The 62,924-nt window shown below is 41.1% G+C and overlaps 2 protein-coding genes and 1 pseudogene across 2 annotated transcripts in view; 1 reads left to right on the top strand and 2 right to left on the bottom strand.

Moving 5' to 3' along the window:
• Window positions 1–3,668: 3,668 nt before the first annotated feature.
• On the bottom strand, window positions 3,669–16,763 carry SAMD7 (sterile alpha motif domain containing 7; the record flags this gene model as incomplete). The annotated part of the gene is made up of 6 exons (XM_008587268.1): window positions 16,732–16,763; window positions 14,552–14,678; window positions 12,983–13,107; window positions 9,224–9,302; window positions 7,609–8,237; window positions 3,669–3,790 (listed from the first exon to the last, which is right to left on the bottom strand). Coding segments are annotated over exons 2-6 (1,056 nt in total), but the record flags the coding sequence as incomplete, so codon positions are not given.
• A 353-nt stretch (window positions 16,764–17,116) lies between these two features.
• Window positions 17,117–31,817, bottom strand: LOC103602827 (annotated as a pseudogene).
• Window positions 31,818–61,147: 29,330 nt separating this feature from the next.
• The window catches only part of LRRC31 (leucine rich repeat containing 31), a 36,769-nt gene continuing 34,992 nt past the window's right edge, over window positions 61,148–62,924 (top strand). Inside the window, exon 1 of the mRNA XM_008587267.1 lies at window positions 61,148–61,357. Within this exon, the coding sequence (XP_008585489.1) occupies window positions 61,168–61,357 (190 nt within the window). The 5' untranslated portion in view covers window positions 61,148–61,167. The remainder of the gene's footprint in view (window positions 61,358–62,924) is intronic.

Raw genomic sequence — 62,924 nt, 5'->3', positions numbered from 1 at the left:
GAGGGAGGTTTCGGTGATGGGACATAATAATCAACTACATTGTATATTGACAAAACAAAAAAATAAAAAAAATAAAAAAATAAAGAATTATGGTGTAAATTATATTTAAAAGATAATCTTTTTTTTTTTTTTCCTTTTTGTCTTTTTTACTGACCAGTAACGGGATCGCAACCCTCGGTGTTGCGCCCCTACCGGGAACCAGCAACGGGATCGCAACCCTCAGTGTTGCGCCCACACCGCGCTCAGCCAGTGAGCGGGAACTGGTCTCCACATGGGATCCGAACCCTCGGCGGGAGCGCCGCTGCGCTCCCAAGCGGCGCACTCTCCAGTGCGCCACCGGGCCAGCCCTAAAAGATAATCTAAATGATGTGCTTAGCACAGTGCCTGGCACATAGCCCATGCCCCATAAACAGTAGGTATTATTATTATTATTATTTGTTGTTGTTGTTGTTGTTATGAATAAGAGAACCAATGTAGAAAAGGTTGAGTTGCCCAAGACACACAGCTTGCCAGTTAGACAACTTGTAAAATAATGTAAGTTCATGATTGTGATCCAGGATTGTCCCTGCTATATCCCACTGCCATCCAGAAAAAGGAGCGCTGATGAAAAACTAAATTATGTTTATGGTGGAAATCTCTTCTTTCCTTTGTAGGGATTCCAGCGAGCAGTGAAGGGACCAAAGAAGGAAAAAGCACACGGATGAATTTTCAAACAGAGGTAGGTTGGCAGCCAGGGACTGAAACAGGTGAGGACCTAACTCTCAACCACAGTAGATGTACTTGGGGCCTGAGGCAAGGACACAGAACCTGTCCCCATTGCTCAGATGTGCCCCCTTTATTCTCACCATGGCAGTTTGGGCCATGTGTACAGCATAAATATGCATATATTTTTAGTCATTCTTTTTAGAGAGAATATTTTATCTGCTGAGTTGTTTGATCTAGACATTTACTTAGAACGAACAGAACATGTTACAGGGTTTCCTGGATGTCCCTAAATGGCTGTGCCACCAACCCTCTCTACCTCTATTTAAAATAGTTCATTTGCTTAGGGGCTTTGGGTATTGGCTGCAGTTATTTTTTTCTGATTTTCTTTTTCTACCTACAGGAAGTGGGTGGTTGGAGGTTGCTGAGGCACCTGAGGCAGAGATGAGGAAGAAGAGGACAGAGGAAAGGACAGTAGGCTAGTTCCAGGGACTTGGTCCGACCTGTTTAAAGAGAGGCACTGTGAGTAAAAGCCGACAGGACGTTTTAGACAAGGGACCTCATGAGGGTTGAACAAGCAATGCTGCTTCAGGGTTGTTGTACCCAGACTGTGCCTAGTTGCATCCAGGTGGGTTCTCCCTATTTTTGTATAGAATAATGTCTCAGAGCATAGCAGGGGACATGCGTGGCAGAGCAGTGGTATCTCACAGTTGATGTCACCTCCAGTTACTTGGAGGGAATAGACTTTAATGAGGAAACAAAAGCAGGACTTGATCCTAAATACATTTGAGAAACACCTAGAAATAATTGGTACCACTTCTTGGGGTGGGGAAGGGGGCACCTGTCAGTGAGAGATGATGAGTCAGCAGAGTTTGGGGTATTCATGCATATGTGACATCTATGTACCCCCAAGGGAACATTTAGGATTATAAAGTATGAAATGCATGTAACATTATTTATTGCAAGAGCAGTTATTATAGCTGTACTTTCATGACTGTGTATAATTAACTGATTAAGAATAATCAGAGTTCAAATAAATTCAGTCCACCAGAAGTCAGCAATCACATGCTCAGTACTCAAGGGGTTGCTTGTTTCTGCCTGTTATCAGAATTTAGTAACTTTGATTGTACCAGTGGTTGTTGTGGGACTTGATAAGTGATATAGATACACTTAAAAAGTGGCTTACTCATGACTAATGACTAATAACAAAATAATACGGTTATATCCATTGAATAGGAGAGAATAGGACAAAAAATTTTTCTTTTTTTGACCGGTAAAGGGATTGCAACCCTCAGCACGGTGTGGTCTGCACCATGCTCAGCCAGCCATCCCTATATAGGATCCGAACCCGTGGCCTCGGTGCTCCCAGTGCCACACTCTCCCGAGTGAGCCATAGGGCAGGCCCAGGACAAAAAGTTTTTGTCAGCTTATGTGAAAACACAAAAATGGGTGACTTGAAGACTATAGCTTGCCTCATAAGGCCCTGCTCTCTCTAGGACATAATGATACAATGATGAAATTAGCATTTATTGAGGACTTACAAGGTGCCAAACACTCTTTAATGCTCACAACAATCCTTTTAAAATGTATTATTAAAAAAGTGTTATTACTGTTTTCCCCTTTTACAGATGAAGAAACTGAGGCACAGAGAAAAGAGGTAACTTTAGTAGATCACATATACAGAAAATGGAAAAGCTAGGGTTTGAATTGTACTTTCTGGCTTCAGAAGCCATACTCTTAGTTACTATTCTATATAGCTTTTCCATAATTCCCATACACAGAACCAAGTAAATAAATAAAAAGAAAAGGAATGAAGAGCATTACACTGAAGGAAAACATTTCACAAGACTGAGATCTGGAAAAAGTTAGCTCTAGCATCAGTTAATAATGATACATTAAACCATAATGTCTTTTTCTTGCTTTCTTTTCCTTTAACATGTAAACCAAAGATAACGATACCAGATTTAGTAGGCACTTTATTGCTTAAAATTGTGTTATTAGGGGCCGGCCCAGTGGCGCACTGGATAGTGCGCCGCTTAGGAGGCGCGGCAGCGCTGCCGCCCGAGGGTTCGGATCCCACATACAGACCGGCTCCCGCTCACTGGCTGAGCGAGGCGTGGGAGCAACACCGAGGTTTGCAATCCCGTTGCCGGTCCCTGGTCCGGTACGGGGGCAACACTGAGGGTTGCAATCCGTTGCCGGACACGGAAAAATAAGACAAAAGACAAAAAAAAAAAAAAAAAAATTGTGTTATTAAATCACTCAAAAAAGTAAACTATATCTATGAAAATGTAGCATTGACATAAACCTCAAAAACTCACCAATCCACAATTTTTGTCACCAATTTTCCCATATGAGTGAGGCTAGTTCTCTTTCCAACTGTCCTGACAGTTCATTACAATTAAAAGAAATAGTGTTTATCTACCAGATTGAATTTTATATGTGTGTGCATTTTTATATAGTGTCCCACCATACATATAAAATTTTAAAAGAGTTAGTTTCCTAATTTTCAGATCTATTGCCTTCTTGTCTTTTTTAGAATGAAGTATATATTTCCATTATTTACAATGAGTAGCCTAAAACTTCTGATACAGAAGTATGTGCTCCAAAAATGTTTGTTATATGGATGAGTGAGAATGTAGCAGATATTTCTTAGTTTGGGGGGAGGTGTTTAGCTTCTGAACCTCCTTCTAATTTTGAATTACAATTCCCACTTCTCAGGAGTCTGATGGGACAGAATCTGGAGCAGACATTGGCATTCCCAGCTTCCCCTGGGTGTGGGCATATGTCCCAAGCTCCACCAATCAGAGCCACCTGTCCCAGGGGAGACAATAAATAACCTAAAAATGGAAGATGAGTAGAAATTCTCTCTGGGGGCAAAGTGCAAAAGTTTGACAAAACTCATTACACAGAAAATATATTTCAAACTGTTTTACTTTTATGAAAACACTTAAATATTAAGTCACCTGAGCGTAGTCTGAACAACCTGGAAGGCCACTAATGAAGTTGTGCACGTCATCCACAGTCCATTTCTGAATATCTTCATCCAAAGAAAGATTTCCCCCAATTGTAACCAGTGCACATGTTCCTTCAATATGGAATGAAAATTATTTCGTTACAAAATCTCCAGGTTAAAGGGGAAGCTTATGTTGGGAAAATAGGACAATTTAATCAGGCCCTCTTGCCTTGGGCTGGTTGCGGGTGGTTCAGTAAACAAATTGTGTGTGTGTGTGGGGGGGTGGAGTTAGTGTGCCTGCCTGGCGCTGCCAGCTTGGCTGGAGTCTACTTGCCTTGGGTGGCCACTACATGTGTGGCCATGCTTTCCAACCTATGGTTTCCAAGTACCTGTTTGCTGGTAACCTAGGTCATAGACCTGTGTGTAAGGGGTCTGGTGACCCAGCCTGGCATGTGAGGGGTCTGGTGACCCAGCCTGGCATGTGAAGGGTTTGTGATCCAGTCTGCAAATGGGCTTGAGGGGTCTGTGAGTACCAGACCCAGCCCTAGCTCAACAATTGGCCCAGTCGGTGCAGGATTACTGGCAGGTAAAAGAGCCCAACTGGCCTGATTGTGTAGCTTTACAATTGGTGTAGTCTGTAACAGGATTCTGAGCAGGTACAGGAGCTGAAAGCCCTTGGAAGAAGGAAGAAATGTTGCTACTTTTGAATATGCTCTGCCTTATGGCCACCTTCCTGTTGACCAGGATCTTGTTGCTGCACACTGTACTGCAAGGCAGCATACACCAGGTTCTACAATGCAAAACCCCTTGGAATTGGGAGGAAATGTGACTATCCTTGAGCATGTGGTTCCCAGTAGTCACTTATTTGCTGACTGGAGCCTGGCTACTGTTAACTATGCTGCAAACTGATCAAGATTTGCAGCAGAAAGCAGAGTTGTTGGAAACATAGATAAATGTCCTGGAGGATGACTTGCAGTGACTGGCCACTCCTGCCTCTCACACCAGGGAAGATGACCAACCCAGTGGTGAGTTGGAGAAAACCATGTGTCTCCAGGCACAATTACAGCATGTTGTGCACGAGAAATTGAGACAGTAAAGCAGCAGAAACAGGGAGAGCCCCTGGCTGCTATGGCTATGGGACATAGGGGTGGATGGTGTAATGTGCTTTAGAGATGATGTAGTAAACACATGTTGCGTTTGTCTTAAGGGAGGTGCCGTAAAAGCCAAGAAAAGAGTGCCCCATGAAGATGGGCAGAGGACCCAAGGACAGGTGCCCCTGCAGAATTTCAAGTATGTTATCTCCTGGTGAAAAGGTGGAAAAGTTAGTCTCTACTACTATGCGCCTGTCTCAGTGGCAGCAGTTACAAAAGAGCCACAGATACGCACGGGGCAAGGCAGCCACTCCTTGATGGACTGGGAAAATGCAGCTGTTTGTGGGCAAATGCTGCAAAACTGCCTGAGACTGAGTGAGTAGCCGGTGTAAGCTGAGCTGATTGAAGGCATGATGTAAAGCCAGAATTTAAAAGGGCAGCAGAGCATAAAGATTTGGAAAATGTGCAGCCTGGCCATGCAGTAGAGAAGCTGAGAGTAGGAGAAAAACACAAGTGAAACTGATAAACTGTTTTCTAAAGACATTATCTTGATGGTGAGGCAGTCAGATGCTAAGAACTAGGACAATGGGGAAAATGCCCTAAAGGCATTTGAGAAGTCTTTAAGGGTACCCCACCCATCACAGGCCCTGAGGGTATTTGAGAAGCTTGGGAGAGCACCCCTCCCGTCCTAGGAGAACTGAGTATGTCCTGGAGGGCTGACCCGAGGTGTCATTGCCCTTGGCAAACTGCTCCCTGCATCACAGCCGCTCTGGCTGGAGCAATCCTGCCTCAGCACCTCCAAAGTGCAAAAGCTGAAGACCTTGGTGGCATTCACATTGTGTTAAGTTTGCAGGCCAGCAGAATGTGAGAGCAGTGGAGGCATAGCAGCCTCCACCTAGATTTCAGAAAATGTATGAAAAAGCTGGGGGACTCAGGTGGAGACCTGCTGCAGGGGTGGAGCCGCTGCAGAGTTCATCTATGGAGCAATGTGGAGCAGAAAAGTGGGGTTGGAGACCCCACAGAGAACCCCCACTGAGGAAATGTCTAGGGGAGCCAGGATGATGGGACTGCCACTAGGAGCCCAGAACTGTGGGGCTGCTGGCAATGTACAGCACCAGTCTGGAAAAGCTGCAGGCACCAGGGCAGCCCAATGGGCTGCACCTGGCGGAGATGTAGGAGCGAGGTTGCCCAATGCTTGAGGAGCCCAGATGCCCCAGTGTGCTTACCGTATGCCCTGCTTGGGTTTCAGATTTGTTTGGGGACTGTTTTTCCTTTCTATTTCTCTCTTCTGGAATGGGGATGTGTACCCAGAGTCTGTCCCACTGTATCTCGGAAGTAGATAAACTTGTTTTTGACTCTTTACAGGTTCACAGCTAGAAGGACTTTCGCTTTTGGTCTCAGAGGAGACTTTGGACTTTGGACTTTTGAGTTGGTGCTGCAACAAGCTAAGGACTTTTGGGATTGGGATGGAATGTGTAATGTGTGAATGTAAGGGTAATTTATCCTCCCTAAGGGAACATTGTGGAAGATTCTGAATGTGTAGATTATAAGGTGAGAGACCCTGAAGGGGTGGATTGTTGGGAAAATAGAAAAATTTAATCAGGCCCTCTCACCTTGGGCCATTGGGGATGGTTCAGTAAACAAATTGTGTGTGTGTGAGTGTGGGTGAAGTTAGTGTGCCTGATTGGTGCCGCCACCTTGGCTGGAGTCTACTGCCTTGGGTGGCCGCTGCATGTGCAGCCATGCTTTCCACCCTATAGCTTCCAAGGACCTGTTTGCTGGCTACCTAGCTCATAGACCTGTGTGTAAGGGGTCTGGTTACCCAGCCTGGCGTGTGAAGGGTTTGTGACCCAGCCTGGCATGTGAAGGGTTTGTGACCCAGTTTGTGAATGGGCTTGAGGGGTCTGTGAGCACCAGACTCAGCCCTAGCCTGACAATTGGCCCAGTCAATGCAGGATTACCGGCAGGTAAAAGAGCCCGGCAGTTTAGAACACGGATTTAGGTATAGTTACGTTAATTTTCACGTATTCTATTACCTCAGAGAGTCTCTTCATGCAGATCAATTTGTAAACTCTCCAAAAGATATTAAGAGTTACCGGGAGACATTTTCTAAAAGCTCAGTTGTTTCCTTTCTCTTCTTCCTCTGAAAGGACCCTTAATTACAGCACAATTGTAAGTAAACAAAGAAGCTCCAGCTTCTTTCAGATTCCATCAGAAATGCCCTGTATATTTCATTCTTCAGATTAATGCTGCCAAATTCTATGACATTATGTGATTACTATGCTCTCCAGGTGAGTTAAGAATTTATCTACATCTCATCAAAAAGGCAAATTAACACATTTTACAGAAGTAGTTAGTTGGTATGGTGGCTAGATTATGTTCCTCCCCAAATGCCTGTGTTTTAGAGGGAAGTTCTAAATAACTATTCAGTGTGTGGTTTTCGGGGGTAGTGCATTAATACTTTTAGGTTGGAAGATACCATGATAGTAATGGACACTGAAAGCTAATGCTTCTGTTTAATGGCCTATTTTTTTCTACATTTAGGTATAGTGGAGATAGAATTTATACTGTTAAGCAAGAAGCCCCTCTTTTTTGTGTTAAAAAAATTAACTGTAAATTAAATTAAAATTTTGATTAAAAATTCTGGTAGGTTTCCCCATACTTCCCATACTTACCTTCCCAGCCTTTGTTGAAAATTCTCTATGTTGCTATTAGAAGTGATATAGTAAGGTGACTTAAAAAAGAAGTAATTCTAAAAGGGCTTAAGAAAAAGAAGGATAAAAAAAGCATGGTGGTTACAGTTCACTATGTAGTAACCTCTGTTTAATGAGGATCTGTCACCAGTGCCTGGACACCCACCTGGCAGAGATGGTTGAGGAACTGGAGGGCAAACCCCATTCTTTTCACCACAGGCTGCAAAGACCTGCTCTGAAGCCCTCTCTTTCCTTTCATCCCAGGCTTTTGCTTCCAGGACAGCAATGGGAAATGCCCACGGCTTTCTGTGGGTGGACATGAGCTCTCCAGAGGTGCTGGCGAAAGCTACAGTTGGCTTTTCATTGGTTTCATTTGACTTCTGATTGTTGTGCACTTCAGTTTCTGGGTCTTTTGTGTAGTCATCCTCTTCATAGGCAATTGCATGAGTCTGGCCTGAGATTGTTTCTTCTGCTTGACTTTTGGAACTCTCAGTATCACTGTCCAGAACTTTCTGATTCCCTGTACCTCTCCTGAGTCGACGACATTTCTGCCCCCAGCTCTCTGTAAACTGTGGTCCGGTTGCCCCTAGCATGGGGTTTCCCTGAAGATTTCTGAGGGTGCTTCTGTGGAAATGCAGGTCACTGGCAGGGAGCATGTTCCTGCCCTGGTAGGCAGCTGGGCCAGCTGGGATGCTGGAACCATAGAGGAATGGGATTCCTAGGCCTGCTAGTTCCTTGGGATTAACTTTTTCCATTCTCCTTTGCTGGTAAATAGCATACATTTCCATTTCTGTCCTAAAAGCAAAACAATATATTTTATACAACCGAAGAAAACCATTGGAAATATAATTTTAATGCCCCCTTGCCTTTCCTAAGATAGCACATCTGCTTTTACTGCATCCTCACACTGTTTATCTGAAGTTTGTTCAGAGAAAACACAAATCCCCCACAAAACCACTGGGAAGGAGAGTTTGGAGTGAGATCAGAAGGTGAAGGGTTTGTCTGATTCTCACAGTGGGAGTCCAAGGACGGTCTCTAACAATCAGGGCAAACTTGGCAGGAATGGGGGTAATACAGCACAGGGTAGTTTCTCACCAGACATTAATCCTCAAAGAAAGTAAAGTACTGGAAAGAGGTTTGTAAACTCTGCAGCACAATCTTAGTGGGACTCAAGAAAGGCATCAGTAAATGCAAATCTCAATGGTTGTAAATCAATGAAAGTGGCTGTGGGAGGTGGGAAGGGAAAGACTTGGCGTTTTTGCTTACTTCTCCTTGCTTATCAATCACCACCTGGATCCCTTTAGGGTTTAGAGATGAGAAAATGGACTCTCTGCCTCTCACTCTGGGGCATACTCTAGTCATATTGCTGTGCTGTTCTTTCTCCTGCTTGCTACAGCTGAAGACCACTGTTGGGCTGACATGTGGTTGTCTGGGCTCTGATGGCATAGTCTGAAATGGGGTTGGCAAACTTGGCTCCTATCTTCAGGCAAAATTGAAGTTATTTAAGACAAAAACACTAATATGAATTTCAGAGGAATTACAGCTAGGCATCTTAATTATGGAACGTTGACAAACTACCACAATCTGTAGACTAATACCACGGTTAGCTTCACTATGTGATCTCTAATCTTCCTTTTATCCTTAACCAACCTGCATACATTTTGTACGTATTTCTTTTTGTAATTTGCCTGAAATACTTTCTGTAACTAATCAGGGTGTGTGTGTGTGTGTGTGTGTGTGTGTGTGTACTGTAATACTGTAAAGCAACATTGTTAAGTTACCTGGCAGTATGATGCCTTCGAATCATTTCATTTCTTCTGATCACTGCCTTTACGGATTCAGGTGGTAAAATGTCCCAACCTTGAAAAAGAAAACCACCACCCCACCCAATAAACAAATTAAAAACATGTATTTGAAAATAATAAAATATAATGATTTAAAACAGCATGTGCAACCCCCACCCCCGCCAAAGCCACCAGTTGAACACAATGTTGGAAATGGTATCAGATCCTTGCTGTTCAGTATCTTAGAGTCACTTTAGTGATAGCATGATAGCATGAAACACTAGATAAGTTTTAGTTATTTAATTGTTAGTCTCATGATTGGTAACATCTTCCTGCCATACTTCAAAAGGAAAAAAAGATGAAATGAACTGTGGATCTTTTGATCTCTTGCCTTTATTGTCTTTTTATTGTATGTACTTATGGGGTACAATGTGATGTTTTGATATATGTATACATTGTAGAATGATTAAATCAAACTAAACACCATGTTTGCCGCCTCACATATTTATAATTTTTTTGTGGTGACAAAATTTAAAATATACTCTCTTTGCAATTTTCAAGTATTTGGTACATTGTTATTAACTATAGCCACCATGCTATACAAAAGACCTGCAGACCTTATCCCTCCTGAATACCCTTGGGCCAACATCTCCTTATCTACCCCTGCATTGACCTCTTGCTTTTGTATTAAAAATGGAAAAAGTTTTGTTTTTTTTTTAAAGTGCTTCTTGATGTACTGAAATCCCAGGAAATGAATGCAATGAGGATTTAAGTGGATAAAATCAAATTATATATAGCTCTATATGTATATATAAAATTCTCCATGTAGACTTTTCAGTATGTCTGAGATAAAAATACTTTTTCCAGAATGATTGCAATGGAGTTAGGCAGCATTTGCATCCTTTTGCTCATGTCAACCTTCCAAAATATCTTGAAGTAGCAGCATCGCCAGATTTTAAGGCTCTATTCTTGTCTGGTAACTGTGCTATATTGATTTTCCCTTTCTCTAGACTCCTAATGCACTTGGAGTCTATCCTGGTGCTTTTCAAACCTTCTATAGTGAAGAACAAGTTTTTAAATTTTTTTCTTTTTGCATATCCTACCCTTTACAGACCAATACTTTAAAAAACACAACAAAATGCATTTCTAGAAAATTGAAAAATGAAAACAAGGACACATACAAGCACAATTTTTAAATTATTACATTAACAGACATAAAATTACCCTGTAAAATTGGTGTAAACTTTTCTAAGCTCTTATTCTCTCCTATTTGCACAAACACTTCACAGACCAGCACTAATCAAACTATTATACAGAGATTTGTTCAATGATAGTTTTACATGTTAAGTCTGTTCTCCCAAGAGGATAAGCATCACGAGGGCAGAGCTGTTTCTTATACTCACTTTGCACCTAGTCAGTAGAGCTCATTCAACTCCTAGTAGTAACCTATCTTGAAATAAATCATTCTGTGTCTTTTTTTTTAAATAAGGTTCTTCGTTATTTGTAAAATTTGGGAGTTAGATGAGTTGACTTCTAGGAATCCTAACCTTACAGCTCTGGGTTTTTATAGTTTTTATAGGCTTCAAGACATTCTCTTTTACACAGCTGGCATACATGAAGCTACCAACCTGTGGCATACTGCCCACTGATGCAGAGAAAGTGCCAGTGAGAGGTCCAGTCTAGAGGGTACAATACTCATTGCCTGGATTTTAACACCCTCTGAAATCTGGACTCACCAAACCTGTTCTAAGGTTCTTTCTCTTTCCCAAATAGAAGACATCAAACTGAATGCTATTTCTGCTGTACTAATCTGTACTCCGTGCCTAACATCCTAATTTTTGAAATAGATCTCTCTCTTAGTTTTTATTTTGCTAACTTAGTAGCTCAGTTTCTGTAGGACTGAGGCCCTATCTTGCCCTGCTACTGTCGTACACTTTAGCCTTCAAGTGGGAGCCTGACCTATATCCCTGGGATAGATGGTTAAACTGCCTGCTTCTATATACAAATAGTGGCAATTTCTGGATTCTTCCTCACTAAGAGTGACTCTGAGTGACTTGCTGGGAACTGACCTGTTGCCTGTAATCATGAGCTACAGATGACTGGGTTCTTGCTGCCTGGATGGGGCTTCCATCCAGGATCTGCAGTCAGGAGTGTCTCCCCTGGTCTTTGGACCACTGCATTCGGTGGGTTTAGTTTCAGATCTGGCCCTTGCTTGGATGCCACTTGCATTGCAGTTAAATGGATCCATGTCCTGGGAAGCAACATGCTCAACTCCAGGCCAGCTGGTTTCCTCACTGGCCCTGAATATAAATATAATGGGTTTCTTTTTATGTTTCTTTTTGTCTCAGGCTTTTCCCTCACATTATTCTTATTTATTAAGAGTTGTTGACATTGGGGAGCAGGGACAAACAGAAACTCTTGAATATAGTTTTGGAGACATAAGATGCACCAGTTTGATCTTCAATGTTGTGAAGAAATTCTCACCTCCTAGTATCTCCTGAGCCCCCACATCATGCTTTCACCAAGACCACTCTACTGAAATTGCTCTTATCAAATCACCGATGACCTCCACATAGCGTTCAATCCGATGCTGTACTCTCAGTCCATATCTTACTTGCTCTGTGAGTGGCATGTGTGACACCGTTGCTCACTCTTTCCTTAAAACAGTTTCTTCCCTTGGCTTGCAGGCCATCATGCTCTCCTGGGTTTCTTCCTGCCTCACAGATTGCTCCTTCTACTTCTCCCCTGACTTCCTCCTCATCTTTTGTACACTATTGGTGTGTCCAGGGATCATCTTCTTATATCCTATTTACACTCACCCTTAGATGATCTCATCTAGTCTCATATATGCTGATAACTTCCAAATTGATATCTCCAGGTTGTCTCTAGAAGTCCTCCCTGAACTCCAGCTGCTCCTGCCATCTCTGCTTGGGTGTCTGTTAGGCATCTCCAATGTAATATGAGCTGGCTGACCCTCTGATGTCTCTCCCCAAGAACTCTCCTTCCCTCACAAACTTCCTCGACTCAATGAACAGCAGCTCCACCTTTCCCTTTACTCAGACCAAAATTTCTGATGTTGTTCTTAATAATTCTCTTTCACCTTTTACATTCAAAGTGTGAGAAAATCCTGTTGTTTCTACTTTCCAAATAATTACAGAATCTAACCACTTTTTACTATTTCTACTACTGCTGTCACCACCCACGGCCAAGACAATCATAATCTTTTGACTATTCCAATAACCCATTAACTCCAATCAGTTTATCCCCAGAACTTTGATTCTATCAAGTTCTCCCACAACGCAGCAGCCAGAATGGTCCTGGTAAGATTTAAGTCAGAACATGTTATTTCTTTGCTCAAACTCTTCAAAGGCCTCCCCTTTTACCCAGAATAAAAGCCAAGCTCTCACTATGACCTCTATCAGGCCGTATATGAACTTCTCCAAACCCCATTAACTCTCAGATCTCATCTCCTCACAACCTTTTTGGTTTCTTACACATAAGAGAAGACAGATAATAATATTGCAGTTCTTCATGTTATTCATGAGTAAACTGATGCTTAGAGGAATTAAGTGACTTTATGCTTGTTACACAGCAGTGCCATCATGATTATAACCTAGGTAGCAAGTGCAGAAACTATAAGCATCACTTCTACACAGTTCTGTCTCTAAAACTTAGCAGTAAAATGATGCAAGCTTAATGCAGCAATTCAGTTCACAGTGGCTCCATGGACAAGAGCCAAACATCTATTGCTCATACCTGAGTAGACATGATTGGGCAATGTATTCGGCATATTTGCATTTGGTAGAACAGAGGATCCAAACTGGGAGGGAACATAAAACTGCCTTGGGTCAGTTGGAGTTACAGCAGAAGGCAATACATCTCTAAGGGGAAAATAGATCAAAATAGGTAAAGTGAACATGGAGTTGAATAAAATTTCCAGTGCTTAGGCAGTGAGATTTTTTTTTTAATTGCCATATGGGATTCTATCATTTCTTCCCAAAATGAAGTACAAAAGTTCTGCAGTCTGTATTGATTTAAGTAGAAATATGGTAAGAAAGATGAAGAGGAAGGACTCTACTAAGAAAGGATGGACCCAGCTGACAACAAAAAGAGAAAGCAAGAAAGGAAAGTTTTACAGATGTCTGGAAAAAAAGATCTAATCAAATCAGTACTGCTCTCTGATTTTTCACGGTCAACACTCTGTTCTGACCACAAATTCTCTTCTCATTTAACAGACATACTTTGGTTGGGTTTGCCATCTGGGATCAGTGTTTGAGTACCTGGGTGGACAATTTATTTATTTTGCCAAACTTCAGTAGTCTCTAGAAGTCCTACTTTATTGTTCACATTTCATGAACAAGAATAAATGATGGGCCTCACTTTCTCCTTGGAATGTCAAAATATTCTAAAGAAAGGAAGATAGGTTACTGCCAGGGTGTACAACCAAAATTCTTGTAATTTCACTTTTTTTGAAAAGAAAGAATTGTTCTATCACAGGAAATCCAGGGTACCCAAATATTATGGAGTTAATTGTTTCCTCCCAAAATTCATTTTTAAAAGTGTTAACACCCAATGTGACTATATTTAGAGAAAGGGCCTTTAAGGAGGTTATTAGGGTTACATGAGATCATAAGGGTGGGCCCTAATCTGATGGGACTTAAAGAAGCGGAAGAAGGCATATGCACACAGAGGAAAGGCCACATGAGGACACAGCAGAAAGGTGTCTGTCTGCAAGCCAAGGAAGAGAGGCCTCACCAGAGACCAACTCTGCAGCACCTTGATCTTGGTTTTCTAGCCTTCAGAACTGGAGAAATAAATTTCTTTCTTTTTTTTTTTTGTCCTTTTTGAGACCGGCCGCACCACGCTCAGCCAGTGAGTGCTGTGAGCGCACCGGTCATCCCTATGTAGGATCTGAATCCGCGGCGGGAGCGCTGCTGCGCTCCCGCGCCGCACTCTCCCCAGTGCGCCACGGGCTCGGCCATGGAGAAATAAATTTCTGTTATTTAAGCCATCCAGTCTTTAGTATTTTGTTATGGCGGCCCTAGAAGACTGATCCACCACTGTCTGCACCTGCCCCATGCCTGTCATGTAGTAAGTGTTTGTCAGCTATTTGCTGAGGGAGTTAGGTCAAGTAGGCCTCAAAGGGGACGTGATGTCAGATGTCATGAAGGTGGGGCCTGCAGAGTGTCTTGACTTGAGTGACTGCACCACAGTCCGTGAAATAACATTAGACTGTAAAACAACACTGGAATTAACAGCATCCAAAAACTTAAGGATTAACCATCTTCTCCCTTGACCCGACTATTATATATTGGAGAGAAACACCTGTCCACAGTAGGAGGTCCAAATGGTGAGGGAACCAGTGGGATCCTCTGCTGTCCTGATGCTGCCAATAAAGGGTTCACAGCCATCATTGGATTTGACATCAATAGCTCTCTCTACTGATGAAGTTCTAAAAAGAACCAGATAGATGCATTAACGAATAACTCTGCTTTTTTTAAACCATTTGATCTCTTCTTGAACACAATGAAAACTCTTTGTATTTTCCCAACACCTGGCAAGACTAGCTACACCAAGCTTTCAGTTGCACAATAACCCCTCCCTGGTAAGCACCCACGTACATCTGTGGAACTCAGTGTTTTATAAAAGTGTCTTTGGAATTTCTTGTAGAGTCCACAGGCAATACCATACCACACTACGAGCAATAACAAAATTAAACCAGCTTTGTAAGATTCCAGAATTACCAACTTCCTTTCTTACAACTTATTTTAATTTTTGTATTTCCAGAGGTACAAATGCATAAATTCTCCCATATGTTCAATCTCTGGAAAAATATTCCAATTTAGTTGATAAAATTAAAACAGAAAATGAGCAGGGAGAATCTTCTTTAATGGTTAAAAATATATCTAATTAGAGTGGATATGGGCTGACTGCATGAGACTGTATTTAATTAGAACAGGTGACCAAATTATATCCAAGCTTATACAAACACAAGTATTCATATGCTTTATCTTCAGAACCCAGTGACCAAAAAAGGGACTATTGTTAAAGGGAAAATATTTTGCCTTACATTTTCTTGTTAATTATTAATATACTTTGAAAAATCTTAAATATTTATCAAGTATTAGTCAAACAGGTCATTTTAGCTTCTCCTTCATCCTCAATTGTTACTTTAAAAAGTCTGAGATACCAACTACGGTCGAGAAAAAGGAAATTGAGAAGGAAATATTCTGCTTTTCAAAGTAGTGATCTTTCGTTCCCTCTTTCTTCCTTTCTTGTGTGTTTATTTGATTGAATTTTAAAAATAGTTAATTCATGTGGTTCAAAAACTAAAAATATAATGGTATTTAAATAAGCAATCACTTCTTTAGCTTCTTTTCAGACCTCACCCTACCAATCAAATTGGAAATTCAAGTCCATGGGTCACCTAACATTGGCTCATTGGCTTTTGCCATTCATCTTTATATATATATATATAAATTCTTCATGTTCATTTATTTTCATGGTTTTTCTGTGAGGTTGGTATGACTTCCTCTCTGATAGTGGCCTCAGTGATTTTAGTGACCATGGCACAGTCAGGATCAGAATAAAAATATCTGCCGGGTGCTTGCAAGCCATGGTGAGAATGGCAAGGAAGAATGCAGGCTGGGTCAGGTGCAGGCTTGTGACTCTGGCAAGGACACTGCCCACAGCCTGACTTCTCCAGTGCTCTATAGGAGACACGGGGCACAACCACCTCCTTCCCCCTAGACCACTGCACGACAGAACAAAGTGGCACACAACTTGGCGTTTCATTCTGAAATATTGTTGAACTTGGATTGTGTCATGAATTGACAGTCTCTAGCAAAAGTTTAAACTCAACCATGAATCAGATAGAATCTTCGAAGTTAAAATGTAGTGCTATAGGCACTGTGTTGTATACCAGTTCTCTAAGGCTTATTCATCTAGTATAAGTGAAACTTTATACCCATTGAACAAACCTCCATTTTCCCCAACCCCCAGGCCTTGGCAACCACTATTATATTCTCTGCTTCTATGAGTTTGACTATTTTAGATGCCTCAGAGAAGTGGAATCATGCAGTATTTGTCCTGCTTTGACTGGCTTATTTCACTCAGCATAATGTCCTCTAGGTTCATCCACTATGCACCTCAAAATTAGTTAAGAGGGTAGATTTTGTGTTGAGTGTTCTTACCATGAAAACAAACAAACAAACATAAACAAAGTGATAGAAGGAAACTTTGGGAGATGTAGGATATGTCTACTTCTTTGGTTGTGGTGATGGTTTGCATATAACCAAACTCATCAAATTATAAATGTTAAATACATCCAGTTCTTTTATATTAATTATTCCTCCATAAAGCTATTTTAAAAATATAGTGCTCATCTTGCATTCTACATGATGCTTGAGACAAATCAAGGGAAAGGAGGAGAAAAAAGAAGGAAGAAAGAGAGAGGAGCAAGAATTGCGTAGAGGGTGACCAGCCCTCTTCCTCTTGCATGCCACTTTTGCGAAACGCTTTGGAGATTAGTCACCAAAAGCAGATGAGATCCCCAAGTCAGGGCCCAAGACAAGGACTTAAGTGCAGATAGTTTATTTGGGAGGTGATCCCAGGAAGCCCACGTAAGGGGGTAGGGAAGCAAGACCAGGAGGGGAAAAGCAATGAGTGAGTTAAAGTGCAGGTTACCACTGCAGGCAACTGGGACTTACCCTGCTGGGGACCTTTAAAAAACCTTGTGGGATGTGTCTCCAAATCATCTCAATGAAGGACAAAGAGTTGGCCATTTCCCCAATGATTTCTGTTGGCCATCAGTTGAGGGCATAACTGTCCACCACATGTAGGTTATGCCTGAGCTAGACCCAACAAGCTCCTGTGGTGGGGAAGAAAACCTCAGACGAGAAGCAGAGAAATGCAGGTGCTTGAGATGGGCAAATGATCTCTGCAGTTGCAGGTGAACTCAGAAGGGGGCCAGGGAGATGTAATGTAGGCAGCAGCCATGTTGAGAGCTATAGGGGCAATGGCGTTACCTTCTAATGTCATTCCATTAGATAATCGGCACAAATGCCTTTCTTCTGAAGTATGAGGTTGACCAGGCATAGGCATGGTCCATTGCAGAGTCCATTGTCTGTAACAGCACAGCAGGATTTTTTTCACCATTAGTCACAAATTCAGTGAAATAAGTGGGGAACTGAAGGCTATCAGGCCAATGGGAAAGGAGGCATTAGAGACCAGTCTCATCTAATTTACCATTAAAGCCATCCTTGGTACCATATCTGTTCTTGATTCCGTGGTTCTTGGGTCTGGCTTTCTTTTTGCAATGCCAGAGGTGTTGGATCTAATCTATAAAATTTTGTTACACTTCTGATATGGAGGTTTATAATCAATCCATCAAAACTTGATCTGAAATGAAAACTACTCCCAATTTCTACAGAAATGTCCTTAAGTCATGAGGAAAATGAGTTATTGACATCCGCAATACCTCCATGTTATGACTCTGAGCTCCTTTTGGTTTCCTTAGTTTCTTTTCATTCTTGAACATGTGAACAACACTTATCATTATTATATCTATTGGTGCCTGAATTTTCTTAAAAAAGAAAAAAGCATTGTCTTATTTCATGTTATGCCTGTTATAATTTGTATGCCCCAAATTATATATCCTTTATTTTTAATTTTTAGAGCAGTTTTAGGTTCACAGTAAAATTGAATGGACAGTACAGAGAGTTCCCATATACTGCTGCCCCATACATACATGCACAGTCTCCCCACTATCAACATCCTGCACCAAAGTGTGTATTTATTACAATTGATAAACCTATCTTGACACATTGTTATCCCCCAAGGTCCATAGTTTATGTTAGAATTTACTCTTGGTGTATATTCCATGGGTTTTGACAAATGTATAATGACATGTATCCACAATTATAGTATCACACAGAATAGTTTCACTTCCCTAAACAAATTATATCTGAAAACAATCATACTCAGAACCTTTTCAAGGAAATGTTCTGTGGTTGACTAGATCTCTCCTTTCATCACTCAATTAAATACTTGAAGTTCCAAATCTATGTTGCTCCAAAACCAATAACTTTTACATTTTCAGGGTATCCTCTTCTATTTTGGACACATGTAGACAAATTGTGAAATAAGGTCACTTTGCTATAGCAGATGACATGCTCTTGAGTACATGTGCAGACTGGGATACAAGTTTTAAGTTGTAGAGCGCATCTAGTAATCCTGAAGTGGGGGAGTGCTGTGGTGCTTAGGTCTGCATTCAGCCTGGATTTCTCTGACCCAGAGCTCTAATCCTGGATGCCCAGCACATTAGGAGGATGAGGACTCTCTAATCTCTGTCTTCAGACTCTTACCCTCAACAACCCCCTCCAGGCAGCACATAGACGATTTAGCTAGTGCTAATTCTGTCTCACCTGATTAGGGCAGTAGTAGTAAGACATGAACTTCATGAACTGAAGCCCTTGCCGAATCAGCAGATACTTACTGAATGCTAGCCTAGTGTACAGTAACCAGGTGCCAATTTGATTATATTTTTCTCATTGGCAATACTATGACCATTGGTTAAAATCAGTGCAATTTGAGTTTGGCAAGTCCTGGATTTCAGCAATTATATAAAGAATATGTATTGCATGCATGATTCATGTACTCTGGGATTATATACATCAAAATGAATTATTTTTTAAATAATTGCTGTATCTGGTAAGTTTTCATATTTGAAAAGTAGATCAGCAGAATTAAATGTTTCCATAATATTGAGAAAAATATAAATTAAATTAAAATTAGAAGAAAATGTCCTTAAAGGCCTTTTATTGAAGGTATAAAACAATCCTCAGTTGCTTTACATATTCTAGGTGTCCTGTATTAATGTGAGTTCTGACAAGCATATTAATGTTAAAGCATAATTCATACTTCCTTAAGTATATTTTCAATTTTTAAAAATAATAAGTGGGAAATCTTTTTAAAAAGAGGAAGGCCAACAGAGCTATTTGAAAACATTTTATTATCAAAAACTTTTAGCAGAAAAATTCAGTTGGGAGAATAGAAATTATTCTAATTTCTTATAGCTGTAGTTAGAAGTGTGAAAATCTATTTTTATGTCCAATCACAAACACATTTAAAAAAATAATTATATAAATTTAAAATAATTTTCTTGGTATTTAAAATACATTTGTTAATTTAAATAAAGTTTGAGGTAAGACGAGATGAATAAATTGGCATAAAATTTTTGATTATTTCTAATTGTGGATATACATATTTCCTGAGAAGATTGCAAGAGAATTCTAAAATTAGACCAAGCACTTATTTCAAGTGGCTAAAATTGTTACATTTAAGATATCTTCAGCCCAAATGTGCATTATGGTCATTTATAACAGGATGAATTGTATTGCTTCTTAAAATCTGAGTGAATGATGTCACCTTCGCCCTCATCCTACATCTGCAAGACGTCTGCCTATTCCTGGAGGTTCCACCCTCATGGGCACTGTGGTTCTGAGTTTCTGCTCTTGTGGGGCTCCCCATTTACCCCATGGCTCACTTCCCATAGCTGTTCCCTTCCCTCTGCTTCTACACTGATTCATAGTTCAGTCCCTTTCCCTCCATATGCACATAAAACCACTCACAAGGCAATATGTGTGCATAGCCAACTTTACTAAGGTCTTGGCTGATGGGGTGAGAAAGTTGAAAACAACTTAAAATTGAATGTTAGACTTCTCCATTGTAAAATTTTCTGTTGGGCAATTTTAACAATTCAGTCTCTGGCTTCTTGTTATTTTTCCTTTACCTTCTCTTAGGTGGTACCCCAACAACTCCAAAACAATTCCTCCCACCTTGTTTTGCAGAGGCCTCTCTAGCCCATCTCCCAGACTCTGCTCTGAGCACCACTTAAATGGGCCTTTTTCTCTGGGTCTCTCCATATCTTGCTCCCCTCCTCATCTCTGCCAAAGATAGAGGACAAGTTTAGAGATTTTTTTTCTACTGGTTTGAGTTATGCCATTAACACCCCACTTTAGAAGTCAGCTAGACTAAATTTTGGTTTTAAATAACAATAAGCATATTCTCTGTTATATTAGCACAATACATATAAAAATTAGTTATCACTGTAGTGTTAAGTAGTACTAGCAACAAAGACAGGTAATACTGAAGTACTTGGCAATAGCCCTAAAGTATGTTTCACTTTTACTGAAGGCATATGCTTTAGCACTTTTCTAAATGTGTCTCGCCACAGCACATACCCTGGAAAGTGTTGTTGAAGACAGATGGTCTTCAACAGTGCAAAGCTGACCTTACCTCTTATTTCTTTTCTGGAAGCTCACTGTCATTAGATCCGTTCATGCCTTCCTGAAATGTCAAGCTCTAGGCATATTCACAAATATTGTAATGGAAAGGAATATACTTTTGTCATTATTAAGCAAGTAGAAATTATGCAATTTCTTTTCTACGTCAATTCAACATAATTTATGTGCTACTATAGTTTGTACAAATTATGTCCACTTTCTTCAAAAGATTGTGAAGCAAAGCCCATTATATATAAACTTGGACATAGACTTAAGTGAAATCTTCACAGTACTCTTATGATTGAACTGAATATTAGGTATTTTAGTTAGATGGTTTAGAGAATGAATTAAGAAATATCAACATAGATTTTTTTTCATGATTGTCATTGATTGCTCCTTTTTTTCTGAATTTTTCTACTCTGACATTTTATGGTCTATATATCATGACAGTTTTTGAAATGAAGTTATCTGCACTAATGGAAGATAATAATGTATAATAAATGTATGGCAGTCACATGCAGAGGTAGGCACTTAATCTAGTTGAAGATAATAAGACATTTAATAAATTTATATACAACTTTGAACTGACTTTATGTTAAACTTCTTTTTACTTTCCCTTAAAAACAACAACAACAACAGCAACAAAAAACTAAGGCCAGGCAATATTTATTTGGCAGGCATGGTATATCATCTTTACTCTTTAGTAACTTCAGTCAAGTAAGAATTTATTAGCTAATATATTTAGTAATGGAGCCAATAAAATTTATGGGATAAACCTAAGCATTTTCTTATACATGCACATTTTACTAAAAGTAACTAGCCTCAAATTTGGACTAATCAATGTATAGATTTGTATACTTACATCCTCTATGAAGACTTCTTGTATGTGACATTGCCAATGGAAGAACCATCCAAAGACTTTCTGTCCTTCAATTGCCGGAGCTTCTCTGCCTGCAGGTTGAAAAACACATCTGACAACTATTTCAGAAACTGTTTTAACTAAGGTTATGTTGTCTTAAATACAAATTCAACTAAGTTGATTACTCCTATTTCATGACAGAAACTTTGCCCTCTGATATCCTCTACGGATAGGCTAAAAGACGTTAAGCCCAAGGAAAGTGCACTGTAGTGTACATAAACCTGTCTCAGAGTTTAGCCTTTACTGTAATCCTTCCTTAGCCTTTAAGATGCTTTGTGGGCATTCACTTAATACCACTGTTCAATTTGACACAAAAGGAAAATGCTATGCAAATAAGTAATAAGCTTTTCTTTGATAGAGCTATAACCTATTTCAAATTTCCAACAGGTTTCAAATAGAAGAGTGCCTTTTGCAAGTAGGAAAAAAACTAAAATATTTTCCATAGAGCTGCAAAATTTAACAAAAGATTGCAGTCTATTTAAGGAAGAAGCTTCTAGAATTGACAACCGTACTTGAATTCTTACAGACAGTGAGAAAACCCTTCACAGTGTGAGAGCTGTGATCTATATAAAAGAGAAAACATGGAATTTTGAAAATGTGACCTGTTCTATTTACTAGAGAAACATTTGTATCTTTGAGAAAGAACATTCATATTTTTTCATTCTTAGTAACTTACTAGTGGAGAGTAGAAAATAAGAATTTAAGATAAAAAAATCAGTGTTATAAGTAATGCTTTAGGTTCACAGTTTGAAGATAATGCACTTCTTTGTTGACACCCATTTTTACCATTGTCTGTTGAGCTCCTTATAGGAAATACTCCATGGGACTTACTGTATTTACTCTAGGGTCACTGTTCATAAAGTAGTGAGTGGCTGGCTGACATCAAGGATTTAGGCAACTAACAGACCCAGTCAAGTTGCAGCCCCACCATTTATTAGCTCTATGATTTTGCCAATTTCTCTGAGCCTTACTTTCCTCATCTCAGAAGAGCCTCATAGAGTTTTTTGGGGAAGTGAAGGCAACAATGTAGACAAAGTGCTTGGAGAGTTTCCACTAAATGTCAGCTATTGCATTAGATAACTATATTATACAGAGTCCTCTGTTGAGGATCCAAGGGAAGATTTTTTTTCAGCCTGTAGTACCAGGAATTATTGGGCTTTTTTTCCTGAAAAATAAGGCCAAAATAAAATCTCAGAAATCATGTGACTGGTGTGTTGCTTTCTCTGCATTGGTTGGTGGGGAGCTCAGGGCCAAACATGTGGAATGGCTTTTGGCATGCATTTTAAAATTAGGAATTATCTGTGGCTTCATCTTATTTTTCCTAATGTTATTAATGCTTTGCCTTGGTTTCTTTGCATACAATACAATAAGAAAAACAGTTTAGCAAAGAAACCAAGGCAAAGCATTAATAACATTAGGAAAAATAAACTGTTTTTCTTATTGTATTGTATGTATATTTTGAAGTTTCTGCTAATAAATAGTAAATGCATGTAGTTTTTAATCACTCTGCTAGTCCTCAAATTAGAAAAGCTTGTGTCTGAAAGGCTTGCTTTTATATACATTGTTCAACAGGAACTTATAAATGCATTGTTCAGTTTGAATCTGCAACAGCCAGACTGATGTGTACTAATTGAATACCAGAAGCTTCTGAAGCCTGGCCTTGATACTGCTTTATCCTCTGACTTACACAGTCCTCACTATAGCCCTTAACCACATGGTTATTTTTGCCTTGATCTTGGTGACCCACACTAGCAAGCTTCCCAGATAGAGTTTTTGCTACTTTTTTTATCACCCAAGGGATTGAGGGTGCTTCTAGGTCCCTTCCGCACCATTCAGAGTCATTCAGGAAAGCTATTCTCGGCTCTCTCTCTTCCTGGCCTCTTGGCAAGTCTAGGTCATTCCAGAGCATCTTGCTCTGAGAAACCACATGAGACAGGGGCAAGAGCATCCTGCACTTAGCTTTCCCCTCTACTTGTCTAACCTGGCTCCCTCTCCTGGACTCTAGAATATCCTGGATGCCCCTGGATTCAAAGGGTAGGCCGCAGTCTTTCTGACTTGCTGGGACTCCCTCTCCCTTATATACAACTGAGGTCAAGTCCTCTAGTCCTGGCTCTGATACGCTAACCAACAGGGATAATCTGGAATTAAGTTACCCATTCTCTCTTTACAGAGCCTAGTTTTGAGGACAAATGTCTCAACTAAGCAGGTGAAAAAAATAAATGTGAGCTCAAAGCCAGTCCCCCCCAGCCTCTTTGATGACTGGAGTTGTCTGCCTCTCCCTCAGTGGGGCAGTGACTTTATGGCTACACCTCTGAGCCATCTGAAGAAGTGGCTGCCTTTCTACCTTCACATCTTTCTATCATCTCCATCTACTGAAAAAGTGTAGCTAGCTTTCACATTTTGTTTATTACTAAAATTCTTACTGACTTACCTTCAGTGACTTCTCTAAATGTGGTAAGGGTACACTGAAAAATAAAAGCTGGGGCTTCCAGTCAAGATGGCAGAATAGACGGTCCCCAGCATCACTGTCTCTCACAAATCAACCCACTTACTATTAAAAAGCAATGACAGCCAAGATGGGGCCGCTAGAGCTCAGGGGAAGAGGAGGAGAGTCCTACAGAGTTCATGAAGGTGGGAGAAACCACGATGAGACAAAGAAAGAACTGCTCCAACCATTTCAATCCCTGACCACTTCAAGGCTGGCCCTGGTGAGCACATGGAGCAGGAGCTGGCAAAAGCTGCAGCTGTGCCCTTTGGATGAAGTTTCTTGGGGGCAGCAGGGGAGAAGAGGGCCTTGGTGGTCCCCAGGCCAGCAAGACCACTAATGGGGTTCCTCTGGACCCACATAGGAGTGAGGGGCCACAGACAACTGAAAAAAGGAGCCACTCAGAGACCAGTGAGTCATTGCTAGGGGCTGGCACATGGTCTGTCCCGTGGGAAGTGTTTACAGTACTGGTGGGGGAGACAGGTCCACTGGGGGAACATTGGGGCACAGCAAGGATAATTGATCTGCCCCCCAGTCAGTGTAGGACCATTTGGAGGAGACTGGTCAGGATAATAGAATTGCATGGGTTTGATGAAAAGACTCAGGCCCAGACCAAAGTTTCCACACAACCCAAGTGTATTGTACCTCGCAAGACCTGGAAGTGCTTCCAACGTCAACGATTAAAACCTGAGCTGCACAAAAAGCCTTCCCCAGGGAATCAGCAGCAATAAAGCAATTTAGCTCAACCACAGGGCTCAAGCACTGGTTTCCACAGGAGGTTTCTCCATTTTAGAAGTAAGCAAAGGACAACAAATTAGTTTCAGTGCAGAGTTTAAGTGGTGGGAACAGCAAATAATCCAACACAGAACTGAAAGAAAAAACAAAATACCCGCAGATCAGAGACAAAATTTTATATTAACTAGTAAGGGTCTAACACAACCGAAGAACACCTATAAAACCTAGAAGGACTGGAAGCCCTCTGGGCTCCCAGGCCAGGGATGGGGGAGGGCTGAGGGCTTCAGCCATGGCCCCCCCATCTGCAACCAGCCCAGTGCTGACCACTGTGTTGCTGCTGGAAGCATCCCTGGCTCCCATCCTGGGGCACTGGGGTGCCAAGGGCTTCAGCCACACCCCCCTGACATCTGCATCCAGCCCAGCAATGACCCTGCTGGAATGGGGGGTGGGCCATGGGCCTCGACCACCTTCTCCCTCCTTCCCCCTCTTCCCACTCTATTTCCCCTCCCCCTACCCTTCTCCTGCCCCCAACTGCTCCACAATATCATCTTAGAATGAGGCATGGAGCTGCGGGAAGCTGAAGCCAGCCGCAACCAAGTAAACACCACACTAAAAACACCATTTCACACGGGTAGCCCTTCATAGTCACCGGAATTGCCAGCTAGTCTCTATTCCAGTAGTCACAGCTACTGTACAGATGGCACGCCAGACTCTCAACTGCATTGACACAAGGAGAGCCACCAGCAGAGATTAAAAAAAAAAAAAGAAAAGATCCTCTCTCTCCACAAACACACTCCAGAGTAATAGAAGAAGCATCTGATTTATGATAATAAATCAGATCACACCTGTCTCAGTACTGGACAGATCATCTAGGCAACAAACCAACATAGGAGCAGTTAATGTATCAGATGGAGAGAACAAATCTATGGTTATTAGTGGGTGAAGGGAGGGGGAGAGGGGAACGAGAGGGAGACGCAGGGTGGGGAAGGGGAGTGACTAGATAAGGAGCATCAAAAATAAGAATGATTTGTAACAATGAATATGCTAATAAGAAATAAAAAATTTTAAAAAGTTGCTTCAGATCTATATTATATTATCTTTTGTTTTGACTCCGACACACTTCTAAACTACTATGTACTTGAAATTATTTTCTCCTATACAGTTACTCTTTTTCTAGAAGATAAGCGTGTTAATAATATAGAAATAGAATCTAATAGAATTTCTTTCCAAAGACACTTTTTTCCATATAAACGAGACTTCCATAGAAAAAAATGGGAAATATTTCTCTTTCTTTGCCCATATGTAGATGGTGACTATTTCATGATCTAAGGAAACTGTGAAAAATTGAAATCTATTTAAGTTGTGAAAAACTGACATCTCTGCCTCAGTGAGATTGTGATTCGTTTTTTAAAAATATGGCAGCATTAAATAAATTATTGCGAAATTGTAATATGTGTTTTTTGTGTTTGGTATAAAGCTTGTACAAATGAAAGTGTTTACTTATGGGAATAATTGACTTAGAAATAACAAACATGTTTTATATCAACTTGCATATATTCATATCAATGAAATATATTACTGTTATAATGGCAATTTCATTGAATCAGTGAACTTTGGTTCATCTCTTGCTCATATAGATTTATAAGTGAACAACAATTTGGAAATAGTAAGGTAGGAAAGACTATCATCATAAAGTTTTCCTAGTCATTTTCCTTAATTTCCTTAACTTTAAATCGTCTCACTTGTCTTAACATCCCCATTAAAAACTAAATAATTGCTGAGGTTTAGAAAGCCATGGACCCTGAGTAATAAAAATAATACTCAAAAATTATTTACTGCATGACAAAGTACTTTTAAAACATTGTTTAATTTTTAAAATTTTTTTTAAAAAGATGACTGGTAAGGGGATCTTAACCCTTGACTTGGTGTTGTCAGCACCACACTCTCCAAGTGAGCTAACCGGCCATCCCTATATAGGGATCCAAACCCGTGGTCTTGGTGTTATCAGCACTGCACTCTCCCGAGTGAGCCATGGGCTGGCCCTAACATTGTTTAATTTTAAACAGTGCTTTTTAATGGCTATAAAATGCAGAGCAGCATGAGAGCTGTGTGTTGAAGACGTGGTTCTTGTTTCTAGCTTATAATCTCTGCCTTTTTTTTTTTTTTCCAAAAGACCTTTGCTTCTGGGACATGATTTTCCCTGATATAGCATAAGAACTAAGCATGCACAATAATGGATAAGGTATAGAAAAGAAAGTTGACTAGGAAACAGGAAGAAATGACCTTTCATCCTCAAACAGGCAAAATAATATAAAAGAATCACTAAAACAATTGCACATGTAAACTGGTTGTCGATGGTGATACTTTCTTTGGTATCAAGGTCACAGGATAAAAATCCCTCTGGGGAATTTGAATCTAGGCTTCTGGAATCAAAGTTCTGGATTTGAATGCATTTTTGTTATATGGATTTTAACTGTAACGGAATTTGCTTCCAAAAGTGACTTGCTTTTCTGTGAATAATAAAAATATTCCCAACAAAGGTTGATCATGGGAAATGGGAACTGCAGTGGCCATGCTCTTGTGGCTCTGTAAAATGTCGAGTTCTTTCGCTGAGTGTCATTTTGATTCATGGGTAACATATTTTTACTGCCATTTGAACACTTGCAAAATTAGGCTTGAATTACCTCAGTTGACTGCTATTAGCCAAAGCTGTAGGATCCAGTGCCAAAAATAAATCCTTGTAATGACAGACTCCAACAGTTGTACAAAGCAGGCTTTTAAAGATTGGTTTCTGGAAACTAAATATTACTTGCTATGACAAAGGGCATATCATTAATAGATATCTATCCCAGCCCAGTTAAATAGACAGACTTCTTTTTAACAATGAGGCAATATTTACAGAAGTAGCATAATGACACGGTAATATTTTTTTCTTTACTTAAAGGCTTCTTTTTGGTAGAAGAGTCTCTGTAGTTTTATAAATATTATCCCATTCATACCACAACAACCAGTGTTTGTAGAAGGCAGTAATAGCATTTGATCATATTTTTAAAAGGTGTGATAATTGCATTTCACACACAGTGGATCATTGATAAAATCAGGAGTAGCCGCTAGGACCCCTCATTCCTCCAGCCTAGTGCTCTGACTCTTGGCATGAGCAGTATCCTATTTCAAAGCAATCTCAGATGTCAATGTTTTATAACTAAATAATGAATCATTTTTATGAGTATGACGTGGCATAAAATATCTCTTTTCAAAATTTTGGTAAAATATACATACCGTAAAATTAACCATCTTAATCATTTTTAAGCGTACAGTTCAGTAGTAAGTACATTCACATTGTGTGCAACAGAAATCCAGAAATCTTTTTATCTTGCAAAACCAACATATTATATCCATTAAACAACAACTCCCCATTCCCATTCCCCACCAACCTTTGGCAACCACCATTCTACTTTCTGTCTCTATAAATTTGACTACTCTAGGTATCTCATATAAGTAGAATCATATAGTATTTGTCCTTTTGTGACTAACTTATTTCACTTAGTATAATGTCCTCAACATTCATCCATGTTATAGCATGTGTCGGAATTTCTTTTCTTTTTAAGTCTGAATAAAATTCCACTGTGTGTATATATCACATTTTATTTATCCATTCATTCATCCATAGATGGACATTTGGGTTGCTTCTACCTTTGACTATTGTGAATAATGCTGCTATGAACATGGGTGTGCAAATAGCTCTTTGAGACCCTGCCTTCAATTCTTTTGGGTATATACTCAGAAGAGGAATTTCTGGATCATACAGTAATTCTATTTTTAATTTTTTTAGAAACTGCCATATAGTTTTCCACAGCAGTGGTACCATTTTACATTACCACCAGCAGTACACAGGGTTCCAATTTCTCCACATCCTTGCCAGCACTTGTTATTTTCCATTTTATTTTTTTTTCCTTTTTTGTCTTTTTTACTGATCGGTAACGGGATTGCAACCCTCGGTGTTGCGCCCGTACCGGGGACGGCAACGGGATCGCAACCCTCGGTGTTGCGCCTGCACCACGCTCAGCCAGTGAGCGGGAACCGGTCTCCACATGGGATCCGAACCCACGGCGGGAGCGCCGCCGTGCTCCCAAGTGGCGCACTCTCCAGTGCGCCACCGGGCCGGCCCTCCATTTTATTTTTTAACGTAATAGCCATCCTATTTTGTGTGAGGTGGTATCTCATTGATTTACATTTCCCTAATAATTAGTGATGATGAGCATCTTTTCATGTGCTTATTGGTCATTTTGTATATCTTTGGAGAAATGTCTTTCAAGTCCTTTGCCCATTTTTTAATTGGGTTGCTTGTTTTTTGTTGAGTTGTAGGAGTTCTTTACACGTTTGGGATATTAAACCCTTATCAGATGTATGATTTGCAAGTATTTTCTTCCATTCCATAGGACGCATTTTCACTCTGTTGGTTGTGCCCTTTGATGCATAGAAGTTTTATTTTTTGATGTAGTCTGATTAATCTATTTTTACTTCTGTGCCTGTGCTTTTGGAGTCATATGCAAGAAATTATCATCAAATCCAATGTCATGAACATTTTACCCTATGTATTCTCCTAACAATTTTATAGTTTTAGCTCTTATATTTAGGTCTATGATCCATTTTTTTTTTGTATATGGTATTAGATAAAGATCCAACTGAATTTTTTGCATGTGGATATTGATTTTTCTCGATATCGTTTGTTGAAAGACTTGAAATATCTCTTTAAACTTATCATGATGCCTTTAAATAAGGTAGTGCTTGGATACTTCAGATGTGAGACATGATGTCTTATCGGATGTCATGAAGACACAGCATGTGGAATCTCCAGTCATCTTCTTTATTGGTTCTAAGAGTGGGGAGCTCTAGCAGCAAACTCTGTAAAATAAAAAGAGGAAGTAAGCTTCCTATTTCTTCATAAAACAGTACAGATGTGAGTGGATAAGGTCCATGAAGAAACCCATGGCAGTTGTCTGGTTAGCTCAGTTGGTTAGAGCATGGTACTGATAACACCAAGATCATGGGTTTGATTCTTGTACCAGGCAGCAAAAAAAAAAAAAAAAAAGAAAAGAAAAAGAAAAAAGAAAAAAAAAGAAAAGAAAGAAATCCAGGATGTTAGGGGTAAAACACAATCGGTATGGGGGAAAATATGTTGACCTTCTTGCTGTTGAGTTATAGACCTGCCTATGTTTTGTGTGTGTGTGTGTGTGTGTGTGTGTGTGCTGATATATAATTTTAATTAAGAAAAAATGCAATCAATTGAAATTTGATTGAAGTTGAAATTTTATTAATTTGATTAAATTGAAATTTTAGGTTAATGAATTTGAAGCCTAGTATAAAAATTACATTCAACTAAATATATGTTTATTCTTTCATTCTGTAATCATCTCAACATTTATTTAATAAATGGAATAATATCTGACAGAAAGTCTGTTGGTGGGTTCCTACTTCAAGTGTGCTACTGGAGGTGCTCGTGGATTTGGAAGCAGAAACTGGAAGACAGTGGGACACAGTGACTGACACTGGAGTCCTGTCTGACTGGGTAAGCTGATCTCTGGTACATTTTGATCCCAATGCACTAGACTGAACCGTAGACCTAAGTCTAGGATGGACAGTGCTGTATGAGCTGACAGCAGAGAACCAACTAGCCTTTGACATATGGTGAAGCAAGGTCTTATTTGAGAGATGCTGCTGTGCCTGGGAAACAGATGTAAAGATGCAAAAGGTTGGATGTAAATACATCTGTCCACCAACAATCTGAGGTGATGCATGATTGACTATCACTGGGCTACCAGAGGTAGTGAACAACTGCCTGGTATTTAACTGGATGGTAGAAGTTTGGTTAATAAGCATTTGTCCAGAATATGCTTGGTTGATCCTGAACATGTTGGAAGAATTTCTGTTCAAAATGACATACTCTGAAAGCAGCTGGCAGAACTGAGTTTGAAGAGTTGTCCATTTATGGTTTGGATGTAGTGTACCAAGTTGGAGTTGATGGAAAGGCTTGATTATAAGGAATTGACTTTGAGGTTCATCAGACTGGCCCCATGGAGAATGAAAATGATACTATCCCCAGCACTGCTCACTGCCTGATTCTCTTGTGCTCTGTTAACTAACAATGTTCACAAACATGTGGACCACCTACTAAGCACTGGGGAGAGCGTGAAGATGCGAAAGGGATTCCTTGTTGTATATGGTGTTATTGTATATCCAAACTGTTCACACTGTATGTGTTTTGCTGACCCATATGGATAGGCTTTGTATGGATATTAGTTGAGACTGTATTTGAATTTGGTGCAAGACTTCTTTTTATGTTGATGTTATGAACAGGTCAAGATTCTTGGATATCTGTGCTATTACATGGACTGCTGTCAGGCAATGCTACTGGACTGGAGCTGTAGTTCCCGAACAAGGAGTTGCTACTGAGTCTGTTTTATGAACCAGAATCTCTCCACTCACCTTTGTTGAGAATTGCTATCCACTGCCCTTAAATATGATTTGAGACACATCTAGGTTATTATTAGTCATTACACAGGTTGATTACCAAACAAATCAATCAATTGTATTTGACCCGGAACACTACTCTGACTGCTGTTAGTTAAATGTTCTCTGGGAACACTGACTCCCACGTCTTGCCATGTTGCATGCCCACTGCACTAATTGCAAATTATGCCCCCAAATGCTGTGAGTCACTTCTATAGGGTGCACTCTCAGACCTAAGTAATGAGACACTTTAGAAGCCTCAGTAAAGGATCCTGATGAAGGACAAAGCTGAGCCTGTGGAAATGGTTGAAGCTCTACTGGAATCCTAACTGCTTCTTCTGGCAATATCTGTTCAGTGATATTTGCCTCCTCTCAAGAATGTCAAAAGTTTGGTCTTTGCTGAGATCAGAAAGAGGAGATTCAAGTTCATCTTCAAGAAACTGAAAGCTAATTGAAACTAAGAGTCCATCACCGGGCCCTTTTACAAGTTATTTGCTTATGCCCTTGAGGGATGACTTGCGATCAGCATTACTAAAACGGCAGTATTGAATTTGAGTTAGCTACAAAATATCCAGAATTAAAGTCATCATTACTAGATTTTTTTTACTGTGTCCATAGAAAATAGTTCAATGCTTGTGGATCTCTAATAATATCAAGGAAAATAAGTCATCACCTTCAACCATGAAAACATTTTCAGTATCCTTCATTCCTTTGAGTAAATCCAGATTTCTATCTGGTACCATTTTCTTCTGCTGAAGAGATTCCTTTAATATTTCTTGTAACGCTGGTCTGCTGGTGATGAATTCTTCCAGCTTTTGTGTCTGAGCAAAAGCCTTTATTTTGCCTTCATTTTTGAAAGACATTTTCACTGGGTGTGGAATGCGAAATTGACAGGTTTTTTTTTCTTTCAGTACTTTAAAGATATTTTCCCACTGTTTCTTTCTTACATTCATTCCAGTAAGAAGACTTTCTGTAATTCTTATTTTTGTTTCTCTGCATATATTGTATCTTTTTATTCCTCTGGCTGCTTTTAAGATTTTTCTCTTTACCACTGGTGTTAAGCAATTTGATTATAATATGCCTTAGTTTAGTTTTCTTTACCTTCTTGTGCTTGGGGTTCATTGAGATTCTTGGTTCTGTGGGTTTGTAGTTTTCTTCAATTTTGGAAAATTTTCAGCCATTGCTTCTTCAAATACTTTTTATTTCTCCGTTTTCCTTCAGGGACTCCAATTACACTTATATTAGGCCACTTGAAGTTGTCTCTCAGCTAGCTGATGTTCTGTTCTCATTGTTTACAAAAACTTTTCACTCCTTTATTGTTTTATACATACATTTTTTAAAAAAGCATTTCTATCTTAAACATGGTACCAAATGTGCAAAACAGAACGTTACCTGGATCTGCACTGGTGATATGAAGAAAGCATTCAAGCCACAGCATATGGCATCTATATATAAAGTGGAACAGGAAGTGCAAAAGCATGGGCCCTGGAGCCAGACTACATGGCTCACATTTCGGTTCCTTTGCTTACTACTCTGTGACCTTAGCCTCTTTCTGCTTAGCTACTCATCTCTAATATGGAGATGGTATTAGCACCTGCCTCTTAGAATTATGGCAAGGATCTGAATTTATACATATAAAGAACTTGGAATCATGCCTGATATATATGAAGCACTCAAAAACATTAGCTATTATCACTGAATTATATAATCGCCTTGCAAAAAGCCCAGATTAACTGAACTAGACTCTCCAGGGAAGGGGTCTTGGGATCTGTTCTTTTAATAAGTATTCTAGCTAATTCATATATTCATGCAACTTTATGATATGCTGAACCAACCAGTGTCTCTACAGATTGGATCAAATAAAGAACACTCCTCTTTGTAGAAGTCTTCTCCCACCTGCACTGCAAGAAAAGAAAAATCATTCTGTTTTGCCAATACACAGTATTTGTGCCATAGCCTTTGATACATACAGGAAATAATTGTTGCAAATATTTTCCTTTCTTTGAAAACACCAAAGAAAGAAAATTCCATCAAACACTAAGTTTAATAGGTGAGATAGAAAACCATGCCTTTAGGCTGGAGCTCAGGGCAAGAGGAGGAGAGACCTATGGAGTTCATGAAGGTGGGAGAAACTACGATGAGAGAAAGAAAAAGCTGCTTTGAGTGTTTTGGTCCGCAGCTGCTTTAAGGCTCGAGCTGCTGAGTGCATGGAGCAGGAGCTGGCAGAAGCCCCAGCTGTGCCCTTCAGATGGAGTTACTTGGAGGCAGAAGGGGAGAAGAGGGTCTTGGTGGCCCCCAGGACAGCAAGACCACTAATAGGTTTCCCATGGACCCACGCAGGAAGACCCACGCAGGAGTGAGGAGCCAGAACAGCTGAAAAAAGGGAGCTACTGAGAGGCTGGTGAGTCATTGCAAGGGACGGCACTGGGCCGGTCCCGTGGGAAGTGTTTGGAGTGTGGGCGGTGGGGGAGATGGGAACACTGGGAGAACACTGGGACACAGCAAGGACAGACAACCTGCCCCCGAATGAGCACAGGACCACTCAGAGGAGACTGGTCAGGAATGCAGAATTGCATGAGATGCAGTTTGATGAAAAAACTCAGGCCCAGACCAGAGATTCTACCAGGAATCTCTATCAGAACACAGATCCACCAGGTCTCTGGAGAGCCAGAAGTACCTATAAGATCAACCAATAAGCCTGAGCTGTACAAAAAGCCTTCCCTAGGGAAACAGCAGCAAAGTAGCAATTTAAACAACCACACAGCTCAAGTACTGGTTCTCACAGGAAGTTCCCCTTGTTAGAAGCAAAGGACAAAAAATTAGTTCCAGCCCAGGCACACCACCTTGGGGGCCTGCCTGGGAACTGGACGCTTGGATCTGGGGACCAGACTCCACTCCCACTTCCAGACAAACGGTACCAGTGCCTCGAGACACAGCAAGGACAGACAACCTGCCCCCCAATGAGCACAGGACCACTCAGAGGAGACTGGTTGGGAATTTAGAATTGCATGGGGTGCAATTTGATGAAAAAACTCATGCCCAGATCAGAGATTCTACAGAACACAGATCCACCGGGTCTCCAGAGAGCCGGAAGTGCCTATAAGATCAACCATTAAACCCTGAGCTGCACAAAAAGCCTTCCCTAGGGAAATAACAGCAAAGTAGCAATTTAAACAACCACACAGCTCAAGTACTGGTTCCCACAGGAAGTTCCACCATGTTAGAAGCAAAGGACAAAAAATTAGTTCTGGCCCAGGCACACTACCAGCACCTTGGGGCCTTCCTGGGAACCAGAGGCTTTGAGCCAGGTACCGGACCCCACTCCCACTTCCAGGCAAACTGTGCCAGTGCCTCAGGGCCAGCACGGGGACCCGAGGTATGGAGCCAGGGACCAGACCCTCCTTCCACAACCAGGCACACCACACCAGCACATCAGGGCCTGCCCAGGGACCCGAGGCAAGGAGAAGGGGACCGGACCTCTCTCCCACAACCAGGTATACCATGCCAGCACCTTGGAGCCTGCCTGGGGACACAAGGTATGGAGAAGAGGACCAGCTCTCTCTCCCACAACCAGGCACACAGCTCCAGTGCCTCTGGGCCCATCCAGGGACCAGAGCCATGGAGAAGGGGACCGGACCTCTCTCCCACAAGCAGGCACACTGTGCCAGCACCTTGGGGCCTGCCCAGAGTCCCAAAGCATGAAGAAAAAGACCTGACCTCTCTCCCACAACCAGACACACCATGCCAGTGCCTCAGGGCCTGCCCAGTGACCTGAGGCAAGGAGAAGGAGACTGGACCTCTCTCCCACAACCAGGCACACTGTGCCAGCACCTCGGGGCCCACCCAGTGACCCAAGGCAAGGAGAAGGGGAATGGACCTCTCTCCCACAACCAGGCACACCAGGACAGTGCCTCAGGGCCTGCCTGGGCACCTGGGGCATGGAGAAGGGGACCGGACCTCTCTCCCACAGCCAGGCACACTGTGCCAGCAACTCGGGGCCCCCCCAGGGACCCAGGTTGTGGAGAAGGGGACTGGACACCCCTCCCACAACCAGGCACACCAAGCCAGCACCTTGGGGCCTGCCCAGGGACCCAAGGCAAGGAGAAGGGGAACAGACCTCTTTCACACAACCAGGCACACTGAGCCAGCACCTCGGGGCCTGCCCAGGGACCTGGGGCATGGAGAAAGGGACTGGACCCCTCTCCCCCAACCAGGCACACCAAGACAGCTCCTTGGGTCTCACCTGGTGACCCGAGGCATGGAGAAGGGGACTGGACACATCTCCCACAACCTGGCACATGGCACCAGCGACTTGGGGCCTACCCAGGGACCAGAGACATGGAGAAGGGGACCAGACACACTCTACAACCAGGCAGCCCGCCAGTGCCAAGGAGCATACCAGAAACAGCACCTCCATGTAGGTGGCCCACTGCAGCCTTCACAATAACCACGGCTGCCAAGAAAGCGACTAGACACCACAAGCACCACGCAAATGGTCCACCAACCACTGGAGTGTATTCACACAAGGAGAGTCACCAGCAGAGTCAAAGAAAAGAAGAGGACGTCTCTCTCCACAAAGCCCATTTCACAGTGACAGAAGCAGCATCTGCTCTATGATAATATCGGGGGACCTGATCACATCTCTCAGCATTGGACAGATCATCTAGGCAACAAGTTAACAGAGTAACCATGACACTTTCAGAAGGAGAGAAGAAATCTAGGGTAATTAGAGGGGGGAGGGGAGGAAATGGGGGAAGGGGAGAAATTGGACAAGGGGCATAAAGAATAATTCCGATTTGTAACAATACATTTGCTAGTAATATTGATTTGATCAACATATCTCAATGTTCAACCCCCAAAATACCTATAATCGATTTTGATTCAATAAATAAAATAAATTTTAAAAATTTAAAAAATTTTAAAAATAAAAAAATAAATTAAAAAAGAAAATCATGCCTTCACAAAGAACTTTTCTTAATCACCACCACCTGAAAACAACAGTACTATGAATCCCAAATAATTAAAGGAAGAATATAGGACATTCCTCCTGGGATCTTCTTTCCCACCTTAACTTTGCAGTAAGTCCTGGATATACGTACACAACTAACACTCCTTGTGACCAACACTTGATCAGTAATCAATTTATTACTACACACCAAACATTTCACATGCATTATCTTATGTTATCCTCATAACAGTCCTTGGAGGTAGCCATACTATTTTTTCTATTTTACAGATGGAAACTTAAGTTCAAGAGGTCAAGATCCTAATAGAGACAGAGCCAGAATTTGAACCCAGGGCTATTTGACTTGAAGTATGTAACCACTGTTCTATTCTACTATTTCCTAATACTTAGGTCCAGTGGTACACTGGTAAATGTTTAACAACAGACTGTTGACAAAATGTATGTGTGTGTGTGTGTGTGTGTGTGTGTGTGTGTGTGTGTGTATATATATATATATATATAATTTTTTTTTTTTTGTCTTTTTTGTGACCAGTAAGGGGATCACAACCCTTGGCTTGGTGTCGCCTGCACCGTGCTCAGCCAGTGAGCGCACCGGCCATTCCTATATAGGATCCAAACCCGCGGTGGAAGCGCCGCTGTGCTCCCAGTGTTGCAGTCTCCCGAGTGCACCACAGGGCCGGCCCTTATATATATTATATGCACACATTTTTTAGGTGTTTGTATATCTAATGTTTATTAAAAATTTTTCTCAATGTAAAGGATATATAGCATACAATTTACAAATATGAATAAAATATACAATACTCAATTGTAAATTCCAAATAGTGAATGGTTCTCACAGAATCTTCATTAATTTTTGCTAAACTTTTGTATTCATAGCCAACTTATGCTTACAATTGATTAAGTGGTATAGTTGTGACATAAATGTTGAGTTATATGTTTATTTACCTTTATGAATAAGACAAAAGTGAAACAACAAAGATATATGCTTTACTCATTAGTCAATGGTGTGAGCAAAGTCTGCTGAATCAAATAATAATTTGCAGGGCTGGCCCCGTGGCTCACTCAGGAGAGTGCAGCACTAGTAGCGCTGAGGCCGTGGGTTTAGATCCTATATAGGGATGGCTGGCTGAGCGCGGTGCAGACAACACCGTGCCAAGGGTTGCGATCCCCTTACTGGTCAAAAAAAAAGATAAAATAATAATAATTTGCAAACGGTAGAAGAATATTTCCTTAATTTTTTGTGCTAGTCTCTAAGTAATGACTTAGAGACATGACACCCTTTTAACGTTTTAATCTGGATTATTAACATTGTCTCCAGCACCTTCTTAAGTCTACACAATCAACAAACAATATATCAAGCTCTGACTTGTAGCATTTTCTGATTTTCATAGCATCAGTATTTCTACATGGCTGATTTCAAGCTATCAACATCCCTGAAGAGATACACAGCAGTATATTGTTATACAAGGGTACTTCAAAAACTTTTTGGAAAAATAGAATTAAAAGATAATACAAACATTTCCATGAACGTTGGAAGTACCTTTGCATATAATTTCCACAATACTGGTAAGTAGCTACAAATAACCTCTAAAGCAAAGAAAATATTAAAATGTGGTAAAATAATTAGGAAGTGATGAGTTTTGTGTACATATTTGATTTAGTCAGCTCAGGCTGCTATAACAAAAATACCATAAACTAAGTGGCTTATAAACAACAGAAATTTATTCTCACCATTCTAGAGGCTGGGAGGTCCAGGATCAAGGTGTTGGCAGATCCGGTGTCCAGTGAGGGCCCACTTCTTGGCTTGCAGATGGCCATCTTGTTTTATCCTCACATGGCAGAGAGGAGAGAGAGAGAGAGAGAGAGAGAGAGAGAGAGAGAGAGAGAGAGAGAGAGCACACACTCATGACTTTTTATAAAGTCACTAATCCCAGTCGTGAGGGCTCCACCATCTGAGCTAATCACCTCCTAAGGCCCCACCTCCTAAGACCATAATACTGGGGATTAGGATTTCAACATATGAATTTTTGAGAGATACATTCAGTCCATAGCAGTATTACCTTTACTTTTAATATGATTGATTTAATTGTGAGTTTATACAGTTTAATTTTTAATAATGGCTGTGTTTAACAACCAACTTGCAAAATTCCTAAAAATTGAACAATTTGGTACAAGCTGGCTCCAAGATATCACTGCTTACACCCTTCTTTTGCTTTCAGCCATCCGATCTCTTTCTGCCCCCCAACAGTGTAAGCATTTTGCTTGGGTTTCTAAAATAGTGTATAACTTTGGCCTTTCCTTAAGACCTTTCAAAAAACAAGTCTCAACTAAAGTATTGCAAATCTTTGTAAATCTGGCCCCTGCATACCTCATCCCAATGTTTCCACTCCTTGTTAACGTGAACTCTGCTGCACTTGCAGTCCAACCAGGTGCCTTGCTGCCCTGCTCTGCACACAGACCTTGCATGTTCTTGATTCTGGGCACTGCTTCCTCTCAGGTTCTCTGCGAAGACTTTCCCCTTTCTCACCCTAGTTCTACGCGTCCTTCAGGGCTCACCTCTAATTCCACTGACTGTGAACCCTTCTCTTAGTACCTCAGTACTTTCTCTTATGGCTTTATTGTATTTACAGGTTCTACCACAAGATGCATGCCTTAATGAAATGTTATTTTGTATTCATCTTTTATGGTTGTCATGCATCATGCATTCATTATGCATTATTCTTAATCTCCCAATTAGAGTGTATTGGAAATGTACTAGGTTTCCACTTAGAATGTAAGGAAAAGACTCATGTTTTACACTCTTGGAGTATCCTCCCCATGTGTATTCATATGTTCAAAAATGTTTATAGAGCACCTGCTATATGTATCAGGGGCTGTGCTGGGCATTAGGGTAAATCTGTAAAAGTCTTTGAAAAGGAACAAGACACAAGTTTATCTTTGCCACCTTGATGACAAGGTACGTAATAGGTGTTAAAAATAATTAATTAGATTAAGTTTGGTGATAATATATAAACAGAACCACAGAATTTCCAAGCTAGAACAGATCTTAGATGAGGGGTTCTCACTGGGGGTGATGGTGCCTCCTGAGGTATTTTAGAAACCTATGGAGGGTTTTTGGTTGGTTGGTTGTTTAGGGAATGTTATAGGACTTAGTGGGTGGTTCCAGGGACAGAGGACTTTCTGTAATGTGTATACTGTCCTGCTTAGTGAAAAATCATATGGCCTCACACACAACTTTAAGATGTTTCTCTGAGAATTCATGAAAATGAATTATAATCAGCAGAGCTTAGAACTGAACTCCGCTTTACATGAAACACAAAGCTTTCTCTTATGTGGTATTGGTATACATTGAATTTTCCAGGTATTCAACTTTTATTTTTGCAGCTGACCAGTATGCAGGTATTCAACTTTGATAAAGGTTGAGGGAAAATTGATTTCTTCTGTCCCAAACTTGTTCACCATTACAAAAAATCACATCATGAAGAGCAATGCCATTCAGGCTATATAAGTAACCAAATCAACATATATCATTCATTCTATGTTCTTAGCCATTATGTAGCTATATCTATCTATCTACATAAAATCTCACAATATGCTACTATGTACAATATACTTACTAATTTGGTACTGATTTCAAAATGTCAAATATTAAAAATATTCTATTGAATATAAATAACAATATATTATCATATTAAGTACAATTTAGATATATTAAAATGTAATAAATTAAAATATTAAAGTGATATAAACATAAAAATTAAATAAAACATTCAATATAATCGGTACAAGCAACTGACTTCTCATGTCTTCGAGTGTAGTGCTGGGTATTTGCAAACTAAAATGCACACAACTTTTTCTAGATTATTTTCCCTGCTTTTCTCCTTTGTATTACAGTTATGACATTATATTGATTTTTTTAAAGACTTAATTTTTTTTTTAGAGTAGTTTTAGGTTCACAGCAAAACGAGAAGAAGATGCAGAGATTTCGCATATACCCCTTGTCCCTACACATGTACTCCTTGTACACACACAGCCCCCCCCAACCAGCACCCTCCTCCGGGGTGGTGCATTCGTTACAACTGGTGAACCTACGGTGACGTACCATAAATCACCCAAAGTCTGTAGTTTACATTATCGTTCGCTTTTGATGTTGTACATTCTATGGGTTTGGACAAATGTGTAAAATGACAAGTTTTCAGCCTTGAAGTGTTATACATAGTATTTTCACTGCCCTAAAAGGTCCCTGATTTTTTGGAGGTATGGGGGCAGGTTAGATTTTCTGTGACTTCCACTTCAGGATAAGGGGTGTTGCAAGATGTTTGTTATGGGAATGGGGCCGTGGGCCTCACTTGGGTGAGAACCACTGCTGTGGGACCAAGCCTGACTCAAAATCACCAGTGTTTTTATCTCTGCTACAACCTTTGTTTCATGGTGGTGGGTTTTTTGTTTACCTTCCTGACTTCCTTGATAGCGTCACACCCCTGGGATTGAATCTCCAAGGGCCAGCCTGCAGTACCAGGCTCACTGAAGTCACATGTCACATGAGTGATGAAATAAATGCTGCAATAGTGGTAACTGCAAAGTGCAATAGAAATATTTGGCAAAGAAAGGGAGAGCTCGCCCTACATATCGCTTACAATGTAATTTTAAAGATACTGGTAGGATCTTACCCGGAAAGGATAATAATGACAAAAGAAACAATGTCTTTGGTGTTGGAATTAGTCCTAAGACCTGGAGTTCAGACTCCAGAGGGATCGAGCTCCTGTCTTTTCCATCTCACGTTAAAGTTCTTTTCAGAATGGAGGTTTTAAAACTCATCACCTAAAGGAATTTTCTAAATCCTTTGTGATTTGAGTCAAGGTTTAGGAAATGATGAGAGACGAAATGCTTGGAAATGTATCTGGGAAGTGTTGAAGGGAAAACAGCCTGGCACATATTATTCAGCAAACACACCACCACAGTCTTCCCATGTCCCGCCCCCAACACACATAAACACTTAAACGCATTAGTCACCATTTTGCACAATCACTGTTTTGTTTTTATTTCTTTGTAGAATAGAGAGAGTGTCACCCTCTTAGGTCTGTGGTCAAAAATGCAGCAGTGATGCACAAAAAATTAACAATGAAGTGTCCCCCACCTTTAATTAAATGAAATCTCCCTTGGTGTAACAGGAAGAAACCCTGATCAGAATTATGTGCTTCATGCCACATCCTGTGGCCATAAACCTGGTCTCTCTCAACTGGAAAAAGAAACATGCTTCAGAGTGAAAAGCAAGCTGCAGCTGATCACTGTGAGGATTAGCTGGGGAGCGTGGTTTCCTTCACTTTGCCCACAGTGGGAGAGCCCAGAGGAGTCCCTGGGGCAACTAGGCACCTGCCACGTGAGACAAAACCAGTCTGTCAAGTCAATCCAAAATATGAGCAACTACCAACATGTCCATTGGTTTTCTGGGATGAATTATGAATTCTTTAGGTATAACAGAAAAATAAGTAATTTTTCTCTTTTGTCTCCAAGGTTAATGCATCAATTTTTCTTATCACTAGTTTTTTCTACTTTCTATTCACTTGCTGTTGTCATCCTAAAGACACACTACGAGAAACAAAGACAAGGTCTTATCTTTTCCATCTATTAGCACAAAAATGGTATTTCTGCCTCTGCTCCTGCTTCAGAAACCATAGCAACAGCCTTTCCACCTGGCGGCTGCAGCTGGAGTTTCACCCTGGTTATTCACTGCGGAAAAGGCTGCCGTGTCAAGGCGCTCAATCAGAGACAGTGGCTTCTGATTCAAGTCCTTCCAGCCATGCCTCCTGAGACACAATTCTAATTTTGTGGATGTTTTGTTTTAGTTGATGAAATTGACGAACTAGCCATATTATACTGAACTGTTAGAGGTGTGAAGCAGGGGCGATTATGAATGTAGCCATTGAAAAATGCACCTCCGTCTTACAAAATGCTAAAGAAATTCAGCAGTTGTGCTGCAGCCGTTGGGAGAAACGTGTCAGCTTTTCGTAGGATAACACCGACCTAAGGGGCTAGTTTGAGTTTAGAGAGAGACATTTCTTTGTCCATAAGTGCTGATGGCTAAGACCAAAAGAATTATCTTTGCTCCTGCAACAGAACAGAGCCATAGGACAGTGAGGGCACCTTGGACTTAATACTGACGATGATAATAATGATAGCTAACATTTATTGAGTGCTTGCTCCATATTAAGCCCTTACTCTGTATTGTGCCATGTACTTCTTGTACTTACCTCATGTACTCATCACAACAGACCCGTGAGGCACGTCCTCGTATTACTTTTTTTTTTTTTTTTCCTTTTTGTCTTTTTTCGTGTCCGGCAACGGACCGCAACCCTCAGTGTCGCGCCCGTACCGGACCGGGACTGGCAACAGGATCGCAACCCTTGGTGTTGCTCCCGCCCCTCGCTCAGCCAGTGAGTGGGAACTGGTCTGTATGTGGGATCTGAACCCTCAGCGGGAGCGCCGCCGCACTCCCAAGCTGTGCACTGTAGCAGTGCGCCACCGGGCCGGCCCCTCGTATTACTTTCATTTAGCAGATGAGGATGCAGGGGCAGAGATACTGTTAGGCTTGCAGAGCTAGTAAGAGACAGAATCAGGATTCGAACCCACATCTGCCTGTCTTCACAAGCTTCCCCCCACTCACACACTGCCTTAGGTTGGTGTTGAGTGGATTGAAGCAAAATTGCATCTGATCCGCACCCACACCTCCCATCCCCCCAGGTCTGTGCCGTTGGAATTTTGGGCCTTTTCTTGGTTCTCCTGTCTCTCGTCCTGTCTCCCCACGTTATTCGCTTTTTCTTATAATTGAGGTTTCAACATGCAATTATTATGATTGCCTGGTGACCCAAAGTGTAACTGTCCACTCTTAGAAAACACAAGATGAACGTAAGTTTCTTCAAGTTACATACTAACAATGCTTGGCATGTATTATTTACCAAGTCCCTAACTGTCACCTTTCCAGCTCTAATATTGGAGGCACTGTGATTAAGAAGGCAGTGGATCTAGCAGAAAGTCTACTTGACATATCTGAAAGGGTAAGGCTTTTTCTTTGTTTGCTTGCTCTGGACACAGACTCCAAACAGCAGGGATGATGGTTATGTGAAGATGTTTCTCATATAGTGAGGGCTAGAGGACACCTGGTTTGTACATCAGCCAGGAGAAATTTTGAGTATCATGGCAGGTTATTAGGATACCTATTTCCACAACAGCCCCTTAGGTTCTTAGAAAAGCAGGGTAGTAAGTTTTGGGAAATTACAAACTCCTACAGCATCAAGATGAAGAACCTCAGACAAAAAATGTTTTGTAGGCTACCCCTAATTTAGGGAGAATGGGGTGCCTTGAAAAACAGAGATGTAACATGTCTTGAAAGAGAGAAGGAGAATCGATCCCATCCTGGGAGAAGAGTTCAGGGGCAATAGGGGAGAAATATTCTATTACCTGCCCATTTCTCTAGATCTGGGAAACATATCCCAAGTTCCTCAGAGAAGTTGGCTACCTTTTGAAGGGGATTCAAGGAATATAATAGCCATACAAGGCTAGGCCACTGGAAAGTTGGCCAGAAAAGCTGTGTTTGCTGGCAGGGGAAGAACAGTTCTTCAGCCTATTAGAGGCAAAGAGGAGAGCTTGTAGACTGTAGCCCAGTGACTTCCTTAGAAAACTGGGAGTTCAAGCACAGGAGGCCTGGGGAAATAAGGGTCACCCAATGTTATGAGTTGATCTGTGCTACCCTTTCATGCACATGTTGAAGTCCTAACACCCAGCACCTCAGAATGTGACCTTATTTGGAGACAGAGTGTTTGTAGAAGTAATCAAGATGAGTTCATCAGAGTGGGCTCTAATCTAAAATGACTGGTGTCCTTATGAAAAGGGAAAATTTGGAGAAGGACATGCAATAGGGAGAGCAGAGATTGGGATGGTATATCTACAAGCTCAGGAACACTGGAGATTGCCAGCAAACCACTAGATTGCCCCCCACAGACCTCAGAATGAACCAACCCTGCTACCATCTTGATCTAGACCTTTCAGCTTCCAGAACTATGAGATAATAAATTGCTGTTTAAACCACCAAGTTTGTGGCACTTTGTTATGGCACTCCTAGCAAACTAATACACCCAGTAAAGCCCTCAGAGCACAAGGTATTGGAATGTTTTAATTATAATGTCAGGGAACCAAAGGGATGGCTGCTCCCATGATCGCAATGAGGTCATGCCCCTTAAATTATGTCCACTGTCCAGGCTGTGTTGTGTTGAGTGGCTGGGATGTCCTTCCTACTGAATCCTATAAAACAGTATATGCACAAATATTCATTCAATGAACACTTATAGCTAACTACTATGTGCCCAGCTACCTTTAAGACTTAAAAAACGTGATAAATAAAGTTGGGTTAAGAACTCAGCCATCTCCTCTTAAACCCAATTTAATGACAGGACCTGTTGGACCCCATCTCCAGCCTTGCTGCCCTGGCCAGTCCTCCAGATGTAGAGGGTGCCTCAGCAGATGCTGAAACTGGGCACACAATGAGGTTTCATTTCTTTCAACAATACTTTATGGTTCCTGTATGGAACATTTAATGGCGAGCACTACCTGCTCCAGGATTTCCCTTCTTAGAGTGGAAATCCTGTCTGAGGCAGTGATCAAGACTATCGTGTCCTCTTCTCCTTTTTTCTTGGCATTTCCTCAGAGGTGAGACTGCAGCAGAGATTCATGGGTTCACTTAATCTAGTTTTGTTGCTGGATTCCACTAGAGCTTTTTGAAATTCTTGTTTTTGGAGAACATTTCTTCTGGCATGTGATTTAGGAATAGAAAGGAGGATGGTGGTTGAGCATAAGCCTTTAAAAAAAACCCTTTTTATTATGAATAATTTCAAACACATACCAAAGGAGACAGAATAGAACGATAAACTTTAATGTACAAATTATGTATCTATAACAATCACAAACTCATGCCCACTCTTGTTTCATTTATACCTTCTACTTCTCTTTCCCCACACTGGACTATATTGAAGCAAGTGTCAGTATCATGTTATGTCATCCATAAATATTTCAGTATGTATCTGTAAAAAGAAAGGCATTTAAAAAATTACCATGAAACCATGATCACACCTAAAAGCTTAACAATGTTTAAATATCACCCGTTATCCAGTCAGTGTTCAAACTTCTCTGATTGTCTCATAATTTTTTAAAAAGTTGGCTTATTTGAATGAGAATACAAAAACAGTCCACAAGTTGCATTAATTTTGTGTCTTGGTTTCTTTTAAGTTACAGATTCTCCTCTCTCTTCTTTTCCCTTGAAATATGTTTGTTTAAGAAAACAGGTTTTGGGCCGGCCTGGTGGCGCACTGGATAGTGCGCCGCTTGGGAAGCGCGGTGGCGCTCCCGTCCGAGGGTTCGGATCCCACATACAGACCGGTTCCCGCTCACTGGCTGAGCGAGGCGCGGGAGCAACGCCGAGGGTTGTGATCCCATTGCCGGTCCCGGTCCGGTATGGGGGTGACACTGAGGGTTGCGATCCGTTGCCGGACACGGAAAAAGACAAAAAAAAAAAAAAAGAAAACAGGTTTTCTTTCCCATGCTTATTGTATTCCCATGGTGCTATTGACATGTTCCACAGGTGTCCATATTTCCTAAAACCTAAATAAATAAATTCTTCAGGGAAAAAAAACCATTTAGGTGCTAGATCTGATTCAGGTTTGAGTTTTTGGCAGGACTACCTCATAGGTGGTACTGAATCTTCCCTCAGGAGGCACATCATCTTCAGTTATTTCTCTAATGATGTTAGTGGCCATAGCCTACATCTTCTTGAATCTGAGCTTTGCCAAATGATGACATTCTAATTCTATTATTTCTCGAGAGAGAGAGAGAAGGAGAGAGATAGTGTGTGTGTGAAGAGAGAGAGAAAGAGAAAAATTTTCTTTTTTTTTTTTTTTTTGTCTTTTGTCTTTTTCCGTGTCCGGCAACGGATCGCAACCCTCAGTGTCGCCCCTGTACCGGACCGGGGACCGGCAATGGGATCGCAACCCTCAGTGTTGCTCCTGTGCCTCGCTCAGCCAGTGAGCGGGAACCGGTCTGTATGTGGGATCCGAACCCTCGGGCGGGAGCNACCGGACCGGGGACCGGCAACGGTATTGCAACCCTCGGTGCTGCTCCCGCGCCTCGCTCAGCCAGTGAGCGGGAACCGGTCTGTATGTGGGATCCGAACCCTCGGGCGGGAGCGCCGCCGCGCTTCCCAAGCGGCGCACTTATCCAGTGCGCCACCGGGCCGGCCCGAGAAAAATTTTCCCTTATCAAATATGTGGTACCCTAGGGCACAGCTAACACAGGAAAGTCCGGTTCAGTGCTTGAGTCTTTGCAGAATAATTAGTTGATTCACTAATGTCCTTCAAAGATGACCAATAGGTTTATTTTTTAAATATTATTGTGAATTCATGGATTTTAAATTTATTTAATATGTTCTAAGCCACTGCTTGTGTTAATGCTCAAATTGTCCCATCTTTGTCCATTTGGAGCTGTTTTGAGTTGGTTCTTGACTATTGGATGTAAGCTTTTTAAGTGCCTTTGGGAAAAGGGCATAGAGACCCTTTCTAGCACTTTTGCTTGTAGAGTTATGGTGTTCAAACTTTTTCGATTGCGAACTCCCATGAGAAAACATTTTCAAGCATAAATCTCCTCTTCTTGTGTATATATTTATAAATTATACACATGCCCTATGAATTAATATGTCATGTACATAATAAAATACCCCCAAGTAGAAATTTTAAATGATGACATAAAGATGAAATAACCAATGTTTTATAAATCGTAGCCACTTGGGAGGTCACTGGATACAGCCCCTTTAGCCAACACAACAGAGCAGGGGGAAAAATCCAGGCAAAGGCAGAGGATCAGGCATCATAATGGACCAGGCTGCTGCATCCAGCACTGGGGTCTGGAGTGCTCAGCCCGGTTTCCTGCCAAGGGTTTGGCATGGGCACAGCCGAGATTCCTAAAGTGTCCTGGCCCCCGACCAGGTCCTTTCAACATCCAGCAATCTGGTGTACAGGCCCAAGTCAGGTAACTGCTCAGGAGAGGAGACACACAAGGCTGGCTTCCTAGATGTGGAAACAGAATCATGTCCTCTCTGAGAAGGAACCATTTGAAGTTAGAAAAGTGTGACTTCCTTTAAGAAGGGATCCATCTTAATTTTAAATAATTGATAAAGCAAATTACTGAAAATATTTTTCATTGCCATTCTATGCTGATAAACAAAGATAAAGAAAAAACAAATGTTAATGACTCAGGAGGCTAAACAAATCTGGTTGAGACAAACTCTCAAAGACTCAAGTAAAGATTTTGCTCCATGGCAAGCAGCAGGTTTCTTCTGTTATGTTTTTATGATGTTCAGTTTAAAACATGAGAAAAATTGTCAAGTTGTTCTGATATTAATCTAAATTGCAAACCTTTGTGCTTGTCAACTACTCTGAAACATGTTTAGAAAATTATGAGACATCAGAAAGTAAGGCTGGTGTGGGAAGTAATGGTAGTTTATGCAAAGACCCTGTCGTTAATCTCTTCAGTGTATCTGAACATAAAATCAACTCTGAAGTGTTCAACAACAGAACAGCCTTTTGTTCTTCAAAGCAATAAAAAGCCAGCACAGCATTTGGCTTTGGAAATGATGGTCATGATTCCTTGCCTCTCTTTTGTAAAAGTTTAAAAGGCAAATTTGAATGAAATAAAAATTTCTCTTGGGACCATTTCTAAATTTAAAAATGCAAACTTTGCTCATTTTAATTTGCAATTGTAGTAAATTTAGAACCAAAAGAACCTTGGAGAGGAAGATAATTTTTAAAAGGAGGTAGAAAATTCTAAATGTTCATCATTTGAAATTTTACCCTGGGGTAGTCATTCCTTTGAGTTAACGATTGTTGCCCCATAAGAATGCAAATATGTCTGGGAAGCAGAACATCATGTCGCTAACATTTTGTGTGAATCAGTAATGTTTCCTTACTGATTGGAGGGACCCAGGAGGGGACACTCTGCAACTTCTGGGTGACAGCTAAAACGATGGGAAATCATTTTATCTATTGATTATTTTCTATAGTGGCATTTAAGCCTTGATTTTTTTTGTAATGCCAACCGCATTTTACTAAAAATAAAATTTGACTAATTTTAGAATCTATACTAGAGTTTATTCCCAGAGTTCAGTTTTCAAAATTGGAAACAAAAGGCCCAAGATAAAAACCCAAAGAGCCTTTTATCACAGTCACCTTCACCTGAAAGGAGGGGTGGGAGATCTTCAATTATGTGACATTGACCCACTACCTTTACTTCTTATTTATAAAATGCGTTGGAATTTTGAATGAGTTTTCTACAGTCAGCAGCATCACCAACTTATTCAATACAGGAGACAAATGGATTACATCATTACAGAAGGCCAGGTGTTGAAATGATGACAGTCCTCGTTCCGTTATGTAAGCAAGTGAAAACAATTCCAAATTATAAAACACTGCTAGGGAATCCAGCAAAGGATTTATATTTCCCATGATAACCACTCATTAGCTTTTTTTTCAAATATAAAATATCAAATGTTTTTTAAAAAGCATTTCTGCTAATCAGCATGTGCCATATCTTCCCCTTTGCTAATTAGTTCCACACATTTTCATGACAAAAAACAATTTGTTATATAAATTTGGCTCAGTGCCAGGATTTCAGTCCCTCAGGAACAGGCTTACCAGTTAATAAGTTTTTATTGAGCATTTGCTTACAACCAGTGCTGTGCTAAGTACAGCAGGGAACTCCAAGACTTACAAATATGCAGAAGGTTATTTCATTCAAAGAGCTTATAATCTGTTAAAGAAAAATCAATTACATGAAAAATGAGTCAATAATAAAATATCAGTTGTTGGGCTATGTGGATCTGGAACTGAACATCTGACAGGTACCTTGGAAAGAAGTTGGACTTATGTATTTTTTTTTTTAATTTAAATTTTATTTTATATTCTGAGTTTCAAAATTTAAAAAATCTTCCTATCTCTCCATCCTTCAATTCCACTTCCCTCCTGAAAGGCAATCACTGCCTTTTTGTATATTTTTCAGAAATGTTTTGCACATACATAAGTAAATGCAAATACATATCTCTCCTCTCACCCTGAGTTACAAATAGTAGCTACTCTGTGTCTTGAAAGGGGCAAATGACCTCTCCGGGGCCTCTTTTGTAAGGGCACTGCTATGATCTGTAGTGTCCTCCCAAATTTATATGCTGAAAATTGAATCCCTGGTGTAACAGTGTTGGGAGGGGGGGCCTTTTGGGAGGTGTCTAGGTCATGAGGGCTCTGCCATCATGAATGGATTAATGCCTCTATAAAAAGGCAAATCCAGGAGTGGTTTTCCTCTCCTCTGCCACATGAGGACACAGAGTTTGTCCCTCTCTTGCTCTCTGTCTTCTGCCATATGAGGATGTGGTTAGAAGTCCCACATCAGACGCTGGCACCTTGATCTTGGATTTCCCAGCCTCCAGAAATGTGAGAGAATAAGTTTCTGTTCTTTATAAATTACCCAGTCTCAGGTATTCTGTTATAGCAACACAAAATGGACCAAGACAGGCACTAATCCCATTCATGAGGCACCACCTTTGTGACCTGATCACTTCCCAAAGGCCCCATCTCCTAATATATCATCACCTTTGGGGTTACAATTTCAACATACAAATTTGCAGGGGACATAAACATTTAGTCCAGTACAATTACTCAGTTGGGGAATTTTTTCTTTTAATCCCTTTGTTGAGTTACTTAATATTTATTTGTTGAATTAAACTGTGCTTTTTCTTAAGTAGGCCATGAGAAAGAATCTGGTATGTGCATGTGTGTTGTGTGCACTTTGGGGTGGGGCATGTTGAGAGGTGGCTAGTAATTAGCAGGGCTGTCTCAATTCAAAGCCATTGCTGTTCCCCTTACACCAGTACTTTTTTGGTCTCAGGGTCCATTTTTGCTCTTGAAATGTATTGAGTGCCTCAAAAAACTTTTGTTTAAATGGGCATGCACATTAATATCGACTGCATTAGGAATTAAAGCAGAATTTTAAAAATATTTATCAATTCATTTAAAAATAACAATAATAGGATTGGTGGGTTAAGCTTAGCTGGTTAGAGCACTGCTTTATAAAACCAAGGTTGTGGGTTCAGATCCCCATAGTGGCCAGCCACCAAAAAAAAAAAAAAAACCCCACCAAAAAAACCCATTACATGTTAACATAAGTAACATTTTTATGAAAAATAACTATATTTTGAAAAAGAATTTAGTGAGAAAGGTGGCATTGTTTCCTTTTTTGCTAATCTCTTTAGTGTCTGGCGTATAGGAAGACAGGTAGATTCTCGTATCTGCTTCCTCATTCAATCTATGGTGGTATCAAATGTCACGTGGCCTCTGGAAAACTCCACTGTCAGGTCATGAGACAATGAGAGTGAACAAGGCAATAACACCTTAGTATTGTTATCAAAACTGTTTTCACTTCAGAGACCTCAGTGAAAGGTATTTGTCTGCCCGACCTCTCCCAGTAGGAGACCCTGAGCCCGTGTCTTGTAGGACCACACTTCAGTTTATATAGGACACAAATGAAAATCTATCCCGTTTTAAAAGAGTACCATTGAAAGACAGTTAACAACTTTCCTAGATATTTTACAAAATATTTACCAGATAAAGTAGCTGGAGCCTCAGAAATGTTAGGCTAGAAAAAATGGTATGTAGCTTATATATCTAATTAATATTTGTCCCAAAACTTTAAAGGATGAATCAATACTTGGTTTTAAAAATCTTTATTATGACCAGACTACTCCGAAAAGTGAACCACTAAACAAAACACTTGCAGTTGCTTTAGCAATAAAGGAAACAGTGGCCTGACCACATTTTTCATGAATGACAACAGAGTTTCCACTGTTTTTCTGGACAACAACAGTTAGTCATTAAGGGCCCTTCCAGTGCAGAACCTGGTCTTCCCATCATGCCAAATCAGTGGATTAACTTAATGTAATTATGTAGCAGAGACCCAGTACTGCGTGTAAATGATACTGCTCCTAGCCACAGAATTTGGAAATTGGTGGCGACTGTGCCTCCAGAAAAGGTCTAACTACATTTAACGTACAATTTATATAAAGCCTATTTAAGAAACAAAAAAGTCAGTAGGTTTTGATCGTACACTGGTTCTTGAGGTTAACTGCATACTTTCTTAGTAGGGGAAAAAATAAAATACTTTATATTAAAAACCAGAATAAAATCCCTTCTTTCCCATACCCCAGGAGTTCTTTCAGAATTTTTTCTGTTTCCATTCAATCATGTTTGATTTCATCCCATCAGTGTAGTGTAGAAGAAATGTGATTATTAGTTATAGAACACTATTCCTGAGGTCTTTATGAGAAATAATGATATGGGACTTTGGAACTAAAATATGTGGGGTAGCATGTTTTCCAAATTTAAAACAAAATAAATTAATATGCATAATGGGATCAATAAATAAATATACACAAAAGAAACCTACAAAAATATAAATTGTTTCATCATCACCACATGTTTGTTGAACCCCTACTAGGGTGCTGAACCAGCAGTCATCAAAGTGTGCTGAGCTGGGCAATGTGTAAAGCCCCCTCCTCCTCTGGGGCTACACTCTAGTCGTAGAAACAGGCAGGCAAGGTAATATTCGATCACAACAGAGGCACGACAGATACAATGAGTGGTCTGAGCATTCAGAAGGCTGAGAGAGCCCTTCTGTCTGGGATTGTCCCAGAAAATTTTATGGATATTGTGTGATCTGAGCATGCCAGGTCTGGAAGAACATGGCCCATATGGTAGTATTAACACCGACATTATTATTCATGATTTCTTGGCCTGAAACAAGTTTTGTGGTTGTGTTAAATGTTTGAAATACCTGCTGTATAAACTTTACTCCTCCCCCTGACCCCTGCTGAGATTTAAAGGAGAGAACCAAAGAGTTTCCACTGTGAAATTTTTTAATGAGTTAAGTAAGTATAATAATTCCAAAAAGTAAGGATTTGGTTTCCCTTCGACAGAGATCTCAGGCCAAGGGGAACATGTGTGTCCTGGTGCAGCTTGCGTTTGCCACAGGAGGCGTGTTTGGGCAGGGAAGGAGGCGGGGAGACCATGTGACTGGCGTGGGGCTGGGGGAGGGAGGGCTGCTGGTGTGGTCTTCTCTTTGCTGCATGTTGAGCTGATTGTTGTCAAGGACACTATTCAGCAAATCATTTTATTTGGTTAAATAACTTTCTCAGGAAAGAAACTGGACTTTAATAATTAGAAGATTCCCCAGTCCAGGGTGTGTTGTGGGGGGAATTACTCCTATGGGCAATGGTGGTTCACTCCCTCTGGGAACACCCTGAGGAAATGTATAAACTGGCCTCACAATTGTCAGCCCAAGGTACAGAAGAGGGGAGCATGTGTGCTGTACGCCCCCCACGTGTCCCATTGGCCAAGGTTTGCCCCAGAAGGTGCTAACTCCCTGGCACTTGCAGGCTTCTTTCAATATGGCAGCAGAGAAGCTGAGGGCAGAGATGAAGTGCTCCCGGGGTCAGCCAAGGGTGAGGTCGGGTTTTGTTTGCACATAGCTGGCTGTCACAGTAGTGGCCAGAGTTAAATGTGGGCTGAGAGGCTGTGAGATGGGACACAAAACATATAGGACATGGAGTGGGAGTCTGATATTAATCTAAAAGCTGGACTTCCTGGAAAAGGTAGAATTTCTGGGATCCCAGGAAGAATTATGGCCCAGGGAAGACTTGAAGTCAGAACTGAGGTGTCCTGACAAAGGGGAGCCACCACTGTGGCCTGCAAAGTGCCCTGCTTCAGCATTTCTACCTCGCTGCTCCAGCAACATCCTCTCTGCAGCTGAGGACGGCGGGTGCCCTCTCTCCTCTACTCCCGTTGTTGACCTTGTCCCTCCCTTATCTTCTCTCAGGCTCTCCTTGGAGAAGCCCAGGCTTAGGAGGTTGATCCAACCTCTGCTACCTGCAGCCACCCCTCAACCACTCCTTAAGCCCAGCTCACCTTCCACATCCCCCACAGACCCTGACTGTATAACTGGTTGTGTGGAGCTTTCCCGCCTCTGATATTCTTTTATAACCTGGTCACTGATACCGTATTTAAAAATACATGGCTATGAATTTAGGTGATATTTGAGGGATTTACATGTTGTTTCCTCAGCTGGAGAGTTAGTTCCTTAAGGATAAAAGCCACGAATTGTAGTTCTTGGCACCTATTAGTACCTGGTAAAGGCGTTACAGGTAACAGATGTTCCATAAATGTGTGAGGAATTGTTGATGCAGGCCCCATTCTACAAAGCTCCACCAGCAACTATATTTCAAGGCAAGTGAATGAGAGCAACAGCACATCCATGGTTTTGTGTAACAAAGGGACTTAATCTGCTTGCCCTTGTGAAGGCAATGAATAGATGATCAGCCTGCTTGGGTAAGCAGATTCTGCTATTGAACTAACGCTCATTTTCACAGGGACATTTCTGGTAAAGCCCTGAGCTTAGGACTGCCAAGATGAGAATGCACATTAGCCAGTAGAGAACATGACAATAAAAGTGAAATGACAAAAATATGCCTCAGAACAAAGAATACAACGTGCTTGCTTTAGGAGGTAAAACTCAAGTCATCAGTTATAGAATAATCAATACTTCCCCCATAACAACCTTAGTGTTCAGGTCAGCTTCTCGGGTAGGAAGCCGCAACAGACATTACCGTTGCTCACCAATATTTGCAGTTCTACTTCCCTTCCTGGATTGCCCTTTTGAATTTAGGTGGCCTAAATTGAATTGTGACTTGCTTTGGCCAAAGAAATATTTACAGAAGTGATGTGCGTCACTCCCAGGCAGAAGCACCTAAGAGCCAGTGCCCAGGTCTTCAAGCTATCTTCCCTTGCTGCAACAGTCATGGGAGCAGGTCTTCAGTTAGAGACACAACAAGATTGGAGCGGGGAGATTGAGTGCATTCACTCCATCTATACTTATTGAGCACTGACCATGTGCAAAGTACTAGTGCACAAGGCAACATCTCTGCTCTCATGGACTTTCCTGTCTGCCAGGGCAGACATATACTTTCAACTTATATAAATCATTATGTTACCAGACTCAGGTCCAGCTGCCTGCCCCTTTGAAAAGGAAAGAAAAAACCTCAGAAGTCAAATGGTTGGTGTTAGAAAAGCAGATGTATTCAGCTGAAGGAGATGGTAGGCTACCCCATCTCAAAGACTTACGTTTACTGAGGGGTTTTTAAAGGAAGGGTTGAGGGAATGGAATGTGGGAGGTGAAAAGCAGGAGAGCAGGAGATGTGAGTTACGAGGCGTCTGTTTGGATGGGTCAGGTACATGGTCTTGCCAAGGCCTCATCTGGTTTCTGTTCTCATCTTTGCTATTATCTCAGGACCCTGCAAGATTTTGATCTGTGCCAGTGTACTTGGCTAGTGCCCAAGGTCAGCTTCCAGTCATTTGGCCTTGATCATTTCTCAAAACTCTACAAGTCTCAAAGAAAGAACTGTTAGCTTTGCAAAGTACTAATTAGCTTCTCATCCTTGTTTTCCTACTTAGCGAGTGAGATAAGTCAGGGGATGGGAAGCAAGAATGGAAAGAAAAAACTGTCCTTTTTAAAATCCTCCTCCCTTCTGCAGCCCAGGCAGCTTTAGATCCCAACATGGCTTCAGTCCTGCTCACTCCAACAATTATTTAATTCCATCTGTGATTCTGATTGATCCTTTTCTCCTAGGGCTGGAGCAGTCCTCAGCCTTGGAGAAAGTTTGCAAGGCAAATTTGCTGGCCGAATCCCCAGAAACAGGAGTATGCTTGTCTGGCAGAATATAAGATAAGCATAAAGCCTAGCTCAGCATGCATTTCTCTGAGTGCACTCTTTTCCCATGGTTATTTGATGTTTTGAACCTTGGTTAAGGGGCAGGAAGACATTATTTACATAAGTGTAGAGCCGTTCTTCAGACACTGAGAAACCAAGGAAGACATCAATAAAGTTCTGCTGACTCTACCCCGAAGCAAATTAAAATCCTGCAGGACCCTAAGATAACATCAAGGACAAAAACAGAAACCAGATGGAGCCTTGGTGAGATTTTACACCTGTTTCCTTACATGGAGCCCCTCAGCTAATGTTCCCCTCCCTCCTGCTTTTCGCTTCCTGTTTCTTATCCCATAAAAACCCTAGGTTAGCTTGAGACTATGAGCTGGTTTAGACTGCCATCTCCTCAGGTTGCTGGTTATCCTGAATAAAGCCACCTTCCCTTTTGACCACCATTTGACTTTTGTGTCGTTTGTTTCTGTGTGGCGGCCGACAGTCGCACTGGGGTTCGGTAACAATATGTGAAGGGAATAGAACATGTCAAGAGAACACACAACATGGACAGCCCAAGGTCTGAGATTTGATGGAAGGGTTGATTTAAAAACGAGTTGGAGTTACCTGTTAAAGAAAGTTCCAGGCTGATGTTCTGAGGCAGGGAAGGGATCGTGAATCTGAAGAAAAGACCAGTGTGTCTGGACAAGAGGAAGTGGGGACTCATGAGACAGGAGCCTCCAGTGGCCTCCCACACCTCCGCTAGCTACCACCACCTCCTGTGAGCCCAGGGTATTGGGCAGGCTTCTTTGGCAAAGCCCAGGATTCACTCTGGCTAGATTAAGCAGAAAGGGATTTCTTATAGGTATTAAAGAGCTTACAAAATCATGGAGAAATGGATTCTAAGTTGTGTTTCCAGGAAGAACTCTCAAAGCCACCCTGCATTACTGAGCCACCCAGAAAGCTGCTGCCCCATCACAATGAAGACACTGTCTGTTGGAACCAGAAGTGGCTGCTACAGCTGCTGGCTGGAAACCACCCACATCAGGAAATTGGACATCACGTGACCTGCCTCTCTCCCCATATATCTCAGTTGCAAATTCAAGGCTTGCACAAGTGCAAAGGATCAGTAGAACCTAAATCACGCCCAGATCCTAGCTTCAGAGGAGACCAGGAAAAGTCACTTCATCATCTCTGCAGTAGCAAAAGTCTGCTAGAAGAGGTTTGCAATTGAGCATACAATTCACTTTTTGTCACTCCATGTATCAGAGGAATCAAAGTGACAAGTGGGATCTCACTTTTGAAAGTCTTCCAACTCGGTTTAGGTCTTTAAAACCCTAAACTTATCTGGTGACTTCCCCCTTGTCTTCTCCCCTATCAAGAATAAAACCATGCAGAAGTATGTACTTTACCTCTCTTGCACTGGGTGAAGGCATGCGCCTTTATGTTCCTTGCTTTAGGAACGTCAGAAGCGGTAAGAAGGCACGTTCTTCATTGCAGGTGAGCTCTGTCAGAACTTCAATTTCTTTTGAATGTCAGCCTTTCCTCAAGTATCTTGAGGTCTTTGGTCCTCCACGCATGTACAGAATTAGGCATTATCTTGGGAGCTCTGTGTACATTAGTAGGGTCAGTCAATCAGTGGGCTTCTTCGTAATGTGCTTGGGCAGGGACAGATTCATTTAGCTGAGGGACTCTCAATAGTCAATAACTAAGTCTTTTCTCTTGGACTGGCCAGTTTCCCCAGATAGGTGTCTTCCACTATTACCTCTGCTGGGGGGGGAAAGGGGTGGTTAAACTTGGTTGCCAGTGTGTTCTTAGAGGAACAGAAGGGGCATGAGGGAGGGGTTTTATGGTTCAGTATATAGACTTTACTTAACCTCCTTTCAGATAAGGTACTCAAAACATGACCAGTGTCTGAGTCTAGATCCTTATATTAGGTAAGGTACTCAAAACATGACCAGTGTCTGAGTCTAGATCCTTACATTAGGTAAAACTCAAAATATGACCAGTGACTAAGTCTAGATCCTTATATTAAGTAAGGAACTCAAAGCATGACCAGTGTCTGAGTCTAGTGAGGCACTTTTAATAAGGTACTCAAAACATGACCATGTCTGAGTCTAGATCCTTATATATTTTAATCTGTACTGAAAGTAAGCTTTCTTTTGACAGGAAGAAAGTTGTAGCCAGGAAAGGGTAGTTTCCTGGCTGCCCTGGGATGAGAGAAGGTATTTAACAGTTTAGCTTCTTACTAAGTTTTAACTAATCATCCTGCATGCAGCTCCACCCACACCCCGCTTCTTCCTTCAGAGTTATCCAGTAGTTTCAATTCCTGAGCCTTTTGGGATTCTGAAGTTTGAAAATTTTGTTCCCCTAACCCTTGCAGGCACTTAACTTTAAAGTCAGTTAAACTCATCCTCATCTTCTCTATATTCCAAAAGTGTGTTGACACCTATCCAGTTTCCTTTATCCTTACAGATTTATGATTTTTTTTAAAAAAAATCCATTGACTTTCGTTTCAAAAGGAGGGGAGAGAAACACATGTCCACCTCGGCCATTCATCTAGTGGAAGTTCCACTGTCCTTTTAATAAACGCCTTTTCTGCTTAAGTTAACTGAGAATGGTAGTATTAACCGAAGTGCTGGGAATATGTCTACAATAATGCCTTTTCTAGACAAGAGTTCTGGACAGGGCTGAACTAAGCCCATTAGACATACAACTCAAGATGCTGCATGCCACCAGAATGCTTTAGACCTGAGTGCCTGAAAGTTTTTTTTTAATTACCTAGAATTTTTGTTTTATACTTATTCAAATCTATTTAGACATACTTAGGTATAAATTTTTAAAAATCATATTACATTTGTGGATACATAAGATGGAAAATAAAAGCAGAAGTTATTTCTAAAACTTCTTTGTATTTAAAGCCCTACTCCTCCGAATCACTTTTTAGAAACATGCTTTTTAAATTTTTAACTGTGGTAGAAAACATATAACATAAAATTTACTATCCTAACCATTTTAAGTGTACAGTTCAGTAATGTTAAATATTTTCCCATTGTCATGCAACAGATCTGCAGAACTTTCTCATCGTGCAAAACTGAAACTCTATACCTATTAAACAACTGCCCATTGTCCCCAATCCTCCTTCCCTTCATCCCTGACAACCACCATTCTACTTGCAGTTCCATGAATTTGGCTACTTGAGATTCTTCATATAAGTGGTATCATACAGTCATATTGCAACTGGCTTATTTCAATTGGCATAATGTCCTCAAGGATCATCCATGTGGTAACATGCGACAGGATTTCCCTTCCTTGTTACTGAAGTAAGTCCTGGGAAGAAAGAAAAATCCTTCTCCCTTTAACAAGCAACATTGAAAATATGATTCATTCTGAAACACTGGATCAAAAAATCTAAGGCCTTTGAAAGCATTCCTCAAAATTTTAAAAATATGTTAAGCCCAAATCTAAGGATGGGAAAGAAAGGTAAGGTATTTCTCACTTTTGCAAAAGTAAATAAATAAAAACAGCTTACATACATGAGAAATAACATATCAAGGGCCAGCCCGGTGGCGCACTGCTACAGTGCGCTGCTTGGGAGTGTGGCGGCGCTCCCGCCGACGGTTCGGATCCCACATGCAGACCGGTTCCTGCTCACTGGCTGAGCGAGGTGTGGGGGCAACACCGAGGGTTGCGATTCCGTTGCTGGTCCTGGTCCGGTGCGGGCGCGATACTGAGGGTTGCGATCCGTTGCCGGACACGAAAAAAGACAAAAAAAAAAAAGAAATAACATATCAAATATGTATTGTTCTTGGGATTTCATGGCAAATAACCACAGCTACTGAGAATATGGTAAATATTGAAAGTGACTGCTCAGTTAATGTTGTTAAGCTGAATTGAAATGCCAGCCACTAGTTTTCTCAAAGGGCTCTTAAGTGAGTGCCTTTGGTTCTGTGAGAAGAGACAAGACCCCAGTTTTTAGCTGCTGTAGTTGTTATGCTGTGATCTGCAGATTTCCCCAAATTCCATTTCCAGGGTAAACAAACCCTTCATAAAGTAAAGTCCAGTGCAGGCACAATGATAGAAACAGAGGTTTAAGCCAGTCTTTAAAGTGTGAATTGGTATGGACAGCCTGAAGAGAAATTTTCCATTTCTTGAAGAAAAGTTATTTTTTCTAAGTGTGAGCACAGTAACCTACTACTTAAACTTCATGCTTTCCCCTTTTTAACTCCAAGACTTCTTTCCTCAGGTGAGTTTCTTTTTGACTTCCTTGTTAACCTCCGGATTTTCCTGCTCTGGCACTTCTGTCCTTTCTGTTGTTTCCTCTTCCGTTCTCTTGGCCCCTGCATTGCTTCTTGCCTACCCCAGCTCCCTGCTCCTTTGTGTATTATTAATCTGCACAGGGAGAACAGCCAGGCCTCAGAAGCTGGGTGGGGTTTCACTTGGGTAAATTACCACATCCTGGAGCACCGTCCAGCAGTGTTTTCTTAAGACTTGGGGAGCTGGAGTCTGTGTATTTAGGGGGGAAAAAGTGAAACCATTTGCTGAGCTAGCTTCCCAGAGATTGGCCCTGCATAAATCTCTAAAAAGTGGAATTGGGTGAAAATGACCATGAAGGTAAGTCTTGGGTGGGGGCAGAAGACCGGTACCAGGAAAAGGGCCCGTGTGGTGATGGGTGGAATCAGGGTGGGGCAGCCAGGGATGCAGGTTGTGGCTGGATTTATGAGTTAATCCCAGTAGTGACCCTTCCTTCTTCTTTCCCACCTAGCCCCCTGATGCTCTGGTCAGCTGTGGGGCTGCAGTCTGGGGCAATTGTCTGGTTCCATTGCTATCTGTTCCTGGGTAAACCAGGGCTGGACCCTGCTCAAATATGAAGAGAAAATAAAAAAAGAAAATGGGATGTCCAGTTGTGATTCTCAAAGCAGTGCTCCAACATATGGAACATTCCATCCTCCAGGTGTGGAGATGGGGGCTCTGCAAGGTCAAGTTTTAGGATTCCCTATGCAAAATGTTTCCTGAGCCACTGTGGATCATAATATTATGGAAAGAGCTGTGTTATATGGAGAAAACTATGAACATTGTAATTTCAAGAATACCTACATTTCATTTACAGTTTTATTTCTTTAGTTTAAGTCTTTAACCCTCGTGTAAAATATAAGAGAATTCCAGGAGAGATTATGAATCCTTTTTAGCCTCAAATCACACCAGACCCTACCTCTAAATTCCATCCCCCATATTCCTTTACACCAGGTAAACCAGAATTCAGGCCTGGAAGCAATGCTAGACTTTCATGCCCAGGAGCTTTGAGCCTGCTGTTTCTTCTGCCTGGGATTCCTTTCCTTCTGTTCACTTTTTAGCTAACTCCCAGTTCTTCAAAACCCAGGCAATGTCACTCACTGCTCAAAGTCTGTTCTCCAAGGCAAGTTTAGTTCACCTGGGGGCTCCCTGACTACTTTTGTCTCTCCTCCCTGATGGCCCTTGTCCCATGTAATCATTGGCTCTCAAGCCCATCTTCCCACCAGGTTAAGACTCCATCAAAGACAAGGGCTGTGTCTTGTTTGTCATTGAATCTCTTGCATCTAGAACAATATGTAACCGGCCCACAGTAGGTTCTTTAAGCTGTTTGTGGAATGAATGAATTCTTTACTGCCAATATGTTTTCAGTGGGGGGTGGCAGTGCATGGCTAGACTATAGAAAGTGTGAAAATGCCAAAGAGAAAAAGAAGTGGTGTGCAGACAGAGGAGGCAGGTCCCTGGAGGCAACTCCTCAGGGATAGCTTTGCAAATGGCCAGCCACTTAGAGGCATGCTAAATCCTCCTTTACTAACGGCTTTTACAAGGTAACTCTAATTGATTGCTGTAGTTTAAAATGTAGTGACACACTTGATGAACTTGCTAAAGTGGTGTTTAATGACCTGTATCTCATACAACAGGAGGCAACGGTTAAAAACTCAAATTTGCTTTGGTTTGTATCTGTTACCATCTGCTGGCTCCCGGATCCTGAGTTACATAATTCTTATTTTCATGTTAAACATTACCAGCAATAAAAACAGAAAGAAAGAAAGGGTAGGGCCAGAGGGAGGGGAATGACTCATGTAGGACGTTTTGATTTCACACAGACTTGACAGTCTTATTTTCTTCTCAGATATCCTAGAAAATAGAAAGCAACAGCAAGATGTCTTATTGAGAAAGACCCCCTTCAACTTGATCATGAGTCAAACATGGAAGAAAAATTCCTCAGAGGGAGAAACCAAGCCCCAGACTTCATTTGTCAACAAATTCCTCAGGGGCTCAAAACTCAGGTCCTCCAATGCTAAAAGCAGAAAAGAGAACAATGACCTTAAAACAACTGAATCCCAACCCAGTGAAGGGATGCAGAAGATGGCCACATTAGACAATGGTATAATTCTTTATTTTATAGAATACTGTTTTCCCCTAAAGAGATCTTATAGGTTAAATTAAAATTAATCTGAGTCTCTGTGCTAAACATTTATTATGTTATTTAAATGCTTTATAATTTTATTTCAATTACAAAAAGCAATATAACACTGCAGAAAGGTTTAGGGAAAATACCTAATTTCCTTTCATTATAACACAAATGACCATAAAGATTATTTTCAGCCTTTTTTTCATAATGCATGCATTTATGTTCAGCCAGTCAGCCAGTCAACAAACATTTATTGAGTGCTACTATGTGCCAGCCACTGTTCCAAGTTCAGAAATACAGCCATGAAAAACAGGACTTATGTAAACAAAGAACCAAATGCAGATATAACTTCAGGTGGTGATAAGTGATATGAGGAGAAACAAAGCAGGCTAAGGAAAGGAACGATAGGATGGGGTGTTATTTTAGACAGCGAGGTGTCTCTGATTTGGTGGCATTTGAGCAGAGATCTGAATAAAATCAGCCATGTAGAATGAATGAATGAATGAATGAATGAATAGCCACTTAGATATTTGTAGGAATAGCTTTCCAGGCAAAGGGAACTGTAAATGCAAAGGCCCAGGTAGGACTGAGCCTGGAGTGTTAGAGAAAGAGCCAGGAGGTCAGGGATGCTGAGCAGAATGAGAGATATGGAGAGGAAGAGAGCAGTAGGGGACAAGTCAGAGAGTTAGCTGGGGCCAGATCAGCATCTTCTGCCCAGTAGCAATAGCTTACACATCCCTCCTGAACTTGCATGGAGCTGTGACCCTACTTCTGGAACATATTATTACATTGCTCAGTTCCCACATAGTTACATGATGCTTATATACATAATTTTCACAGTTGCATAATATTCCACTACATGCATATGCCATAATTACTTAGTGAGTTCCCTCTGTATTAGTCAGCTTCTGTTGCTTATAACAAAAAACAAAGAACTGGGTGATTTATAAAGAAAATGAAATTTATTGCTTACAGTTTCTGAGGCTGGGAAGTCCAAAGTCCAGGGAACACAGCTGGTGAAGGCTTTCTTTGGTGGTGACTTCAGTGAAGCAGGGTATCACATTCCAAAAATGTTAGAGCAGAGAGAGAGAGACAGACTCTCCTCTCTCTCCTTTTAAAGCCCCCAGAACCATGCCCCTGGCCACCATTATTAATCCAGTCACTATAGCACGGTCCTACAACCCAATCACCTCTTCAAGGCCCCACCTTTCAATTGCCATAATAGGATTTCCCACCCTCAATGGTTACAGTGGGGATTAAGCTTTTTTTAAAAAAATTTTTATTGAATCAAAATTGATTATACATATTTTTGGGGTTCAACATTGAGATATGTTGATCAAATCAATATTGCTAGCATATATATTGTTAGAAATCATAATTATTCTTTAGGCCCATTGTTCAATCTCTCCCCATCCCCCTATTCCTCCCCCATCCTCCTCTAATCACCCTAGATTTCTTCTCTCCCTCTAAAAGAATAATGGTTACTCTGTTGATTTGCTGCCTAAATGATCTGTTCAACGCTGAGAGGCATGATCAGGTC

The sequence above is a fragment of the Galeopterus variegatus genome, unplaced genomic scaffold (genome assembly GCF_000696425.1).
Source record: "Galeopterus variegatus unplaced genomic scaffold, G_variegatus-3.0.2 Scaffold4323, whole genome shotgun sequence".
Lineage (NCBI taxonomy): Eukaryota > Metazoa > Chordata > Mammalia > Dermoptera > Cynocephalidae > Galeopterus > Galeopterus variegatus.
The sequence above is the reverse complement of the archived record's forward strand: the minus strand, read 5'-3'. Positions and strand labels throughout refer to the sequence as shown.